General features: G+C 46.6%; 2 protein-coding genes across 2 annotated transcripts in view; one reads left to right on the forward strand and one right to left on the reverse strand.

The window, feature by feature from the left end:
* The first annotated feature begins 332 nt into the window (after positions 1 to 332).
* BICDL1 (BICD family like cargo adaptor 1) lies at positions 333 to 50,977 on the forward strand. Its single transcript, XM_075167093.1, has 10 exons — positions 333 to 674; positions 5,396 to 5,611; positions 34,459 to 34,575; positions 36,621 to 36,767; positions 37,785 to 37,964; positions 38,274 to 38,492; positions 39,671 to 39,814; positions 43,034 to 43,164; positions 46,344 to 46,464; positions 50,625 to 50,977. The coding sequence occupies exons 1-10, from the start codon at positions 333 to 335 to the stop codon at positions 50,823 to 50,825; spliced, it is 1,818 nt and encodes a 605-aa protein (XP_075023194.1). The 3' UTR covers positions 50,826 to 50,977.
* A 5,211-nt stretch (positions 50,978 to 56,188) lies between these two features.
* Positions 56,189 to 71,227, reverse strand: part of RAB35 (RAB35, member RAS oncogene family) — a 15,063-nt gene continuing 24 nt past the window's right edge. Inside the window, exons 1-6 of the mRNA XM_075167299.1 lie at positions 70,960 to 71,227; positions 67,173 to 67,223; positions 66,275 to 66,398; positions 59,253 to 59,377; positions 59,038 to 59,162; positions 56,189 to 58,477 (exon numbers count right to left, since the gene is read on the reverse strand). The exon at positions 70,960 to 71,227 is cut by the window's right edge and continues 24 nt beyond it. Coding sequence (XP_075023400.1) covers positions 58,349 to 58,477; positions 59,038 to 59,162; positions 59,253 to 59,377; positions 66,275 to 66,398; positions 67,173 to 67,223; positions 70,960 to 71,188 — 783 coding nt within the window. The 5' untranslated portion in view covers positions 71,189 to 71,227 and the 3' untranslated portion in view covers positions 56,189 to 58,348. The remainder of the gene's footprint in view (positions 58,478 to 59,037; positions 59,163 to 59,252; positions 59,378 to 66,274; positions 66,399 to 67,172; positions 67,224 to 70,959) is intronic.

The raw sequence follows: 71,227 nt of genomic DNA on the forward strand, positions 1-71,227 counted from the left end.
TGCCCCTTCGGGGTGCCAAGCTCCCTCCTTGGGCTTTTCAGGACACCCCAATGTTTTGGGGGAATTTTTGGCCCGGGCCTGCAGCAGAAACAGCGAGACCCGATGGCAGCCGGCGGTTCCCGCAGGCACAGCCGAAAAGCACAACCCCGCCACACGAACACGCAGCGCGGCCCCATCCCCGCGCCGATGAGCGCGGTGCGCGGGCGCTGCCGCCGGCGGGGCCCGGCGCCGGGGGGCGGGGGCCGGGGGCGGCGGCGCTCCCCGCCCAGCAGCCGCAGCCGCGGGCCGGGCGCGGGGGGCGCAGCGGAGCGGCGGCGGCGGCGCGCAGGGCCATGTCGGCGCCGTGCCTGCGCCTGCCCGCCGCCGGGTCAGCACCGGCGGAGGCGGACAGCGCCGGCGGCATGGAGCCGCCCGCCGCCGCCGCCGGGGCCGCCGCGGCCGCCGCCCTGGAGCTGGCCCTGGAGGAGGAGCTGGCGCTGCTGGCCGCCGCCGGGGAGCCGCCGGAGCCGCCGCCCGCCGCCGCCACCCGCGACCCCGAGCTGCTGTCGCTGATCCGGCAGAAGGAGAAGGACCTGGTGCTGGCGGCGCGGCTCGGCAAGGCGCTGCTGGAGCGCAACCAGGATATGAGCCGCCAGTACGAGAGGATGCACAAGGAGCTCACCGACAAGCTGGAGGTGAGGCCCCGCCGTCCTCCTCCCTCCCTCCCCCGGCCCGCAGCGCTCCGCAAGGGCCCCCGCTTCAGGGCCGCGGCCCCCAGGAGCCCCGCGGTCTTTCCCTGCGGAAAGCGGCCCCTTCCCCGACAAATCCCGGGGGCGGCAGGCAGGCGCGGGCCCTGCCGGGCAGCCCACGGAACTCCCTGTAGCCGTGATGGGGAAGAAAGGGTCTAAGAAAACCCTCTTAGGCCTGGGGGAGGCAAATCTGCTGTTCTTCTGCCTCCCCACCTGCGAGCTGGCGTATCGGCCTGGGGACAGGCTGCGGCACCTTGCTTCGAGAGGTTCCCGTGGGTGCTGTTTTGCCCCAGGACCCACCTGGGCAAGGAGACATGCACCGTGCTTGGCTCGTCACGGAAGTGCCTCGGAAGTTAAATTTATACGGCAGGTACTGAGCTACAGAGCATATGTAACCCTTATGCTTAAGCTGTTGCAGCTAAGGCATTAGGCATGGCAGGATATAAGCCCTAATGATACATCTCTGTTAGCTGGTTGCTCTGAAAAATACCTACAGGTATCTGGAGAGAGCTGCTTGCCAAGGACTCAGGGGACTGAGCTATTTATTGATTTTTACAGATGAAATAGAGCTATTACAAAGAAAAAGACTTGTGCAGGCAGCTTCTTTTGGAACAACTCTTTTGCACAACTATGTAAGAGAGCCACTATTACCCCCATTCTTTTTCTCAGAGAAACTCTTGACATTTTAATTCTCCCAGCAAGTACTATTGCTTAGAAGTCTGAGAAAAAGCCTTTCTCACCTTTCTGGAGAGAGTTTGAACAGTGTTGGAATAACATTCAAATTTCAAGTCACAGCCCTAGACCAGTTCTTTCTTCACAGTCCTGCATATTCCTGTGTTCCTTCCTCACAGACTTACATCTCTCAAGTTCAAGAGGATTTGTGAAATTACTGTATGGTCTTTGTTCTCCTGACAAAATTCCTCTCTATTATTAAACTTAGCACTTTACCCTAACTGATCCCTTCCGCTTTGCAGGGAAATCTCTCTGCATTTACTATTCTGATAGAAACAATAGTGAAGGTGACATTTGCTCAGATTGTTGTATAGTGGCACTATTTATGGATTAAAATTTCCCAGAGCATTAAGATTTGCCAGAGCAAATGTTTTCAGGTTGATCTTTAAGCAAGAACAGACATATGTGGCGTTGTGCTGACGTGGTTTTCCTGATGAGTTGGAGTAGAACCTTTCCTACTGTTAAAGGAAAAATGCACAAGTTTAGGGACTCACTGAGCTGCCTGTTAGGGAGTTCGGGAGTCTCAAATATCACTCCCTGTTTGCAAAATGTAAAGATGAAAAGGAGAGGGGAAAAACTATGACTTTATAGTACTTTAAATAACATCCCCCAAATGTTCCTCTCTGCTCTCACAGGCCCATTCAGAAGGTGAATGAAGGGATGGTAAATGCAGCCAATTGTTTACATCTTTTCATCCCATTACTATCACTCTAACCTTCCAGTTGAATAACAGATTCCTGCTTTTCAGCCTACCCATCTGATAGGAGTTAGTGTTATCTACTTAAGGGTCAGATTTTTTCTGCTGGGTTTAGCAGATCTAAGATGGTGCTACTTCACACAAAAAAAATCAAACTTGAACATTAATCTTCTACAACACAAGTGTGGTAATCCTAGCCTCTGCAGATTAAATGTTGGCCTCCTCCTGTTGCCACTAAAGTGAACAAAATTTCACAATAAGCTTTTAAATTTCACAGGAGCAGGGAGGAAGGACCCACATCCGTTACCTCCTTCCCTATGCTGAGAACATTCTGATGATGACCAGAAGCAAAGTCTCAGATGAGATCCTTGGTGACAATTGCACTTGACATAGTGATGTTTAAGTAGCATTTAGGAGGAGAGATTTTCTCGCCGTTAACCGTTCAAAGTTGGTTACAAGAGCTCAGTGAAGCCCCTCCATCTCCCAACAGCCAAGATGCTGGCCTGCTACTCTGGTCCTTTGCCTCAAGACTAAATATGTTCTAGTTTTGTGGGTTCATTACTGAAGTGCAGCATTCCTGCCATACACCTAGTCTGGCAACTCTTTCACTTCACAGCCCAAATTCAAATTCATTTCTAATCATGGAATTGAAGTCCTGTAATAAATTCTCATATGTGATCCTAGTCAGTTTTATCCTCTGTAAGGGATTAAAACAGCTAATACCTCTGTTCCTCTGACACAGAGAAGCTTGCCATGTCCAAGCATTTTACAGTATGAACCCCTCTTTATCAGCTGGGAAACTCCCCCTTGGTCTCGTCTCTTTAAATGAGGACCAGCCCAGCTCAATTAAGTTGAAGAGAAGCTGTTTTCAGCAGAAAACATCTTCTAGAAAGCAGTTCTGTGTAAAAATCAGTGAGCAGCTGGTGGATGGAGAGACACTGGGAAAACAAGAAACTCCCCTACTGAGGACAGCAGTTTGCCCTGTCATCACTACATGAAAAAAAGCCCTATCCAGATCTGCAGCCGTGCAGGTGCTGGGGTGAGGGCAGGCGAGGGGAGACGGCTGCTGGGAGAGAAAGAGGCAGGAGGAATCAGTCAGCATATCCAGTGTGGTTTATCCTCCCTCTTTGCAACAGCCTCTCTGTGCCCCGCTGCACTGTTCTGGTTTCTCCATCACAACAGAATAAACTTGATATTCTTCACCTTCCTCTAACCCCAACCTGTGTGATGGCCGTTTATTGGAGCTGTATGTAGTGTGGATTTTCTTTTGCAGTAAAGGACTGAAGTGGTTTTTAAACAATTGACAAGGCTTATCGGTGGCTTCTAAATCACATTTGAGTATGTCTGGGGAACTTCTGCTGCAGTGCTGCTCCTCAGCAGGCTGAAGTTTCATCTTCATTTAGAGAAGGCCCTGGATCTTTCTGAACGTTGCCTAGCAGTGAAGGAGACAGAGCCATAAAAGACAGCATTTTCAGTGTGCTGCTAAAAGTGAAATTGTGGCTGCTTCAGCCACATTTAGGCTACAAACAAGATTTCTTTGCAATGGTTGTCATGGGCCTGGTGCTGGGATCTCATGCCTACCTATTGCATTAAAAATAATTATAATAATACTTAGCTTTCTCATTTGCAAGGGGTGCTCACTCTTTAGCGTCTGAAACACAGAGAAATACTTTTGCTTTGGGCCAGTGTTTTTAATCAGCCTTTGCTCACATTTGAGGTTTTCCCAGAAAGTCCTGAATTTGCAGAGAGATTTGGAAGGGCACAAGCAGGGTGCTGCTACGCTGTGCTGGAAGGAGCATAGGAAAGGATTTGGAGATAAGGTGGATAAAGAGAAAACATGGCATCTTTTGCAGAGCAAGAGGTGGAAGATTAGTGATAACGCAGGCCAGAGGGCTGCTGGAGAAGGGGAGAGCTTTGACATTCAGACCTGCTCAGGAAGGTGGCAGAGACCCTGCAAGGGAGGCTGTGTGTCATCAGCAGTAGGCACCCAGGGGAAACAGCCATCTCAGCCTGTGTTTCTAACAAGCAACAAAAAGCCACTTCACATAAATGCAGTGCAATTTTCTTTTCCTCCTAGCAGGTTTATTTTCCCCTCCTATCATAAGTGCCATGGGGATTGCTCACTGGGGGATGATACCTGGGAAAAATGGGCAAGTGCTGCCGGTGCTGGGCCCAGTGGGTTTCTCTTTTTTGCTAAGACACATTCTTAAAAGGCTGGTGAATCCGATAGAGAGTAGCAGCAGGTTATTCTGGGGGACAGAAGACAACCAACAAGGAGAGGGCTCCTGCTCTTCAGGTTTCCCTGCTAATCTTGGGACATGCCCATGTCCCCAGTCTGTGACTGTTCTGCAAGTATGCTCATCACTTCGGTCATGAGGGGAAATTCAAGCTCAGAGTTTCAGAGCAGGGATTCTTTCAAATGGGCACAACATAAATCTGTTTTGACCTGATTTGCAGCTGTGTTTCAGTCAAGCCCTCATTTAACTGAGCCTGTAAAACATGCAAAAGTTCCACCAGATTCGTGCTGTCGCTCATTTTCAGCCAGTCCTAAGCAGAGCAAAGTCTCCAGAACCGAGAGTGGTTTCTAAAAAACCTGCAACCCAGAATATGCACATACGTAACGTCTATAGAAACGACTTCATTGCATCCATTGCCATTCCAGAGCAGACTGCATCAAACAATAGAGTTACTGTGCACTATCAAACTACCAGACAACTAATTAGGTCAGGAATAGAAGGAACGAATGGATAGATGATTGAACTGTTGTTCATAAGACTCATATGACAAGAAAGATGCCTCATCTAGATTTCCTCATCAGCAGTAAGGATAGAGTTTGTGTAGTTTTGACTAAAAAGGCAATTTTTAAAAGAATTATGCTACTGCCCACTGAAATATTGCTTTGGAGTTAAGCTAGGCTCTGCCAAATCAATTGGCCTGCCTGACCTATATATTCCCCTATTGACATGCAGCCTGCTTTACTCTCTTGGCAGTTGTTTCAGAAAAAATTCAATGTGCTGATCTCAAGAGTCCAAGGACAGGCCAATTGCTGGAAATGGAAAGCAAGTTTAGTGTCAGTGACCTGCCCTGACGTGGGATTGCCACCTCCATGGCATTGTCACGCTCTAGTACCATTCTCTTTCCTGCACAAAAGGTTTCAGCCCTAAGCATAGAGGAGGAAAAGGAGGTAGCATTCACTTTTTTCCTCCTTTCCTAACCTCTTCTCCCCCTTGTTATCTAGCACCTAGAACAAGAGAAACACGAACTAAGGAGGCGATTTGAGAACAGAGAAGGAGAATGGGAAGGAAGGGTGTCTGAACTGGAAAGCGACGTGAAGCAGCTGCAGGACGAGCTGGAGCGGCAGCAGGTTCACCTGCGCGAAGCCGACCGCGAGAAGACGCGGGCCGTCCAGGAACTCTCAGAACAGAACCAAAGACTCCTGGACCAGCTCAGCAGGGTGAGTCACTGCGGCACGGTGAGGGCAGGCACACAGCCACCTTGGTCATGGGAAAGGCTCGCAGCTCTGCTATACACCTTTCAAGCAAATGAGCGGGAAAGCTTCCCCTTTAAGGAAAAAAAAAAAATGGTTCTGCATCTGGTCAGATTACACGGGTGTCCCTACAAAACATGCTGCCTTTAAACTGAATTTTACACCTTTAGAGGAGTGCTGCATGTCATTGGCAAAACAGTTATGTTTCTGGGTTGAGTGGTTATTTACTGCATAGATGTCTCTCTCAATTGTTTTTGTACCTAAAACTGATTTAGAAAATCTGTTTCTAATTTACAAATAGGCTGGACAAACGTAGCATGCAAGAAAAAGGCTAATCTGTGACAGTGAGGTGAAAGGCTTTTTGCTGGCCTCCCTTTTTTGACATACATTGGCTATAACATTGTAGAATTGAATATACCATGTCACACTAAGATGGTGTGTCCCTGCAGGTAACTTGGCCATGGTTAGATGTGTGAGAACCTACTGAAATTCCTTGGAATAGCATGTTTCAGCAACGAGCTTAACTTGCCTCGGAATAAAAGGACTTATAGTGAGGCTGCTACAAATCAGCCTAGTTGACTGAATACTTCCAGGATGGGTTTCTTTCTGACAGCAAAAGACTTAACAGTTTCTGCCTCCTCCCCCAGAAGTTAACCTGTCTTCTAGAATTAAGAACCTTGTTTTTTTCTCCCCACTGGACAGTTAGTAGAAACCATAATTTTAATGCTTAAGAACACAGTTACTCCAGCAGATGAAAGCATTTTCTTCTCACCAGTTGCTTATCCCCAAAATAGCATAGAACAAAAACACACACCACAGACTCATGCTGAGGACACCCATCTAATGTTGTAAGAGCACATTTCAAACTAGATTCTGTCACAGGTGAGTCTCTGGGGCTGACACAGGGATTGCCTAAGAGAGGGTCAAAACCTCGATCACAACACAAGGACCAGAAGACTCTGAAATGGGCCAAGCGTACAGGTCTCTTCACTTGTCTTCATTTGATCTGGATATGCAGTTTTCCTGTGCTCCTGGAGGTGAGAAGAGCAGGTCTTGGGTATAACACTGTACTAGCACTTGAGAAAATCATTCCTCATTCTGCTATAGATTTTCTTGTCAAGTACTAAAAAAGCCACTTAGTCTGTGGATTTGGTTTTTTAAAAAAAAAGACAAAAAAACTGCAAACAACCAACTTCCTTAACTCAGGAACACTGCTAAGTTTATCCACGTTTTTAAAGCAATATCTCCCAAGCACAGCAGATGAGCTAGTAAAGATTTTTCACCTCTTCTCTGGACAGAGCATATTTCACATACAACATGGATGAGATTCCGCCCAAGCCCTTGCAGAGCTCCTGTGTTGTGTCAGGTTTCTTATCGAGGGCTAAGAACTTGGTTCCCATCAGATTTGGTGACCCTTAGTGATTTTCTGTCTATGCACAATTTCCATCACTGGCTGGGTAATGTAAGGTTTGTTATGGTCCCAGCATAAGCACAAACTGAAAGACCAATCTAGAAGATATGAGAGGAAAGCCAGACAGCTTGCTTTGGGCTTTAAACCACATGGGATTATCCTCACATGACACTTGTGCTACAGGAGCCTCTCGCAGCCCAGATGCTCGGAGAGCTGCTCAGCTAAGCCTTGTGCAAAGGAACCATCAAGTTAGGTCTACCAGAATGCAATGTCCAAGCATGGATTTTGTTCCCTTAACTCCCTATTACTGCCAGAAAGAGTCTTCATCCGCCTACTTCAGAACTCCTACATCCTGGGAAACAGTCGAGTCTTCACTGCCCTCACTGCTCCAGCCCAGCCCTGCTCGCAGCTTGGAGAAGAGGACTGTTGCTCTCCAGTGCAGATGAAGCAAACTGATAGAGACTGGTTTCACTTGCCGAGGCACAATTCGATGCTCATTGAGTTTGTCACCTGGCCAAAACTTGCTAGTAACTCAAATATAGCAATGAATATAGCAAGGGGGTAAACAATCTTCCTAAAGTCATGAGAATCTGGGCAAATTGAAACAGGGTTGGAAATGGTCTGCTGTCATTCATCCAGGGCTTTGGTTGAGGCTTTTTAAAATCTCAGCATTATCTTAGCACTTGATTACTGGGTGCTTAGTATTCCACGTTTGCAGCTCCATAATGCAATTGCAGTCTTATTTGTCTGGTCTCTTATTCTGAAGAGGTTATGCATGTAATCCTTAAGACAGTGGTGGTGCTTAAACCCTGCACCCACATAGTTCTGGCTCCTGTTACTACTTAAGCTTTCAATAAATAAAAAGGACAAATACAGGTGCATGGATGTGCTTGTCTGCAGCTGTATTGCCATAGGCTGGAGTCTTGCTAGGGATCATGAACTGAGCACTGGGAGAGGAAAAACCCTACAAAGAAGTACTGTTACAGCTTCTGTGAACTTTGAGGTGTTGCTGGCATCCTCCTTGCATTCCTGGTTCTGCATTTTGCCCCTGCATTTTGTGTCACAGTGGGTTGTTCGGGAGGAAAGGGTTGTGAGAAGTCTGTGATAAGGCAATTAAAGCCTTATTCAGAGCTTCAATTCTGCCCCATCCGACACTGTATACCCTCCTAGAGACTTCACTCACAGGACAGAAAGGGAGGTTGCACTCTGGTACAAGTCATTCTACACTAGTAGGTACTAGCTCTTTAAATTTTAATTTCTGCAATTTTTAGCAATTAACACCTCGTGGCCCAATTTCACAATACATGAGCATCTCTCTCCTGGGGAAGGTATTCCCTTGGCACTAGGCTGTATATGTCAAATGACAGTCTCAGCCTCACGAGCTACCAGCCCACATGGTCCTGCTTGCTCCTTCTGAGGTTCCTGGGCTTCAGCCCCTTTTACCTCAAAGCAGGGCAGCACTCACTATCTCCTTCATCCTACCCCTCCTCCTTCCTGCTGCTGTGATATTCTTTCACCAACTAATTAAGCTTTAGGACATTTTTTTAACCCTGCCTTCCCCAGAGATGAAAGGCCAGCCCAAGCGCATACTTTTTTCCAGTCTAAACCTGGCACAAATGCTAGCCAACCAAGCACGTGGTCCTGCACACCCACACAAGGAGAGCAAAGGGACCTGGAAAGCTTTGTCTTGCAGTTAAAGCATGGAACTGAAAAAATCCATCCTCACTTCTGACAAAGATTGATAAGGAAATCTCAAGGATGGGGATTTTAAGTCTGTTCCAGTCTCTAAAAATGGTGATAACGGTCTTGCCTCAGAGTCACCAAGAGGCTAAAATAAGGTCCATAAAATGATTTGAGGTCTTCAGATGAGATGATATAGGAGAACTTTACATATCTAATAATAGTAAGTAGGCTATAAGGAATTTTGCCTCCTCTTGAAATACAGCCTTTTGTGTGGTTCTCTGCTTTTAGCAGAACAGAGATACTGCCTGGGGTTATAGCAGTATTAAACCATGGGGAAATTAGGTAGGCTGGGCTGGGAGCTCATAGTGAAAGACACGAAAGCCCTGAGGAGAAGGACTTGGGGGCATTGGTCGATGAGAAGCTCAACATGACCCAGCAGTATGCACGTGTAGCCCAGAAAGCCAACTGTATCCTGGGCTGCGTCAAAAGAAGCGTGACCAGCAGGTTGAGGGACGTGATTCTTCCCCTCTACTCCACTCTGGTGAGACCCCACCTGGAGTACTGCGTCCAGATCTAGGAACGCCAACATAAGAAGGACATGGACCTGTTGGAGCGAGTCCAGAGGAGGGCCACAAAAATGATCAAAGGGCTGGAGCACCTCCTATGAAGACAGGCTGAGATAGCTGGGGTTGTTCAGCCTGGAGAAGAGAAGGCTCTGGGGAGATCTTAGAGCAGCCTTCCAGTACCTGAAGGAGAGGAACTTTTTACAAGGGCATGTAGTGATAGGACAAGAGGTAATGGTTTTAAACTGAAAAAGGGTAGATTTAGATTAGATATAAGGAAGAAATTCTTCACTATGAGGGTGGTGAGGCACTGGAACTGGTTGCCCAGAGAAATTGTGGATGTCATATCCCTGGAAGTGTTCAAGGCCAGCTTGGATGGGGCTTTGAGCAACCTGTTTTAGTGGAAAGTGTCCCTGCCCATGGCAGGGGGGTCGGAGCTAGATGGTCTTTAGGTTCCCTTCCAACTCAAACCATCCTATGGTTCTATGATTCAGATGCCAAAGATCAAGTTTAAGATCTCCACAGTAACCTTATTTTTTAATTTGCTAAGTGATGATTAAAATCCCTTCTGCATGTTGATTTGATTTCCCTCCCCCTGCCTCAGCACAGCAAACCATGTAGTAACTCTCAGCGTTGTCCACACCGAGCTAAATGGCGATTTTACCTAGGAGAACTGCAGAGCACATTACGAGCAGTATGTCAAGGTACATACCCCTCACCATAAATGCTCAAAGATAAAGTATAGGAGTCAAAGTACAGGTTTGCTGAGAAAGTCAAGGCTTGGGAATTATTACGTGTTCTGTTTCCAGTTCCTTCAGTCTCTCCCATCTGTTTCCGTTCCCCATTTGGAAAAAAAAAATGCTATGCTTTCTGTCCTTTTAAGTTATAAATCTGGGGGGAATGGGTATAGGGAAAGCTCTCCTCTTACATGTGCCCACAGCACCTAGGAGCTACTAATGGAAATAATAACAATAAGCAGCCCTCTCCCTATAATGAGGCAACATATTACTACTTTGTCAGGAAATGAATGAAAAAAGACTTTCACGCTGTTTCTAAGTGGCTTCACCAGATGGCTTTCCCACACATTTCCTGCTACCAAGCTCTGGGCTCCTGTAGCTGTTTGCTGCGTGTAGCTTGAGCGAGGATATATCCCTTCCCAGTTCAGTTGGGCTTCTTTTATGGTACATAGAGCATAAGGAAGTAATTTCACAATGTCAAGCTCAGGTAGTTTTTGCAACGAAAATCTGTTTTCAGTGGCAGGAAGAAGCGTGTCATCTTGCACTGCTGAAATAGCTCTTTGTGTTTAGAGAGGAACGCTCGGCTACTGCGGCATCCCTCGGAGGGGCCCTCAATCACCAAGTTCTTATATTCATTCAGCATCTAGTGCCAACATACTGCTACAAAGAATGAGGTGTTTCAGTCAATCCCTCTGGTACAGCAAGAAAATGATCAGCCAGCCCACAAGTCTCCAAAGGAGGTTTTATTTGCTAGCCACAAAACCTTCCTTTCAATAATATTTCAATTGAAGAAGTTTTGTTTCTAACTTTGCGCTGTAACATGCAGCATAGCTTCAGAGAATTGGCAGGCACTGCCTGGCTTTGATTTGAGAGAAACATGTTTTTATTCAAGAATGAGCTGACCATATTATATTCGCTTTTCCAAATCACTTTTACTTTAAATACATCCTTTTGTGGTCAAGAACATACTTACAAGCTCTGTTGTCAATTATTGATTTAAAGAGCTTTTTCTGAATGGTTGTTTGTTGGGTCTATCAGCATAGGAATAATGTTGGTTTTAAGAAAACCAGACTAATCATTGAAAAAAGTTACTAGAACAAGTGTCCTGGGCAAGATTCACTGCTTTTGCCATGCCAGAGATCTGTAGCCATTACACTATGAGCTAACTTGTCTTTAATTCCTTATTTTATCTGTACAGTTGCTTAATACAAGCCTCTTATGTTTCTTGTTTATTAAGTTGTCTCCAGTAGCCCAGCAGGTGTATTGGGAAACTCCATGCTTAGCACAGAGGCAAGTAAGTCAGGCTGAATTCAAGTACTGCTTCAGGGGTTTTATTTCTAAACAGAAGAGGATCCTGAGTCGGCCTAGGCTCAAGAAGAGTTGCTTTGACTAGCCCCACATTTCAAAGTGCAGATCAGTCACTACACTGACTTCTCTTTCATTAAAAGTCTCTAGTTTTTGCTGTGGCTCAAAGCGTTTACTGGACCTATTCAGTAAGGAGTAGTTTACTGTAAGGAACACCATACTGAGCTACTCAATAGCACATGGAGTCCTGTATGGCAGATCTTGATCTGCATCACCTCTAAGCAGTCCAAATTCAATGGAGGGGGGAGACTGCACAAGAAAAGGCAGCATCCCTTCCTGTTGAAAGGGCTGAAGTACCTGCATTTCATGGCAGCTTAGGTAGGGCTGCTCACTCCTTGGGGTAGGCAGTCAGCCCTTCCAGCGTAGCTTTGTGCCTGGCATAGGGCACATTTATGTTACACATGGCGGGGCGAGAGGAAAGCAGATACCAGCACAAGACAGAGCCAAACACTGAAGCCAACAAACCTCCCATTAACCACATCAAGCACCCTCCAGCTCCCTGCCCCTCTGGAGCATCAGCAGATCCCAGCACTACGTAACCAGATCCCCAATCACCCAGTGAATACTGATTAGTGCACACGCAGGAAAGGCTCCTTCTCACCAGCTACTTCTCCCCTAGCAGAGAGCACTTGTTAATAATTCAGCTTCATGCCACATCAGGACTGGAGCGCTGAGGCTTTCTATGCTAAAGCTGTAAATATAGGACGTGACTGCAGCTGCATGTTCTTGCCTGCAAAGTCCTTCAATGAAATGATTCAGTGCCCTAGAAGGTAATGAAGAGACATCTTGAGGTCACTGCTGAGTGGCAGTCACCCACCATCATCCGGGGGAAGGGAGACAGGCAGGAAGAAAGGCTCAACCCTCTCCCGAGAGTCTGGTGAAGCTTGCAGCACCTGTTAACCCCATTTTAGGGCACCCAGAGCTTCAGGAGCCAACTGGAACAGGGCCATCTGGACACCAAGGTATAAATGCAACAAACATCGAAGAAGTAATTTCAGCAAACATGAGGGGAGGCATCCCTAGAGTTTGCCCAAAGATTTTGCACTCACCCATTTCACACAGGATTTTTACCCTTGTATCCCTTGGTGAGCACTGAAGGAAGGGGCAGAAAGCTGTACACAGAATAAAACAGGGGCACACACTGCTAGTGAACCACAGTGCAAAGCCCTCCCGAGGGAAAGGGTTAAAAAATTACGTTACTATTAAGGCAGTGGAACTGCACAAATCCCTGCTCAGGGGAAAAAGGATAGCACCCATCGGTCCCAGGGGCTGGGTGGGACCCTCATCCTGCCCCAGGACAGTGGAGCAGGTACCCCGCCATCCCCGGGGACCCCTTGCTGGTTGCTAGGTGACAGCACACCACGGTGCCAGCTGGTGACGTTGCTGTGGCAACCGGGTGTGATTTCTCTGCTTCTAATGCCATGACAGTCAGCGGACACGCAGGGAGACGCACTTGTGACGTCCAAGGCAGGTGGGCGGGTGGCAGAGGCCTGTCTGCCACCCCCGTGGGCTTGGCTCGCTGCCGGGATGTGTCCCCAGCATCCGCCACTTCATCCCCCCTGTTTCCTCCCCTGTTCACAGCAATTTTTCCCCAGAAATCACCCTGGAGATCTCCCAGCCAAAGGCAGCCTGTTGTCCACACCACTCAAAATGCACTTTTGAGCCTGCTGGGGGAAAAGGTAAACATTTTATTTTCTTGGTAAAAAGAGCTCCTTATGAGCAATCAACCCACACAAAGGTAACTCCACCAGGGCTCGGCACAATGCATCTCCCCCTGTGAGTCCAGCTCAGGGAGCACAGCACAACAGAAATTATCTGCCAGAGTCACTTAACCTCCACACTGCGTATGGCTCATCTTACATCCTCAGAGGCTCGTGGTGCCTGGATGGAGCAGCAGAGACTGGCCCATGAGACATCCCCAGAGCCCAGACCTCCTGCCCCCCACACCAGCATGTCAGCATGGAATGAGTGTCTGGAGCACTATCTAGGACAAATATACATGAGTATTAAGCACCTGGTAGTCAGCCATGCACTGCTCTTCTCTGTGCTTCAGCTGAGCCCAGCTCACAGCCCAGCTTTCACCTCTAGCAAGCGGTTCTGGAACAGATTTCGGCAGTTTCTGCAAGGCTTCTGCCAAGGGGAGACATTAGCAGCACCACTAAGCCATGAACATCTGAAAGCAGGAATCCAACATGAAACTGAAAGTGAACTTGTTCTGGAGTGAGGAGATAAAAATCTGAATAAGTCCCTTCCTCCCCTCTTGCACTGCACTAAAAATTTCAAGTGGCTATTCTGTTTGGTCCAAGCCTTTATCTTTATAGGAATTGTTTTATTATGCAGTAGCTCAGAGGTATGAACACGTGGGCAGAAGAGATTTTTTTCAAAATATTTCTGCTTATTCACACTTGCTGTAAACACTTCCTCCAGGAGATTCTAGAAAGTAGGACACAGAAGGTGTTTGCATCCAGCCATTGCATTACTAGCTAGAACCAGAGCTAAACATGATCGAAGGCTTTGCAAATATCTACATGAGAAAAATCCAATTAAAAGCATTTGATCTTTAAAGAGCCATTCTGGGTTATAAAGTTTGCACACCTTATAATGAAAGTCTTTAAATTCGCTTTTTTTTTTCAAGTAGGATTGCTTTTTCTAAATGCAATTTAGTAGACAATAGCTCAAGAGGGAGGTCTCTTCTATCCTGAGGGTTTTTTTGCCAGCTTTATTAGGTGCTCTGATTACCCATGAAATCATAGAGGCCCCTTGCAAAACAGCCTTAATCTGCAAAACAGATCTTAATCAACACTTTGTTTAGAATAGCATTTAGCAAAACCCAGTTTATTTTGAGCACAGATATAGGATCAGCAAGACACTCTCACTGACTTCTGATGGATGCCACAATGCAATACAGAGCTGGCTTATGCTTGGCAGTATCACCCATTGGGGTGGGAAATGCCACCATAGATGGGAACAAGCAGCTGTCTAGAGGTGAGAGTACAACAGGATACAACTGACAGATTAGGACATAAATCAAGTGACCTGCATGACAGAGTGACTGGGGTAAAAGGCTGCTTGTAAGTTGACCGAGAGAGCATTTCATTTGGAGGAGATACAGGTTGGCCTAACAATTTCATTAGGTATCCTCCTATAGAGGCTCAGTTCCGTAGCTGCAGACATTTGCACCGGATTTCCTTCATCAACAGGCTCCCCATCAGTGTCTGAGGTGGGGGGGACCGCCAAGAAGTGTTGGGAACATTTCCATTAACTGTTCTCACCATCTCCTAACTATTGTTCCCTGGAAGGTTCTAATGTTGAGACATGTCAATAACTTTTTTAAAGGGAAGAACTACTTGGATAGTTTCAGCTGGGTTATGATTCTACCAAGATTAGCACAGTAACACAATGTCTAATAAATGTAGAGCTATCACAGAACAGTTGCAAGATCTGGGGATATACAGGTACCTAAAGCATTCAGCTCACTTGAATTTACCCTTTAAATACCATTTACTAGTTCCACTGTGCAGTTTTTCTGACATAAAAAAATAATCTATTTGTTTTGTCTTCATTGCTTCCCCCTTCCCTTTTGTCGCCTCAGTCTTTCTCCCCTCCTGGATACATCTCAAAAATTAGTTGAAGCTTAAGTTATCACCAGCCTCAGGCTGTTAGTTGTCTCTGCAGTTTTGTTCCTTAAGCTGATGGCACACCAAGTTACCCCTCAGTTCCTTTGGTGTTAGCTTGGCCTCCACTTTCAGTACTCCAAGAGGGGAAAATTTAGCCTTGTGATTCCCTTGTTCTCTACATCCTTGGAAGTCTGTTCCTGAATCCAATTCCAAACTTGGCACAGTTTTGTAGTAACAGGGGTACTCTTAGAAAGCTATTCCATTTGGCAACTATTTAGCCTAAGTTATTCATGTTTATTTGTTGAACAAAGTACCATTGTATTTGGTTGCTCAGATCAAGGAAAACTGAAGTCTTCTGCAACTCAAGTATAGACCAGCAGATTTTTTGTTCACACCAGGGCCACAAGGCAGGTACAAAGCTTAAGACTTGCTAGAGGGAAGGGACTGTACTTACAGAAGAGATCCATAGTCCCAGTAGCTTTTGCAAGTGAAGTGTTTCAGGACCAAGTAAACACACGCAAGTTTTAACAGAAGGGCATCTTTCTGAGAAGTACTTAAAGAGTTCTTCTTTGTTTCTTTACTTGGTTAGCAAGTGTTTTGCATAGATTTTATTGCAACACCAGAAAACTGAGGCACTGAGAGACTAGGCAATAATTGTCAATGTGAGCTGACAAACAAGACCCTAGTGAAGGAAAAATCTCCTCTCCACTTAGGCAGACTGCACAAGAGTTTGAGCTTTTCTCTTGATCTTTCAGAATGGGGATGAATTGTGGGGTTTCCTTGTTTGTTTAAAGTGTGGATCAGGAATTTAGTGAGCTATGTCCCATACTGAAAGTGTACCACCCCAGGAAGAAGCTAGTAGTCCAGACATCATTCCTTTATAGAGTTTAAGCTTTATTCTCTATATCCTTTACAGAAAGCACAACATGTATAAGTTGCAGGATAAGAATTAGACTGGACATTAAGAAAAACATCCTAGCTGTAAAGTTAGTTGAGTAGGAGAACAGATGGCTCAGAGATTCTACAAAGTCTCCATCAAAGGAAGCTTTCAGGAAGTGGCCAAGTAATCACCAGTCAGGCAGGGCTGGCCAATTTTTGCCTTGGCATGAGAAGAACTAGGCAAAGTTAAGTCTGAAAGAGGCCTTCTGAGGTTTCTCTATCTTTTATGCAGGCAAGACCTGCATAAAAGTAGTAATGCCAGGTCAAATCTTCCTGCTATTTATCAATATTGAAGGAAAGAGGCAGAGAAGCCTGAAGGAATACTCACAAGAAGCAAGTTATCTCTTCAGCTTTGGAACAGACCTGCATTTTCACTCTACATGAGGGGTGAAAACAAATGTAAACAGGGGACTATTCAGAAGTGCGTTTCAACCTTTGCTTGAACATAAGCTCTTGAACAGACTCAGATACTGGGGGAGTGATGCTTTCCAGCAGATTTGTTTAGATGAAGCCAAATGAGAAAGCCTGAAATGACTGTGTTTGTTCAAAAGAGATTGTTTGTAGAATTTAGCAGTGTGATCTTCATCCAAATAACATCTATTGATCAGCTATAAAGTTGCACAGGGATTTGCCAACTCAAATTATTTCTGCAGGTTTTGCCTCTAATCCAGAGGGATTTATTTCCCTAGGCGTTACTGGATGTTGTATTTCACTTTGTGCACAAAGTCTTCCTAAATGTTGTGCTTCTTACTCTTTGTTTCCCTCTCCACTTTAGCACAAGGGACCAGACATCTTAGTGAAGACTAACTAATAAATACTCAAGGCTTTAAGAGCTCAAGGCAAGTGCTTATGAAATTGATGGTTTCATTAATACTGCTACCTCTTCCTGGGGCCTTTCTGTGCCTGAAGCACTGGTGCCATGGGCACAGGCCCTTACCCTGCAGAGCTGCAGACAAGGGGGGGGTCTCCCAGTCTTGGGCTGCTTTATCAACATCTGCTGGAGGAAACCACTACAATCAGATCTGCTGAGCTACCCCATATTCATCTCAGTCAAGGCAAGACAGCCCAAAAAGCCAGTATTCAACCTGTCCAGGCTCATCTGGCTTGTTTTCATGGTATGGAGGAATGAGCTCAGCTCAGAGGGAAAGGTGGAAAAGGATAATACACACTTGGGAACAGCATTTTTTTTTTTCCTATAATTGCATATCCCTGGTGCTTTTAAAGCTAAGTAAACACAAGCACCTCAAGATCTCCCAGGCAGCACCCTGGCTTCACATGGAGTTCACATGCTGGACACAGACCCCAAAACAAGCAAATAGAGAATGCTGCCAGTTAAGAGCAGAATTGGAGGCAGGCAGATACATTGCTCACAAGCAATTTTCTTGACTGGCTGGAATAGACAGGCCAAGCACCATTTTACTTTGAACCCCCTGAAAGGGAGGCAGATGCCACTGCAGAAACTCTGATATTGTACAAATTGGTGGCTCCAATCTAAAACAACTCCTCAAAACCTACCTACAGAGGATTAACAGGTTGATTTGCTTCATTTAAAGAGGCCTCCTCCATTCCAGGCATTATCCAACCCAGCAGCTCAGAGCTGCTTACCGAGATTAACTCCGGCACCACGAGACACAGCCCATCAGCTGTAGGCTGGGTCTCAGCAGCTACTTCCTTTCAAAGGAGTCATTTGCATCAGGCTTTGAAAATTTGAGAAATTCCTTCTGTCTTCCCATTCTTCATAATCCTCCATCAAGAGACAGTACCACAGACTAAGAAGGTCAAGTTGGGGGAGAGGGAAGGAGACAGGCAGCCCTTCTCCCTTCATTACAGGTCACTGCCTCACCTCAACACAGGAAGGGAAGATTTGCCCAGTGTGGGACAGTTCCAGACCACACAGCTTTAGTGCTCCTGGTCCCAGATATGGGCCGCCTCCACCAGTCTCTGCCCGTTCTCGTGGCCAGGGAGCACACTGCCAAGAAAGTTTTGCTGTGTGAAACAGATGATGCAGAAGCCTTTCCAAGCATGAACTTGTTCAAATGAAGATATTAGCTCTCCTGCTTCTTTTAATCTCCCTAAGCAGAACTATAAGCCACCCCAGGTCAGGGAAATGGCCTAATCCGACCAAAATGCCTGTTCAGACTCACATACCAAGTAGCCTGTGCTGTTAACCCTTCTCACAGCTCAGGGAATGTGACATAAGCACCCAGAGCCAGCTGGCCATGGTGCAACTGGGCTCACCCTGGGGACAGGGAAGGAAGAAACAGCTGGTTATGCTGGAAAGTCATTGCCAAAGCACACATCTATATATATACATATAGCCCCTCCTCCACTCTTCCCTCCCCTCACATCACTTGGCATACAAGACATTTGCATGAGGCACCTGCTAGTATTTCAAGCACATGAAGTGGACAGTTTTCATTAAGCTTGTGTCAGCACCACAGACTGAAATGGCTTGTTTATACTTACACAGTCTGCTGATGCCGCAGAGTGCAGACAGATGGGCAGCCATCTCGCAGCACTGCAAAAGCCTTGTCTGCCCCTTTGCGCAACAGCGGATGAGGCCACTGCAGGATAAGTTGGAAACATCAAGGCCAAGTTGCTGCTGCTTTAATGCCACAAGGAAATTTTTTTGCTTGTGTACCAACAGTCTCCCATATTCACCATAGAAGAGGCAGGACTTCAAAGGCACTCAAATAATCACTTTTTGGTGCATTCCACCGGCATCGTTAGGCAAATGTCCATAAATACCCTTCTCACATATCTTGTCTCACTGAGATTATCCTTGTCTCCTTGGCAACTGTCAGATGATGTATAATGCTAGCAGGGATTAGCCCCAATGAGCCTTATAACCCTTGTGTAAATTCCTGCTCTATGAAGAGACCTGGCCAAACACTCTTCTTTCCTGGTAATGTTAAAATGTTGCCATAAACAATATTAAATCCAAGAACTTTTCAGTAAACCTGAGTAAGGATGAAAACTAATATGGAGCTTTTTAAGTGGTAGTATTTGTCTTGTCCTCCAAACAAACAAGTTTGAGGCATGTGGATATACTTGGCATTTCACAGCTTGACAAGTAAAGCTGTATTTTGAATCAGTACTTAAGAGAAGGCTTGTGCTGAAAACTTGGGCTCTAATACCTTTATCTCCTTTGTCCCTTGGAGCCAGTGGGGATCACGCTGGGAAATTCCAAATCCCCGCAACAGCTTAACAAACTTATGCTACGCTTTAACCTATTAATTTCTGAAAACTAGCCTGGATTCAGGTCAACACTTGAAATCCATGTGCATACTCTGTCTGACACCAGTTGTACTGAGACGACTTTCTGCCTCTGAGCAAGCAGCTATGGGCTGTGAGGCTGCACCCTCACAGCCCACTCCTCCCCGCTGCTCAAGCAGACATGACCAAAGCATCAAATCAAGGAGGTACAGCCCCAACACCACAAGCTTTCTGCAAGTGGAGCATTTCTCTGCTCCATACCATGTTTGGGCCTGGTGAGGAAGAAGTTGTTCATCCCTTGGTACCCCATTTAGCCTACCTGGGCACCCAGAGGCTTTTGGCACACATGGTACTAACACCACACAGATGAAACCTCTCCCCATGTAGGAAGAGCAGAGTATGCCAGTGCAGGGAGCCAAGCAGCACTGCATTATACATACGTGTTAAGGGTCAGAGTATCAAGAGATAACAAACAGCCTGTGGTGCGCAAGGGACACAGTTAAACTACAGTTCCTTCTTCAGACTCATTTGAGTCTTTATAATGTCCCAGCTTGGGGAGATCTGCTCTAATTCAACAGAACAAAAAAAAAAATCTTTGAGCAGAGCCAAGGAAAGGAGGCTAAAAGAAGCACCAGCCTGAGCAGCAAAACCAAAAGCAGACACACTACAGCAGAAACAAAAGTATTTCTGTAATTAAGCAAACAAATTAAGCAAACAGAGATTTGTTGTGTCTATATATAGCATTGTGTCTATATATGAATTCAACAATATGGCATGGCTGATATCTATTAGACTGATCAACTAGAGAGAGCTGAGAGAGAGGAGGGGAAAAAAGGTCCCTAGGATTGTTCCAGGAGGTAGGTCACAGAAGAGCCAAGCCAAGGGGTGATGGGGAACCAATGCAGGCAGGGCAGCAACAGGCAGAAGAAAATCCAAGTCTTGGCACAAGCTGCTTAGCAATGATGCAACATGATTTCTTTGCGTGCTTCTATGGACCTATTTGCTCCCCAGCCATCTGCCAACTCCAGCGCACACCTCATCACGTGCAAGACAGGAGGGGGGAAAAGCGGTCAGTGGCTTAAGGCAGGTGATTTTTAGCACAGATAGGATAAAAGTCTTCCTAACTAACTCACATGCCTATGTACTGGCAGAAGTTTTAAGTGACACCATTTTAGACACTCCTGCACACAGCAAGCACTCAGTGGATTTAGTATTGCTACCACGGGCTTGTGTATAGAGAAATTCAGCTACAGAAGCAGGCAGAATAAAAACTGCTGGGAGCTGAATACCATGATCTCCTCTGTCACTGATCACATTATTCTTGCTTTTGGGCAGCAAGAGGAAGAGAAAGTTAATCATTTATATGCAGCAATGCTAGGGAAGATCCCAGTTTAAAATCCTACTATAGAAGCATAAGAACTGGAGCAGTAGATCAGCCCATGCTCAAGTGCAGGATAATCCACACACACTCGTGTGAAGCAGCCCTCTCTGCTGAAGATAAAGTGATAAAAGAACATAACTGGAAAGCAATGGAAGTTGCCACAGTTAAAGTATGAGCACACTCAAACAGGGTTTTCAAAACAAAGCACACTCAAAGAACCCAGTAACTTGTCAGGGAGACTTTGAAGTGAAGAACAGCTGCTGCCACTCCACTTTTGTTGTGTTTTACTTGGTGTACTTTAACTGGTCGCCTGTCACCTAGTTAGGGCCAGAAAGCACATACACAGGGCACATAACACTCACCAGTACTGACATTTGCTTAAAAGCACCAGAGCCAAAACCAACAGCATTTTCCCCACCCTCTCCCCTTTCTCCCACAGGGCACCCGTAGGCCTTTAGACACTCTGCCCCTCCAAGGCAAATCACTGAGGGTGAAACGGGGAATTTTGGTGAAGGAGGAAAGCATGCTCCCCTTTCTCTGGTCATGACAGCTTTATCAAGGATGGTACTTCTTTCCAGACAAAGCCTCAGCCATCAAACCTTCAGTCATGAGGGAAAAAACATCTTTTCTCAGCATCAGGCACAGAGGACAGGCTGCTAATTCTCACAGCATCTGTCAGTACAATGTTTCCCAATCTAAGATCTCGTGCAGTGCTTACAGGTCTCCACACCCCAGTGTTGGTTTGCAGGCAGCCTCATGGCTTGGTTGCACACACGTGGGCTGCAGATCACCCCCAGTCCCTATGTCTGCCTGGCACCTGCTCTCTGCTGCATGCCCCAGCCCAGGCCCACCGCAAGCTTGCTGTGTCTGTGTGGGTCAGTTGTCAGAAAGCAACAGCCTCAGTGCCAAAAAATACACAGCTTGAATGATTCTTATCACTCTAAGCAGCATCTCAGACTGCGGGGGAAAGGGTTTTCGATTCAATGACGCCTGACCTACGTTTGCAAAACCTTGGCTATAAGTGCAAGTCCAAGTGTATAGCATGTGTGTGCCATATTTGCTGCCCACGGCCAAGCACAGAGCCTTTGTCTGCAACACTTCCGGCGGACTCTAGTTCACATGCAGTTACTCTAACACAGCTGTTGGGCTGTTGCTACAACAGGTTTTTTCTTCTGACAGCACTCCTCTTCTCCATCTGAAAAATAACTGAATACATGAAGGGTTTGTGACTGAGGTGGCTTCCCCCATACAGGACCATCCATGCCTTACCTTAAGCGATATTCACAGATACACCAAAGTCTGAAACTCAGAGAGGGGCTCTTTCCAGTCCCTGATAATGCATTCCCCTGCATGTGTATGATTTGGCAGAGCATAGTATATTTTATACACCATCCTACAGTATGTGCTGCACCCACCTTGTTTTTCAGCTAACTTTGCTGTCCGCATCTACTTATTTTTTATTTTCAAGCACAGCTTTTTGTAGGACTTAACGTACCAAAATGCCAGTGAGTTTGCCAAAAGCTGTTATTTAAATAAATTCATGCAAGAACTTTAAAAAGCTAGATTGTAGGAGGACAAGGCTCCAAGGAGAGATCCACATTCTTGTCTCTGGACCCTCCCATCATCCAGAGACTCTGGCCACAGCAACACCCATGCAGTCTCTTCAGGGGAGCGCCTCACCTGCCAAGCTGACACATGCATAAGAAGATCTGGCCACTCAGATGTACTCAGCAGCTTCCCAAAAGCTGGGTTACAGATGTCGTTCGGAAAACCTACCCTCAACTTTAAATGCACCTGCTGTGGCTTAATTTAGCAGCTGTGGCTCACACGAGAAGTTACTGTTACATATTTGCCACTACATACTGCTATCAAGGTGCAGACTGCTTTGAAGACCAAGCCCCTGCCCTGAGGATCTACGACTTAAAGACCTAATCCCCTTAGTGCTTACATCTGTGGCACTGCACAAAAAGGTAAACAAGCACTTCTGTGTTCAAGCATCTGCTGCACTGAGTCATAAGCTGAACCTTAGTGGAAACAGAGCAAAGCTGGGCTGAGAGGAGACAAGCATTCGTGTACTTACTACATATGGTAATGTACAAAGTATAGATCTGTATTCGACTTCAGCAGATCAGAGTGCTCAGATGTTATTACTAACACATTGCAATTATCTTTTGTCAGCAATCACCAGGAGCAAGGTCTGCCTTGTGCTCCAAGTCTGCTCCAAAGACCTTATGCTCTAAACAGATCTTTTCATGCTGCCAACAGGGGAGAACAATTCAGGAATAGCTGGAGGCTGCTGAAGAACAGGAAGAAGTATTGCTGAGTTAAATGGTACCTCTAGAAGCTTTCTGTCTTTTTGTCTGCAGCTATCCAGCACAGTTCTGTTGCATTTAGAACAACAGATCAAATACTAGGTGACCAAGAAATATTTTTAAGTAAAATGTTACCTAACATCTCCAGAACAATCTTTCAAGAAAGCAGATTTGGACATTTTTATTTAAACATTGCAATTGTGACATGCTGCCATGTGGGTATTTTTTTTTTCCCCCTCACAAAACTTTGTGATGAGCACTTGCTCATTTTTATGGCACTCACCTTTCATTTATGACCCTACTGCACCTATCAGTGATAAAAACACTTAGTGAAAAAAAAGTTTTAATGGAATAGTTCAAAGCTGTAGCTCCCATCCTGGTCAATATTCACTATAGGGTTTGGGTTTCCTTATTTTTCTACAGAAAGGAGCCACAAGTTTTACTGCATTGGCTATGAGAAATAAGCCTTCTGCACAGAACATCTTCTGTCTTGCTTTAGTCAAGCCAAACTCCAAAAAAAAAAAAAGACTTCTTAGCTCTTCCTCCTCTGGGTTTTGAAATAAATTTATCAAGTTGTGAAAGAAACAAGCAAACACATCGGTACTGTTTTTAAGAAATGGCCTGATGGACGTTATTGGGAGTCAGAGTTGGCAGGGATTTAAAAGCTAATAAAACATCTCTCAGGTCAATCTACCATAAAGCTTAAATATACATCTACATTTTAGAAAGTGTTTTCTCTCTTCCCGTCTGAAGGCTTCCTGAGAGAGATTAATATCTTTTAAGCCAAGTCCTTGAATTTTGCCCCATCTTTTTTGGCATCCATTCGTTTCACATGTATGGGAATGGACACCAGTATTTTTATGCACTCAGACATGTTTGTAAGTGCAAGTTTGAGCATCCGCTCTACATACCTTGGAACGTTTTTGGTTTGTATATTATTACAAAACCCTAAAAGAATATATTCTGACATTAACAGCTTCATCTGTATAGATGAAGATTTCAAGAGCAGGGAGAGCTGCTAGCCTGCCATCACATATTAGATATCCCCAACAGAACTCAGTTCATTTTCTTTGAAATAAAGGAGTTAGAGTGCTTAAAGCCAGAGAAAGAGACTGCAAGAAGCTTAATTATTGTCTTGCTTCCAGGCACAGACTTTTGAGTTTGAACACCTCCAGGTTTAAAGTCTTAGACTAAAACAATTTCATAAAAAAATAAATTCAAGAATAGAGATTGGCTGTCCTGACTTCTGACTACCAGGGGAAGACAACAAAGCCTCTCAGAGCAGGAGGGTATCTTACATTTCTCTTTGCCTCCACCATCATAAGCTTCTGCTCCTTTTTTTCAAAAGGTTTTAACGGCCATGTTAAGTCTTCATGTTTCCAGTTCAGCTATTTCCAAACTAGTCAGGCATTTTGTATTTCATTAGGCTATCATCTGACCCACACTATGGCTCACTAGAAATTTACTGAAGATAGATTTTTCATCCTTTAGCTCAAGCAGGAAAGTCAGACTGAGCTCAAAAAATCTGGATTAAAAACCCACATCAAAGGTAACTTGGCCAAAATGCTCTATCAAGATAAAATATGCCTTTTGTCAGGGAAAAATAAGTTACTCATGGAAATTAAGCATTAGAAATGCATTAGAAGTTATCTAAGAGAGCAGATGACTGAACTTACTGATGCAAAACACGGACCATCCAGCTTTCAAACTACCAGTTCCCTCTGCTAGGCCAAGGCAAAACTTCAGAAACTGCAGTCTCACACACAGGTGCGGGGGGACAACAGGCTTTTTAACCTGAAGGTCCCAGACCCCCTTGCAACACACTGGACCCAAGCTGGGCTCCACTGAAGTTAATGGGATGGTTCCTCTCAGCTCCACTTTAGCATCACCTGACTTGATTATTTAAAGCCACAAGCCTTTCTGCTTCCATTTACAAATAGGTAACTAAAGTGCAGAGGAACAAATGCTTCATTCCAGGTCATGTGGCGGCTCACGGCCTAGACAGGTCCACTCTTCGCTGGGTAAAAAACTGGCTGGACGGCCGAGCCCAGAGAGTTGTGGTGAACGGAGTTAAATCCAGTTGGCGGCCGGTCACGAGCGGTGTTCCCCAGGGCTCAGTACTGGGGCCGGTCCTGTTCAATATCTTCATCAATGATCTGGACGAGAGGATCGAGTGCTCCCTCAGTCAGTTTGCAGATGACACCAAGCTGGGCGGGAGTGTTGATCTGCTGGAGGGTAGGAAGGCTCTGCAGAGGGACCTGGACAGGCTGGATCAATGGGCCGAGGCCAACTGTATGAGATTCAACAAGGCCAAGTGCCGGGTCCTGCACTTCGGCCACAACAACCCCAGGCAACGCTACAGGCTTGGGGAAGAGCGGCTGGAAAGCTGCCCAGAGGAAAAGGACCTGGGGGTACTGGTTGACAGCCGGCTGAACATGAGCCGGCAGTGTGCTCAGGTGGCCAAGAAGGCCAACGGCATCCTGGCCTGTATCAGAAATAGTGTGGCCAGCAGGAGCAGGGAGGTGATCGTGCCCCTGTACTCGGCACTGGTGAGGCCGCACCTCGAATACTGTGTTCAGTTCTGGGCCCCTCACTACAAGAAGGACATGGAGGTGCTGGAGCATGTCCAGAGGAGGGCAACGAAGCTGGTGAAGGGCCTGGAGCACAAGTCTTATGAGGAGCGGCTGAGGGAACTGGGGTTGTTTAGCCTGGAGAAGAGGAGGCTGAGGGGAGACCTCATCGCGCTCTACAACTACCTGAAGGGAGGTTGTAGCGAGGTGGGTGTTGGTCTCTTCTCCCAAGTAACTAGCGATAGGACAAGAGGAAATGGCCTCAAGTTGCGCCAAGGGAGGTTTAGATTGAACATTAGGAAAAATTTCTTTACTGAAAGAGTGGTCAGGCCTTGGAACAGGCTGCCCAGGGAAGTGGTGGAGTCACCATCCCTGGAGGTATTTAAAAGACGTGTAGATGAGGCCCTTAGGGACATGGTGTAGTGGGCATGGTGGTGTTGGGTTGACGGTTGGACACGATGATCTTAGAGGTCTTTTCCAACCTGTATGATTCTATGATTCTATGTGCAGCATCTACACAGAACTAGAAGAGCCTGCTAGTGTTACCCCTTATTACCGTATTCCTTCTCAACAGCCAGGAGCCAAGCTGCTGCCAACAAGCCCCATATTCAGCTCTCCATTAAGAGCCCTACAACAGACACCAGCCCTGGGAGCCACTGTGCAAGGCTGTCTCATCTCCCTCATTTCTTCTGCAAGCAGAATTTGCATACAGAGAGCAAGAGCCACTGCACTACTTAGCATTGTGTGTCCTCCAGGCACACTTTGTCCTCCGAGTTATCTCCAGTGCTAATTTATTGCAGCATTCAAAGCAGTAGGCCTCCGGCAGTCCCTCCCGCAGGAAGCAGGCTGACTCATTTTTCCACACACTGTATTTTCCTCTCCACAAGAGCCAAATGCTTAGGTCAAGAATAAACCACAAAAAAGGGAGGCTCGTGTTTAAGCACCTCCTAAAACATGTGCACAACCCAGATCTACTTGTGAAGGTATTTCTTTCATTCAAACAATGAACCTAGAGACATTACACCCAGATCGAGTTGCCCCCATATGCCACACAACTGTCTTTGCTACTCCTCTAAACAGCAGTTCCTAATCCTGCAAGATGATTTAGCCTAAGCTAATGGTTTCTGGCCTCAGCCAAACAGTTATTTGAGCACTTCCTGAAAACAAGATGAAGACCACCATTTTGCTTTCATTCCCCTGAGCTCTTTGCCAAACATTCAGATGTTTGCGTTGCAAACCGGTTCTCATATATCAGCTTACCTTATAGCAAGGGAAAAAAAAGAACAATTACATTGCCAGGAAAACCCTGACTATCTACTCTTTCATGCTTTGCTTAGTGATGCAGCAAAAGTTCACTATCCCCATTAAAAGGATTTTTCAAGGACACTTGGAAAGAAAAAAGTAGCAGTACCTTAATGTGTCTCCGTATTAACAGCAGTTGTCTCCAGCAGCACTTCCAGCCCTCCAGCCACAAGAAACATGGGACCAAAGTCAGCCAATGCAAGCATTTCACCCCCCAAAACAAGCGATCCAGCTTCAGGCTGAGCAGGTTCAGGTTTTGCGGAGGTTTCCACTAAGGTGCTAAACATCTCCACTCTAACAATACTTCTCCACCTCAATAGGCAGGTGCAAGCCCAGCCCCACACGCAAAAAAACCAGCTGCTCCCTGCTCTCTCTTATAGCTGGCTCCCACCTGGCCTCTGCCTCTCAGGTGTGAGGCATCTGAGCTGATGCGGCATTAACTCGTTGCCATCCACAAGAGCCCCCTGCATGACTGGGGTGTGTTGAGAGGAAACTACTCAGATTCTTGTTTATATTATTTTAAAACTCAGGTAAATAGGAGTGAGGTCAAAGGACATGCTAAGCATTTCCTACTTGTCCTACAGAAGGGAAAGGGGAACAGATCTGCAGCAAAGAAGTCTCACTTTCACGCAAGCAATAAAGTATCGTATTTCCAAAATGTCACAACTATGGAAGTAGTGCAGATCTTAGCATAAGATGCCACTGCTGTCCTTTGTCTCACAGAATCCTCTCAGACTAGGTTTAATGCTGCAGCCATGAGGCTTTACCCATCAGAAATGTGTCCGGAGCCTGATGCTTGTAAAAGAGTAATTCCAGTGCCTCTTCTCTATTACTCAGACTCCTTGCTTTGGCAATTAAGGACCCTCATCCTTTAGATCTTTGATTCCCTTTTTTCTTGACAGGTCCATTTTGTGCTAAAAAAATGCTCATTTGTTTCTTCTTTTGTTCACCTGCTCTGTGGCTAGTATAGGACGCCCCAACCAATCTAGCTAGCCTGCGCTCTACAATGTCAGCCTGTTTCCCACTAAAGAGAAGGCTCATCAGCCTGTACGGGTGAGACAAAGGAGGTCAGGCAGTGTGCCACAACATCAAACCCTTCTGTCTAAGCAGATATGGAGTTATTGGATCCTCTGAATAAGAAGAGAGAAGGAATAACCAGGAGGAGACCTGCAGGGGTGTAAAGACCATTGCAGGTAGCTGAGTGTGAAGGTGTGTGGTACAAAGGCACCAAATGCCAGATACGAAGTAATTTGCCTGAATTGCACTGAAAAAGGTGACAGAGACAGGGAGACAGTGTCCCACATCCAGCTCACAATTTCACATAGATGTATGACTTCAGTGCCAGGCCCCAGTGAGGACACCTCAGGCTGGATGCTGCATATCCCTACCATGGCCGCCTCGCAGATCTTACCAAAATGAAGCAGCAGTCAGCTGGGGGTGAAAACCAAGAACACTAGGGAGTGGGCTGACGGTCTCTCTCAGCAGGTTGCAGAGATGGTTCCTGAGCAGAAAGAAACCTGTGTTAGGAAGTAAATCTTACCTGCAAAAGCTGAGCAAATGTACTCAGTCTGGCTACTGGTATTTAATCCACCTGCCACTCTGCTTATAGCTACTGGGTATATAATATGTCTATATTACATAGCATTATCCTAGCACTTTTACAGGCTTAAAAATCCATTTTTTCTAAAAATATCCCATGGGATCAATGTTAATGGTCTCTGTTGGATGTTTACAATCAAAATATTTTGGAAGTGTTGCAGGTTTCCTCAATTCTCATTTTTCCACACAACTTCTCCAGGCAGTGACGGCTCTCACACCAGGACCAAGCTGCTACATACTTTGCGTAGTTAAATGTCCCCACACCTGGGCAGTAGCAGAGCAAGGGATGAGGCAAGGAGAGGAGGATTCAGCCCCACCACATCATTTGGCAGAGATGGGGACAATGCTGGCCCCGGCCATCACGCACAGCACTCCCCAGCTCCAATGTCCTGCGCCGCACTGGGGAGCGGTGGGAAGAGGTCGTCCGGAGAAGGCTTAGCCAGGCCCCCTCCTCCTCCTCCTTCAACCTTGGTGCTCATGGGGCTGTTTCTCACATTTTTTACCTCACTCGTCGCTGCCCGGCAGTGTTTTGTCCTTTCTCAAGTACCTTTTTCCAGAGGTGCCACTGGCGTCGCTGACAGGCTCAGCAGTGCCCTGCAGTGGAGCTGTTGCGGAACCGGCTGGAACCGGCTGTGTCCGGCACGGGGCAGCCCCGGCCTCTCCTCAGAGAGGTCCCTGCAGCCCCGCTGCCTGCCTGGATACCTAGAGCCAATAAATTCCACCCCTCGCCTCGGTGGAAAACATATTTAAGAATTGTCATTAAAATACACACTCGTCGCACAGCCTTCACAAACTTCACTGACATCAACCACAAAAAAATCTCCTCGCACCAAAATCGAAGTGGCGTCGTCACAACACTGCGAAGGTGGGCAGTACACACACGCAGTACAGCTCCACCCCTCCTCCCTTCACCACTTTACAACCACAAAAAAATCCCCACTATTAATCCAGTCCCTGGCAATGGCCAGTCCGAGCATTGCCCATTATGTCTCCCAGTCACTGTTTTTACTTCAAATTCTGCTGAATTTGTGTAAGTGATCTCCCTGTCTTTATCTCAATCCACGAGCTTTTTCATCTTATTTTCTCCCGCATCTTCTTGAGGAGGGGGAGTGAGAGAGCGGCTGGGTGGGCATCTGGCCAACCCACCACAGTGCCATTGCTCTTCTCCACACGTGCGGCGGCGTTGCCGTAACGGAGCGGAGGGTGCCGCGACGCAGGGGCCATCCATCAGGGAATCACTCCTCTGTGCACATAAATCAGCAAATGCAAACTCAAAAGGTGACGAACAGCAAATGCTGCTATTACATAAGCACTTTCCTGGATAGACTAATGCTTCAAATAACAATTTAAAGTTGACCTGAATTAAAAGCTCTGGTAAAAATCTCTCGAAGATTCCCAAACTGGGCAACCTCCAGGTGTGCAAAGTATAGGTGGTTGCTTACGGTGCTGGCGTGCCAAGGACTGGAAAATAGCCATGGCCTCACCGCCTTCTTGGCACGGGTCGGCTAGCCCGCAAAACCAGGCTTCCCGCCACCGCCGGAGGGCACCGGGGTGCCGGGGTGCTGGCTGCGGTGGTGGGGCAGCAATCCCAATTCTCTCGGGCTTCCCTCGGCAGCCAGATTAATGGAGTTTTTTTATTATTCTAAAGCAAGATGTTTGATGTTTCCTCCTTTGCTTGCGTTTCAGTAGCCAAGAGAAGAGCTGGGAATCCAGGAACCTGAAGCCAGGGGAGGCAGCGATTAGTGGTTTGAAGTGTTAATGCTACCACAGTGGGAACGGGGAGTCCCTTGAACTCAGCTAATAGCAAATTAATAAAAGGGGTAACACGCCCTCCTGAGTGTTACAAATTTAGCACTAATTAGGACTTCTCTTTCTTAGCTATTTTAGGCAAGAAAATCTTCAATATCCTTTGTTAAATTTGAATCATCTTGTTTGTAGAAGTAAATCATATGGAAACATTGGTTTCTTCACCCAGCTACAATCTATTAAACTTTTTCCATTCTCTTTTTCTTTCTGACATGACTTATAGCTGGATATTTTGATTGCAGTTAGTTTTATTTAGCAAATCTTCCCCCCAAAGAGGGTTTTCTTTGAATGAGATTAACCTACAGGCCGTTCATTTCTCACAGTCCATCCCAAACATTTCAAAGATCCCCTCTTCACAGGAGTGTCACTGCTCCAATTTATTTACATTTATTTAATTTATTTATTGCTCGTATATTCCAGATGTTAAACTTCACGGAGTTATTGTAATTGGTAAGCCATATTTTTCTGCCAAATATCTACACAGTTTTGTGTATTTTAGCACTTCAGAATTAATCATGAGAGAAACTTAATCAGGTTTGCAATGAAAAAAAATTTAATTAGAGCAGAGGCCAAAATGTCCTCCTGCTCTTCCTTTCTTCTTGCACTGCCCAAATCTCATCTAAACCTTGCCTGAAGTCCAGAAAACAAATCTCACAGTTGATTGAATATATTTGATTGTGAATTGATGTCTATGCTTTTGCAGATACATTTCAAACTCTGCCTGGTGGCTGTGTTGGCTAATTTGCCTATACCTAGGAAATTAATTCTTTTTTAACTACAGAACAAAGCTATGGTGTTGGGCGATATATGTCTGCCTTTCTGGAAAGAATATTACTTCTCTCTAGCAAAATCAATGCATCGCTAAATGATTGACGTAACCACAAAAGGTTTTAGCTTTTAATTTTGGGAAAACACTGATGGGGAAGAGAAAGCCCTACAGTTTGCATAATGAGAGTAGAGCCAGACTGGCTGAGGCAGAAGAAACTCGCTTCCATTCAATAAAAGGCGTAGCTTATTTGAGCATAAAGGGAAAATGTAGATAGAAGGTTACATCTTCTGATGACACTAAGTAAAAGAGCATGTTAGAAGTTATCAGTAGTGAGCTCATGGTTTAAAACACACACGTACACATGCACTCATGTACAGCAGTGTGGAGAACCCAAGCAGACACCATATAAAAATACGCCATAAAGCCTGACAAATACTGGACACTGTCAAGGTGGCTTTCCATAAAATAATGCAAGTTGATGTTAAAATCTAGACTTTATAATCAATTAGAAAAGGTAGTTCGGCAGCAGTACGAATAACCTCTGAAACAAATGTAGCATGAAAAGGGGGTTTCCATGACCAGAGCTCAGCTCAGAGGACTTTGTCTCATGTCTATGAAAAATCAAGTCTTTGCAAAGGTGAGAATAAAGATATCAGCCATTTCCTCGTCTAGAAGAACTGGATGAAGACTCTTCCTCATTCTCCTGCGGAGGGAAAAACATGATACAGTCATTTCTGTTTACTTCTGTTAAACGGCTGGTCGGAGAGAGTATTCTGCACTGTATGAGGCTAAAGAAAGTATTATTTTTACTTTTCTCTACTGCATGAGATAGGATGTGAGTGGTGTACGCCGAGATGACACTGTAACATCCTGTCTGCTTTAGGGCCCTAAACGCTAACAATAAATGAGTCCTTTCTTCCCTCCATGTGAGCTATAACTGCAGGAATAAGATGTGTGAGCGTGTAAGCTGAGCAGCAAGTAGATAAATTCCAGATGATGATTTAAAGCTGGTGAATACAAACCTTACAGTCCTGCAAGCAGTCTAGTACCGGAAAGGACCTTTGAGGTCAATTCATTTCCCTTCTGTCATAGGCAACCCTCTGAAAGAAACTGCATGATAAAGTGATCCAGCTCCATCACAAAATTAATTTTTGCCACCATGTCTCCTACTGTAATGGTGCAGGAGGAGGAATCCTATTGCAGCTCCTTGGAAATGTAGAAATCTTCCTATTCCCAGCCTTAATATACCCATGCAATTTATTCACATCATTTTTTCTGCCAAAATTGTGCTTCTGCTTAAATAGCGCTTCTCCCTTCTGTGTGCTTATCCGTGATGTATTTATAGGGAGTCCTCTCTCAGCATTCATCGCATGAGATAAAACAAGCCATCCTTTTTTAGTCTCCTTTCATATAACAGACTTTCCACGATCTGGATCACGCTTGCAGCCCATCCCTTCACCTGCTCCAATCTGAGCATGGGGACAAGAACTAACAGCAGCAGCTATGTATTGTCTTACCAGGGATTTTTACAATGCCGTTAACACTCCCTTGTTTCTTACTGCTATATTGTACATTTATGCTATCTGTACATAGAATTGTTCTAGCATGTAAATTATGTTATACAGTTAACTATCAAATATTGGTGTATCATCTCATCTGGTACCACTTGTGCTCCTTGGGAGTGTGGTCAGCATCTTGCAGGCAAAATCCTTCAGTGCTTTTCATCTGGTGCTTTTTCATCCTTGCTAGCTCCCGCGGAGTATTTCAGCATGAAGATGTTTCAGCAGTCTTTACAAAAGCAAGTGAATCATTAAAAAAAAGCACAATCCATCCATCTTCTTTAGTGTCACCAATTAATAGCTGCTCTGGATGCTCTGAAATCTATAGCTGCTTAAGGGAAGAAAAATAACCAACCCCTTCCTATAGTGCTGTGCTATCATTATATTTTGTGTACTCTGCCTGTGCAAGGAAGCTTTATTAAATAAATGAGGTGAGGGCGATACGCAAAGGCCTCTGATGTGAGGCTTTAAAGAAGGGGAAAAGACCAGTTATGCTAGTCCAGGATAAGAAGGGAACCAATTGGTAGACAAGATTATTTCTTATTGTTGGAAACCATTTCTCATTCCAGAAGCCAGTGGTCAGAGCCTGGCTGATTTCAGTGGCCACGCTTCTGTTTTCTGCTGCCCCTGCAAGCAAGCAGTGTTGGGGGCAACCACAGTTTCCTCCACTTGATGGAGCTGGAACAGCCTTTTACCTCTTGCTTCTGATTTGGATTATTTTGCTGCTGACTGTGCAAAATAAGGGACCATTTTTAAAAGGGGGTAGTGTTGCCTTTGTGGGCAGCTCAGGCTGGGAGCTGGGACCTCATTCCTCAAGTCACAAGCTACTAGAGCAAAGTCATTGCACCCTTTGGTGGAGCCTTGGGCTCCCTATCAGCCAGAGCACCCTGGGTCAAATCCTGACCCGCGTTTGCCAGACGGGATGCACTCCCAAACCTGCCCACAGCTGCTGACCCCAAAGCGGGTTTTCTCTTCTTGCCCCCATCCCTCCCTCCCATCTCACCTCCCTGTGTAAGGCATTGTGGCCGCTGATGGCATTTGCCGTTGGATATAGAGCTCTGTCTGTGCCCCGAGCAGGACGGCAATGCTGCCTCTTGAAGGGGATCGATTCACTTCCAGCTGATATGCTGGAGGGGGAGGTCTGTGCCTAAGTGTAATGGAACCTGATGGAGGCTAATTAAATAGAAAACCATCCATTTGTGCTGTCTCATTAGGGATTTGTCATAAAAACCTTATGTTCTCTTACAAGCCTAAACAAGTGTGTTCACCATGTAAAAATCAGCCATAAAGCTGTCTGGAGAGTAGTTAACATGTCTAAGCTGTCATTTATACAGGCTGCCTGCAGCCTGCATCCTGCAGGTAGGAATGGCCTTTCCACTGTCCTCAAACCACCCCGCATAAATGGGGCAACCCTCCTTCCAAATGGGAAAGAGGGCCAAGCCCAGCGATCCTGCACCGACAGTCATGCGGAGCGGATGCTTCTCCGTCTGGCCCTGACGGGAGCCAGAAATCAGAGGCAAAGAGCACTTGTTATTTTAGAGCTGTGCCAAAGATGTTCAGAGGTTTAGAAAACATAAATTTAATAGCAGTGGTTCCGGGGTCTATGGAGATTGCCTCCCCTCTGCCTTTGCGAGTGGCCTGGTCTCCTCCTCACCCACGATCAGGCTACTGTTTTTGAGGAAAACTAAATTCCCTGTAGGGCATGGGAGCTGTCATGCTATTTTGCAATGGAAGAAAGTTATAGGCTGTGTCCCTTTGGCTGCCCCAGGGGAAAATCAACATGGTGTAAATGGCTACTCTCCTCAATGTCTGTCCAGGATGAGCTTTTCCCTCGACAAGACTCTGTGGGCTTCAGAGTTTCTGCCAAAACTAGGGCTCGTGCAGAAGTCATGTTGGGGCAGAGCTTCCCATGGGCAGGAGGAGATAACTGCTTTCTGTCTATGGGACGACCCCCCGGGGTAACGCCAGCTGGTCTCTCCTTGCAGGCGTCCGAGGTGGAGCGGCAGCTCTCCCTGCAGGTCCACAGCCTCCGGGAGGACTTTCGGGAGAAGAACTCCTCCAGCAGCCAACACATCGTGCGGCTCGAGAGCCTTCAGGCCGAGGTGAGTCACCCGTGCTCAGCCTTACTCCTTCAAAAAGTGGCCAGGGCTGTTTTAACTTGTATAATGAGCCAGGTAAACAAAACCTGCTGCTTGGAGCAAACAAAGAGAAGGATGGTAGCTGTGGGGCAAAGGACTACCCCGGTGAGGATTTTTGCTGCAACCCAGGGCTGGCTGGGGTGGCACAGGCCAGCTTCCACTGCTGTCTCGGCCACAAGCACGCCTACAAAATCAACGGATGAGAAGGATCTTCTAGGAGGTAAACGATGGCTGTGCTCTTACAGGCCTGCTGCCCAGTGCAGATTAAACTCTGGGGCATGGTGGGAAGGTCTGCAAGAGGGTTTTTTCTGTTTCTCATGCTTGCAAAGAAAGCAGCAATCCTCTCCTGCCTCTGAGCCATGTGTGGGAAAGCAAGGAGTCCCTGCCTGGTTTAACTCTGGTACATTAGCAGGAATGATATTACCTTCCTTGCTCTTTCCTTCGCTGATGGGGGTCACTGGAGACCTTGTAGGCAGGAACCAGAGGGGTAGAAGATGTCCAACTCTACTACCCTACCACTTCTTTTGTTTATAAGCTATCTAGAAGAGCTTTTCCTAAGATCTCTCAATTTCTTCTTTTCTCCCACTCCCACCTGCTCCCTGCTGGTCCCTCGCCTTTTCTTCCCTTCCCCTTGGTGTGGAGCAGCAGGTCCTTGAAGTAAGTATAAAGGCTCGGAAAGGCTTTGCCCACACGTGCATTGCTGTCATCATGCATGCCTGTCACTGTGCATGCCTCACCTTGTCTCCTCACCTCCTTCCTGTCTCTTGCTTCCCAAATCCCTTTCCCTCTGTGCCCTTCCTATGGCCCAGGGCCCACGGCAGAACGATGTTTTTTCTGTTACACAGTCATTCACAGGGTGTTCATTACTGGTTTCGATACCAAAAATGAACTCTTGATACAATTTCTGTATTATACCTCTTATTTTTCTCACATCCCTTTTCTCCAACCCACACAAATCATGATGGTGGTGGGAAGAGACATCTCAGAAACCATTAGTCACCTAAGAGCAGCTTTCTAATACCTGCAGCAGCCTTTAACCTGCAGAAATAGCAAGTCCACACACTTTGCTAGTATTCCTTCATGCAGCCAAATCTTTCCAGCAACCTGGAAAGCAGCAAAGAGACAAGGTCCCAAAGAGACCAAGAAAGCAGTGGGAAGTGGCTGAATTTGTCTATGGTCCATGAACTGAAAGGAGGCCATAGGGAATATTGAGGATTACACTGGACTGGTAAATGGCATACCCAGTCCCCAGAGGTCCTGTGTGTACTAATCTGGGAAAAGGCTCCCTTTTCTTGGTTAAAAAGAAGTGACCTTGGCTAGTACTGATTCATCCTGTGCACTGTTCCCAGCTAACTGAATCACAGAGGTTTTGCTTGGCACATTGTCCCTCTTCGCCTGAAATCGCTGCCCTTGACAATTAAAAGAAATGAACCAATTTTAACGGCAACCAATCACTGGGAGACTAAAAATAAGCATAGCACAGAAAGGAGTCTTCACAAGTAAAAAGACAGAAAAATCCCTGGTGAGGACCTGGTGAACATGCAGCAATTAAGCGTATGGGCAGTGCTGCGGCACAGCCCTGTGGGGAGCAGGATCTCGCAGGCTCACACTGTGGCCTCCAGCACCCATACAGGAGAAAATGCCACCATGCTCAGTCGAGGACCAGCCAGGAAAAGTAACTAGTCTTGCAAATTTTAAGGTACAAGGGGTGGGCAGGGCTAGTCTCCGCTTAATCCATTTGGACATTTCTGCCTGCTCCCTGGCCTCCTGCCAAGGCACATCCAGCCCCTTCGGAGCTGCCCTGCAGCCTAGGGAAGGAGGAGTTCCTTTCAGAGCCTCCCTAAGCTTTAAACCGCCCACAGAGATACAGTTTCTCTCATGCAGGTACAGAATACATATGTGCATACTTTTGCTTTTTGCTGTTTCATTCCTCTCTTGGGAATGTGATTGCCCTCCTCTCTGCTCCCTGGAAAGTGCGAGGTCCAACGTCGCCTCTCCTTCCTCCGCAGATCAAAATGCTGACGGACAGAAAACGGGAGCTGGAGCATCGCCTTAGTGCCATGATGGAGGAGAACGACCTGCTCCAGGGAACCGTGGAGGAGCTGCAGGACCGAGTCCTCATCCTGGAGAGACAAAGCCATGACAAGGACCTGCAGGTGAGGAGGCAGCGATGGGACAGGGAAGAGGGGGGAAATGGAGTAAAAGACATGGTTTGGTGTAAAATTGACCAGGAAGATAATCAGGAACTAGGAGAAAAAACAACTGGAAGAATAAAATGGCTCATGTAAGCATGGCAGCAAGCAAGGTCCTGGGTGTTCCCCATAGGGACTGATAACATGAGCCGCAGTGGGGCATCTTGACAGCAAAGAGCGGCTTGGGAGGGAGATCTGACCAAGGGAGTGGGACAGGGTGCTGGGGAAATGAGGGAAATGTAAAAGGAAGCAGAGAACTCTGGTTGCAGTTCATTTTACTTAATTTTTTAACAACAGAATTGGCTTCAGAAGGGGCTTCTTTAGAGCCCGCTGTCCCAGAGGGCAGTAACTGACCTCATGGCTCTCACTGCTCAGATGGTTTCCCAACAAGCCCCATGGTGTTCACAGCCATGTGTCACCAAACGTCACTCCCCGGAGAACAAGCTGGCACCTCTATGGCTTCATACACTTTAGTAGAGAGCAAGATTTTTTCATTTCTCTTCTGTGGGTTGACAACCACTGGATTCCCAGCTCTCCAAAACAGCCCTGAATCTTTTTTTCCCTTTTTTTAATCTATATTTGTATTTATATATGTGCATAGATATTTTAAAAACATGTCTGTATTACTTTTCTTTTTGGATTCACTTCCTGCTGTGTTGTTTTCAGCAAATTTTTTTACCTGAGTCCCAACTTCTTCACAATGATGTTCCTCATTGTAGTGCTGATTAACCTGCTATTTTTATCTTTCAGGATATTCTGGAGTCTAAACAGTGTCTAATGACATTTGGAGATTATTAAGCTCCAATGAATAGCAATACCAGCCAAGAGTACTTTCCTCCTGGCTGGAAACCCTCTTTCATGACAACCCATTCCTCCGTCTCAGCTCCTTCACAAACCAAGAGATTCATCCAGTCCATATTACCTCCACTAATATTTTTTTTTTCCTGCTTCCTTGACAAATTCCTTGATTTTCTTTGCAAGCTGCACCAAAGCCAGCTGGAGCTCCAGGAGGTGCGGCTGTCCTACCGGCAGCTGCAGGGGAAAGTAGAAGAGCTCAGTGAGGAGAGAAGTCTCCAAAATTTCAACACAACCAGCACGTCCCTCCTATCTGAGATAGAGCAGAGCATGGAGGCAGAGGAGCTGGAACAAGAACGAGAACAGGTATTTGCCCTCCAGCCCCTGGGAAAGCCCATGGACCTCTGTGACCAGCCCCAGAGGGAGAGGGAGTTTAATGCATTTGATCTGGATTTGGAGCTGAACCAAGAGCCAGAAAATTGGGGTTATGGTCTCAGCTCTGGTATCAACACCCTTTTGACCGTATGAAAGTAAATCTCTGCATCCATTTCAAGACCAGCATAGCAAGCTAGACAAATATTTGTGAGGTTTGGCAATCACATGCCTCACTTCACCGTGGAAGGAGGATCTCCATGGCCTTGATGTCCCAGCTAATGTCAGGCTCTCTTGTTCCAGCTGAGGCTGCAGCTGTGGGAAGCATATTGCCAAGTGCGATATCTCTGCTCCCATCTCAGAGGAAACGACAGTGCAGACTCAGCAGTCTCTACAGACTCCTCCATGGATGAGTCTTCAGAGACCTCATCAGCCAAAGATGTCCCAGCCGGCAGCCTACGGGCAGCTCTCAGCGAGCTGAAAAGACTGATACAAAATGTGCTGGATGGGGCAGACTCCACGGTAAGTTGGTGGCACAGAGAGACCTTGGCTTGTGCATGTCCCCTTGCCCTGGTGACAGAGCTTGCTGCGGGTTTCCACTGGATCCTGAAGTCCCTGGTCTCCAAGAAAACCTCTGTGGCCCACAGAGGCGGGCTGTCACAGTGCACAGCCTGCTCCGTGTGTCTCACACGGTCAGCCAAGAGCCAAGCCAGCACATGGAGTTTCAGCCTGCAGTGATCAGACCACCACAAGTTTCAAGCTCATGCAACTATCGTTGGCCTGGGAGTCATTCTGGAAAATTAATGAAAGTAGGCTTTCTTTGAGATTTGCAGTAAATTAAGAGTTTCAATGTGGAAATACTGCAGATTGTCTTATACATCACAATTCAGGTATTTCTCTTAGGATTTTCCTAATCTTGCTTTATTAGCAATAGTATCACAAAAACATCGCAACCCCTATGTGGGTAGGTTCTGCCCCTGCGAATTGGCACTGGGTACAAACGTCTTGGCAAGAGCTGCCAGACTCAAATCCATTGACAGGTGAAGGGTTTTGCTGGCACAAGATGGTGTCTGTGGGGTATGGTCCTGGGGCTGCTGGGGAGGAGGGGATGGCATGGAGGACCACTCAGCATCCACAGGAGTGCAGAATTACAAGAAAACCCCTCACTTTTTGCAATGGCTCAAATCAGGCCTATTTCCATCACCCACAAGCTGGTTGCATTGCCAGTATGACTTATTTGAGATGCCCTGCTGAGGAAGATGGTGCAGACCCTGCAACTGCAGACCCACATGGGAGTACCCACCTTCCTCATTTCAGGACCTGTAGCAGCTGGTAAGAAGGCTGAGCATAGAGATCAAGTTGTATTTGTGAAATAAAAAATAGAGAGTCCTGCAAAAGGTCTACAAACACGGGGACTGTAGCCGTGTGTTACCAAGTGGTCAGTAGGTCTCTGTAAATCTGGCTTATGCTAAGGTGAGAACATGTCTGCATGCTCTTTTTATCATGTGTAGAAGCACTACCCTTGGCTGAGCATGTTTCCACTGTGGAGGTACATGGGAACAAAACTGAAACTCTACCAAAGGCACATTCACACTTTCTTCTTCCTTGTTTAGTACCCCCCATCCTAAACCAGTATCAAATTAATGCAATTGCCTTTTTTAAAGTGAAATCTGAGCAAGAGATTTCTCTCCCGCTCTCAGAGCTCTCGACGAAGCGACGACGACACGTTAGAGGAACAGATCAGGCGAACAAGCGAGGATTCACGAGCCCTGAGGGAATTAATGGAGGGAGAACGGGGGAAACTGAGGCAGAGTTTGGAGGAGCTGCAGCGACTGCACAGCCAGGTTAGCAATTCGCACACTTTACATATGGTCTTGTAACACCAGTGTTCATTCTCCAAGACATGCCTTCCATAGAAGAGATCAACATGATAAATAACCCAGGAGGATTTGTGCCAAAATCAGTTATGGCTGGATGAGGGAGACTCTGTTAAACCCAGTGCAGCAGCTTCATGCATTAGGATCAGAGTTTTTGACAAGTTGTCTGGGGCCCATCCCAGACACCATCTCAAGCAGCCAAACTTCCTTTAAACCTTTCCCCCAATCTGCTTTTCAGCCAACCCGTCTTGCTTAAATTCTTCTCAGCAGAAGACCCCAAAGTACAAGGCTGCTTGATATGGGGTTCTGGAAACCCATAGGTATCCAGTCTGACCTGTCTTGCTTGTGCTAAGCCCTCATAAAGGGTATATGCAACCACTGGATGGACAAAACAGTGCTGCTCTGCTCTGCATGGCGCAAGGTTCAGCTCTCTTCCACAGCAGCAAAACCCTCGTAAATGCACACCTAGAGAATCTTAACCATGGCCAGCCTGGCACCAGGCAGCACCCCAGGGCCAACCGGGACCGGCTAAGACAATCTCAACAGCAACGAATGATCCAACCCCAAAACCAACACCACACACAAAGCACAGAATCACACTGCAGCCGCACTGAATGTAGCATCGTCTGTGTCTGAGGTCCTGTGCCAAAAGCAGCAAATGGAGACAGGCACTCAAGCAGATGCTCTGCAACCCCTGTCTCTATGGGACAAGTCTCCAAATGCTGGAAGGAATCTAGAGGCTGCAGCAGAAGCAGCCTTTAGCGCAGCTGCTTGTGCAGCACCAACTGCATTGGAGCAGGGAATGGGATTAACGCCCTTGGCTGGTCTTGCTAGCAGTGCTGTATTGCCCTTTCGCTGTACCCCGTTGGAGAAGAGAAAAGAAAACACATCCCAGCAAAGTCAGCACAATGTGGGGTCTGACAGCCTTGGGTAGGGCTATGGGAGCTCCCACCATGGGGCCGAAGAAAGGAGAGTGAGAGCATCATTCGATCCCCCTGGCAGTGATGGCTGCATGCGTACGAGGGTGGGAAATAGACTTGCCGAGAAAGCAGCTGATCAGAGGCAGACTGCAGCGAGGGAGCAGTCCTGGCACCCGTCCTTCCCCGAGGACTGCTCCTCTCAGAGATGTGGCCACCACAAGAGACACCTTCGAGGGTCCAAACTTGTGTCCCCAGTGAGACATGAGCGCAGATACTCCTCTGGCCGTGCTGCCATAGTCCTGTGCTGACAGAGACCATTAGAGGCTTACTCACAGATTTTGACGACCACCCATACACAGCCTGCTTGTCTGGGTGCAGCACCTCCTTACCACTGCTCCCGGTTGCACGAGGCCTTGACAGGACACCAGGAGGGAGCAGCACTTGGTTGTTCTTTGCTGTGACTGGTCTCCACAAACTTCCCAGCCAGGAAGGACCAGAGGACCTGCCCTGGATTGCAAGTCTGGACCCCTGTCTCTGCTTTTAGGGGTCCCTGACTACGAAGGTTCTGAATACTTAGGGAGCAAAGGGAAGACTGCAGTTCTACTTTCTTCTCACACCTCTGTGGTATATGGTGAAAGGTGGGGCATAACTACAAATGCAGCAGACATTGCTCTCAGAGAAGCGCTCCAGCCTCACGCAGCAAGTATACGTCCCCGGCAGCTTTTGCCCATAACCCAGCCTCGTATTGCTCAAGGTTAAAAATTATTCTCACCTCCCATAGAAGAGGCAACATTGTCTTCAGTTCAGACTAAAGAAAGTCAATGCACATGGAAATCTGCGCCACCCAGGGCAGCAGTACTTTCCTGCCTCCGCATCCCTCTGTGCTGTCACTCGTATTGATACAATAAAAGAGGAACTCCTCCTAAACGGCTTTTGGACCTCGTAGCAGCACACACATTCATTGCTCCTGCCTGAGAGCACGGTGAGCTGGTGGAGACAGGAGTCACCCCTGCCTCTGTCTACACTGGAAAGCGGTTTCACATCTTCTGCCTGGTCTGTTTCCTCCCTCTGTGGCATCCCATTCTTACCTGAAACACAGACAAAACCAGTTAAACCCCCAAACCTATCCCCAAACGCAGTTTTTTGGGCCTCTTGATCCACTGTCCGCTGGGATTTCAGCAGAAGTGCTCAGCACCTTTCACATAGCTCCCACCACTGCTCCCCGTCACATCAATGCTCTGAGGTGCATCCCATGCTGGGCTGCGGGAGGGCACAGCTCGGGCAGAGCTCCCCGATTCCCTGGCAGCCCCAGCACACGGCGGGGAGCCTCTGCACACAGACAGGGCACCTTCGCACCCTCCTCCCTCCCGACCCAGCCATGGCGCTAACGGCAGATCCTCCCACGCCGCTGATGCGATGAGCCCTTTTTGACTGTCTGCCCTCTATTTAAAGATTTCTTTGAGGATTCAAGCACTACTGAGCTGCATTTAGAGAAAGGAGGTGGCTCAAATGCTGGAAGGGTTTCCAGGTGGTGGAGCAGCGTAACAGAGCATGTGTGTGCCCTAGACAAAGAAATTAAACGTGTATGAAATATTGCAAAGCCGTGCTAATGCAATCCTTGCATGATTTCACACCCTATTAACTCACTCTGCATAGGACCAAAACGATAGATCATTTCTCAGACTATTGAAGACTCCGCACATATTTTAAAGTCTAATTAAAATTGTAAGATGTTCCAGTAACACCTTCCATGGTGTGAAAGGGAATTTTCACATCCTTTGTCTTCAGCTTCCTACTACTTCAAGAGACATAATGGCCCCCTCCAAAAAATCTTATTTACTGCTAAATTATGTTTGCAATAATTTAACCCTGGAAAGATCAGAATACAACAGGCAGACTCAGGATCGTGCACAAGACAAACCGCTTGGAGAGAGGGCAATATTTCAGCGCTGATGCCATAGTGACAGCAAAGTTGGAGGCGGGTCCTGCCCTGCACAGCTGCACAGCTTTCAGTGCTGTTGCTGCACATTACTGAGGCTGTCCTGGTGACCCATCTTGCTCAGTCCGGCACTGCCGGCATCCCGGGGCGAGCTGACACATTTCATGGGGGGTTGCTCCAGCACTAACAGCCCCCTCCCAGCAGACACAGCTTCTTCTACAAGCAGGGGAGCTCAGCCTCCAGGTTGGCCCATGTGGCTTCCCCCCCCCACCTCGTGGTGAATTTGTCTGAGCAGCCCTGGGTTTCACGCCCTCCCTCTGCCCACAGGTCACGCTGCTGAGTGTGGAAATGACGACGCTGAAGGAGGAACGGGACCGGCTGCGAGGTGCTGCTGAAGACAAGGAGACAAGTGAACGGCTGCTGCAGGCCATCAGGGACCGAGATGAGGCTATTGCCAAGTAAGTGGTATGAACAGCCAAAGCCAGGCTGGGTTAGCACTTATGGAGTGCCTTAGCAGGAGGTACCTCCAGGGTGGGTTTCTCCCACCCTCCACGAATTTCAGTAGCTGTTACAAAGTGATGGAGTGAGTCTGGGCTTTGCTGGCATTGGGAAATGCTGCCAGGAGCTTGGGAGCAGGGCAGGAGATGCCAATTTCCAGAGCTGTCCCATGGCAGGATTGGGGGCATTTAGGAGGATGCTGTAAACCATGTTTTTGCCATCCCTAGTGCTGGTCTGAGTCACAGCAAGGAGGAGAGGACTTCAGGGAACCAAATGGAAACACTAGGTCTGCCCTATTTGTCATATTTTTCTTCTTTTGCTCTTCCAGACACACACCCCTGCTTTCCTGCCCATCCCCATTACAGCCCTGCTTGGGCTTCTTCCCAAAACCATTTCTCTGGTCACTCACTCTCCTTTCCTGCTCCAGGGTCTTTTTTGCATCTCCAGTAATTCTCTATTTCTCTGTCATGGTTTAATTCGGCAGGCAGCCAAACACCACACAGCTGCTCGCTCACTCCCCACCCCCCAGTGGGATGGGGAGAGAATTTGAAGGGTAAGAGTGAAAAAAACCTCATGGGTTGAGATAAAGACAGTTTAATAGAACAGAAAAGGAAGGGAAAATAATAAGAATAAGAATAAGAATATACAAAATGAGTGATGCTCAATGCAATTGCTCACCACCCACGCTGACCGATAAGCAAGTAGCGATCGCTACTTCCGGGAACACCTACCATTCATACATTGAGCATGACATCACATGGTATGGAATACCCCATTGGCCAGCTGGGCCAGCTGTCCTGGCTATGCTCCCTCCCAGCCTCTTGTGCACTTGGCAGAGCATAGAACCTGAATGTCCTTGACTAGTAGGGTACTTAGCAACAACTAAAAACATCAGTGTGTTATCAACACTCATACTAAATCCAAAACACAGCACTAGGAAGAAATTTAACTCTATCCCAGCCGAAACCAGGACATTCTCCTTTCAGGATTCTCCCACTGTTTTGACTCTTTATTTTCCCACCCTCCTTGCAGACCCATGCAGTTTTGCTACTCCGTACCCCATACCCCCCCCTTGCCCAGCTCTGTGCTTGGGCTTGCCACACTGCCCCGAGGAGAGGGGCAGAAACATTCTCCCCGCTGTGCTCTAGCTAGAAAGGGGATACATCTGGTAATCTCTTCAATAAGCAGATGGGCCAGGATACCACCAGTCCGTTTCCTTATGGAAATGTCTAATACTCAAGCCCTCAGCAAGAGGAGGAGCACAAGAGCGTCGCACCTCTGAGGATGTGGGGAGCTAAATCGGCAGGCACAATCCCTTCATCTTTTTTTAAGTGACCCAATCATCTGTGCTGCTCTCACCCTGGTAGCCGGCTACCAAATTCCCATCGCTCTCCTCTGTAACACCCCCATCTGTTGGCAAAAATCAGGAGCATCCCAGCTGCACTGCCGGGTGCAGAGAGGTGGTTCTGACATTTCCAGTGCGTGTGGGTTGCTGGTTCTGCTGTGGCTATGGCAACGTGCTGCCGCTGCGATAAATCCCCTGGTAATATCCAAGCAGCAATGGGGAGCTTCACAACAAAAGGCTATTTAAGGTGCTCGAACCCACAGCCAGGAGTGGAAGGGTACAGCTTCTCCACGGCGGTTAATGACCCCATTGGGACAAAGCACTAACATTTACAGCTGACTGTCCTGCAGCGGCAGGAGCCCAGAGAAAGGACGTGACAAGTGTGCATGGGTGAGTGGCGGGTGATTAATGAGCAGAAAGTGGCTGCAAGTGAAAGCAGACAAGAGCGTCTTGTTGCTAGAAATGAAAGCATCCCTCCACAGACCGAGCAGGCTGCTCCGAGGCAGCGAGCCACCTGAGAGGCTCGTGATATGCTTCCCACCTTGCACCTCAAGGGTTAAGTCACTTTTGTTGAAGCCCTCCCCAAAAAAAGCCCTAACTCTGAACAGAAATAAAATCACCGCCTGAGGCAGACATCTGGCATGGAAAATTTTTAGCTTGAAGCTGAAGTTTGGCAACACGGGAAGCAATAGGAAAATAGGCTCCTATAATAGGAGGTGTTAAGCAACCGCTACCTGGCATATAACCACAAATTCCCAAACTGCTCTTCTGCAGGGGAGCACAAGGGAGCTATTAGGAGGCGATGAATTAGCTACAGTTAATAAGATGCAATTATTTCTCCCGAAAATGTTTGCAAGGAAAGATGGTTCCCAGCAAGTCATGTTACTGTTTCCCATCACAGCAGTTAATTGAAAACCTAAGGTTTGTGCTCACCTGTCTGCTCCCAGCATGGTGAGCAGCATTTCCCAGCTTGGGCAGCTTAGGAAATTGCTCCTTCCTAGAGGACAATCTCCTTCCACTAGCCAGTAGCAGCTGGAACATCTCAGCCACTGAGCACTCAGGCCCTTTGGGCAACCTTGGCCATGGCGACACATGCCCGGTGGCCACCAGATGCCTGGAAAGAAATGCAGCAGCAGTACTGCCAAGGGCCAGCACATCCCCATTGAAACTGGGAGATTTCCTTAAAGCATAACATTTAATTCAAACAATTCTAACAGTTTGTCATTCTTAAAAAGCATATGCTGTGATAAACTTTCTTCCTTCATTTCCTTCCTTCAGTCCAAGTCCCAACTGAAAGCAGAGCTGTACTCTTTGAGGGTTTTTGTTTGTTTGTTTTATGTTGCAACTTATTGATCAAGTGATCAGACACAGATCATTTGATTTTTAACACATACCGTTTCCTTTCCTATGCATTAATAAACAGAAGAAAATGAAAAAAATATTTATATGTAGATTCTACCTCGTTTTAGATCTCCATTTTCAATGGCAGATCCTGCACATTATCCAGGCTGACTATATTCTCTTACACAGCAGCGTATCTGAATATCTTTTTGTATTCTTCATAGTGTGCTTACCAGAGATCTGCTGTTTTTATAGTAATGATGTCTACAGTTCTGTCCCACTCTTCAGATGAATAGATTGTCCAGAATACAGCGGAGATGAACAGCTTAGGATTTGGGGACTTGCCAGTGAAAGAAATTGTTGACTTCTCCTCAGGGATATATTTAACACTTCCTTTAAAAAAAAAAAAAAAAAGAAAAAGTCACATGCCCCAATTTCTCGCTCTCCCGCCAGGAAGAACGCAGTGGAGGTGGAGCTGGCCAAGTGCAAGATCGACATGATGTCCCTCAACAGCCAGCTGCTGGACGCCATCCAGCAGAAGGTGAACCTCTCGCAGCAGCTGGAGGCCTGGCAGGTGAGCAGCCCCGGTCGCTGCAGGGCAGGGTCTGGGTGGCACGCCGCCCAGGAGGCACCTTTGGGTGACTTTTCTCCCCGCCCTGTGGGTTTGCTGCGTTCTCAGCCTGAGCGTCCATGGGTAGGAGTGTTTGCTTTTGGCTCTGCAGGAGCCAGTGATGCAGTGGTACTCCAGGGAGTGAAACACAGCCCTCCCCTGCTCAAAGCCTTTCAGCTGTGAGCTGTTAATTAATTATACAGGAATACCCATTTAAAATGGAGAAACAAACTGTAGCTCATGGCTGCATGGGTAACATACACTTTGCAGAGTAACCTGCTGTGGCCCGGGCGGGGAAGGTGTCCGTGCAGGAGATGTCCCTGGGCAGGGGCAGCCTTGGGGACGCGTGGGCACCGCACGTCCTTGCATTTCCATAACAGAGCAGAAAGGTGGGAGGCAGAGAGGTTGTGGCGATTGTTTTGCAGTATAGCTGCACTGTTTCCATCAACTCAGAAGATCTGGCAAGTTGGAGAAGCTAAAATCCCAGCTCTCTACCACGGTAAAAAACACCAAACCCACGACAGTTCAGCGGCTGCCCTGGAGATGCTCTACTTGGGGTCAGTGGGGAAAACCCATGTAAAGGCAGAGAGCCCTTGGGAGCAGACAAAGCTGTCTCCTCCCGGAAACTAGCACCGAGGGAGGGCTACTTTAATAGAAAACAAGCAGATACAAAAGAAAAGGTCCGGGCTAGTTATAATAATTTGTTGCAGACAATGCAAGACCCCGACTCTACTAACAACCAACCTGACCGGTAGAAACCTCTCCTGTACAACCTCGCTCCTGTTTCAACTCCACTGTGTTTTCGTTTCTCTCTTTTTTTTTTTTTTTTCCCCCCCCTCCTTTTCTTTTCTTTCTCCTGCTTACAGTTTGCTTCCTCAGGGCTTTTTACTATCTGGCTCCTTTGGTTTCTGATCTAGTGGCCTTTCTCAGTTCCTGTACCAACAGCTTTAGTCGTACACCCCTCCTGCCTTTGAGGTGAGCTCCCCGCACCCTCGCCAAGCACCCGCCATCCCCTCGCCTGCTCCATTCGCTGCCACCATCACCCGCATCCATCTCTGTCCTCACCATCACCTGGCAAGAAGGGCCGGTGGGGGGGTCTCCATCACGCACCGATATTCCGCACACACGCACCCCCCCCCCAGCACCAGGCCAGGGCACAAGGGGCAGCATCCTACCCCCATGGTGAGGCTTTACCCCCCAGGTCACCACGGGGAAAGCTGGGCTGAGGCACACATACCATTAATCGTCTGTTTTCGGCATATCTAGTATCTGGACCACTTCTTGAAATACAGAGTGGGATCTTACTTCTCAGCCGCGTTACCTAGTAAGTGACATTCAGTGCTCTGCGTAGGAGCTCTCTGTATCCAAGTTCTGCTTCAGTTTGGATGGGTGGTGTAAATTGAGACCTGCTTACTAGTACACCCAGTATTTAGTGCTGGAATATTCCCAGCTTAGGGTTTTAACAACAGGCGTTTGCTTTCTCACTTCACACTATGTCGTCCGATTGCAGCAATACAGCAACCCCAATCCTGCTCCCATCAGCTCTCCGAGGTGAGGATCAGGCCCACTAGCACTGCAGAAAGTTGTCTCCAACACACTGACCTAAAGCGTTGTTACGCAGTAGCAAAACCTAACGTCCCCAGAACAGAAGCTCAACCACAGAGCCACAAAACAAGTCAGGTGATTTATGTATTTTGGGGACTATTTTGCAAAGCTGAATGTTTCTGATAAAATGGGTGGAGATTCTCTGCTTTACCTGGGCATAAATGGAGGCTTTAATCTGATAAAATTTTGCTCTTGCACGCTTCTAGTCTGCACTTTACCAAGGACCATCAACAAGATTGCAGTTTTCTATAGGCACATAATCATACAGGCTATAAAATACGCCACAAGCAAAATCCCACACATCCGAGCCTAGCACAGGAGCAGCACAGGAGTGGATGTGCACCTCACCCCCATGCCTAATCTGACCCCCACTGGTATTCATCATTATCTGACTGGGGGCAGGAGGGGCGTTACTGGGAGTAGGGAAGAAATATGGAGCAAACTTGGAAGTGAAGAGGGCTGCTTCTCTGAAATGAGAGCTCAGTGGCCTCAGTGCCGTAGCAGCAGGGCACTGTCAGGTTAGAAAACGCTGCAATGCCAGCAGAGAGCTGCAGCCTGCATGGCCGCAGCCGCCAGCCTCCGAGGTCGCCTTGGGCAGCTCCAGCCCCTACCTCATGCAAGGGAGCCCAGCTCCAGCTCACGAAGAGGATACATGCCATTGCACCTCCTTCAGCCTCACCCCTTCTGCAAAGAGCAGAAACTGCTGCCCGGAACGCCCAGAGCACACCGGTACCATGTTATCCAGCTTTACGGGACCTCTTTATCAGACGGGTCTCGTACCGCTGGTGTTCGTCCTCCCTCCGCATCCCCAGACACTCCTGTGCCCCTGCCCGGTGCCAAGGCAGGGACCGCAGCTCTGCCCCAGCCTTGCTGCGTACATCTACCCCGAATCGCCACAGCCCAGCGCTGTGCTCTCTGATTCACACATCAGACAACGCAGTGCACTCTCAATAGTGCATACTGTATTTTTATATATATATAATATTTTTTGTATATATATATATAAAAATACGTGTAAAAATCATACCCATCCCTTGTGATTAACCAAGGACACAGATCTGCCATGCTGGAGCCTTGTTGCCTATCTCATTTGCTAGGAGAGGTGCCTTCAAAATCCGAGTGCTATACATTTTCACATGGCAGCTTCACCTCTGGAAACCAGTTTCACCTTAATGCTGATGTTTACCTTAACCTCTTCAGCTCTCGCTCTGCCTTTCCCTTTTCCAGCCCTGCTCTAAAAAGATCCAAAGCTTTCCCAGTCCACGTAGCTCTGCACCCTCCTGCTCCCTCAGGGAAAGTCCCTGTACTGAATACAGGTCCACGCCATGGCTATCAATCCTTTTCCCTCAGAAAATGCTGCAACAAGAGATTAGCCGTCGTTCAAGTTTCCAGTCCAAGTTGGCTGGTTTTATTCCACATCGTGCCACAGAGCAGCTGGGGCACCCGCTGGGCCATGGCAGCACCTCCCCTTCCGTCTCAGTGCTGCCCTGCACGAGGTGCCGCATGAACAGCACTTCCACCACTACAGCCCACCCGGACCATCCTTGTTCTCACCAGATAGTGCCCTCAGTCCTAACCAGGGCCCAAACCACTGGAGAACAGTTGATTTCTCCTGCGGGGCTAGCTTGTGTACAGACATTTTCACTAAGCTACAGTTTAAATATGCAATTATAGCAGAAATAATGGATCTGAAGATTTAAAATTTGTAGAATTGATAGCCAGGTTTTCAAGGAACACATTAGCACATCATTAGTGGCAACAGAACTGACTAATTATTTTGTGTAGAGCAATTTCACTGTGTTGCAAACATGGACGAAACCAGAGCGTTTCTGGTACATCTAAAAAACCACAGTGCAGCAGTTCATGCCAGGCTGTCAGCCAGAGAGCTCCCACCGCTCTGCTGGCTCTAGGGGAAGGAGCGAGTCTAAGGGACAAGCACGGTTCTCTTTGGTAAGTCTGGTGCAAACCCCACGCCGGGTCTGGTGGGCCCCTGCCTGGCCCCAGCCCCTCGGCTCCCGGCGGCACCTTCCCCAAAGAAGCCCCACTAACAGCGGCTGTGCGGGCAGCTCTGCCATGCCTACCTGCCTGCCTGCTCCGGCAGGCACATAGACCTGCTCGGCACGGACATCCTGACTTTTTCTGGCATTTGCTTTCAGCTGCATTTGTTCTGTTTTATTTAGTTCTCTCCCCAGAGGGGACATCTGCAAGCTGCAGACAGCAGAGAATCATAGTTTAGGGGTGTCACAGAGTCCCAAGCAGGCGCGGTGCTCCTCTGCGAGCACCTGGGCAATTTATCCCTCAGAATTGTGCGATTTACCTTCCGTGCTCACTAAAAAGCCTCATGGCGGCAAGTGAGGCTGAGACGGCTGCCAGGTGGGGAGCTAGACCCGACCCCACTCTCGTCATTCCTCCTCCATCTCATCACAGCACGTTTCACACCCATTTCAGCCGCGTCCCTGCGCGAGCTCCCTTTGAGCATCAGCTGCCACTAACAACCCTCTCCTCTCCCTCTGCCGCAGGATGACATGCACAGGGTCATTGACCAGCAGCTGATGGACAAACACCCGAAGGAATGGAGCCAGCTTGCTTATTCCTTCTCCAGTGGCTACGGCACAAAGCAGAGTGCCAGACCCTCCCCCGTGTTCAGGCCGGAGCAGCAGGGGAACGAGCCTGTTGGGGCAGAAGGGAACCGTCTCTTTTCCTTTTTCAAGAAAAATTAATTTGAAAAAGAGAAACCTCTCCAACAATTCCTGCTTCAAGATGGGGAGCGGGGCAACTGCCCAGCTTGCTGAGGGACCCAACTCTGATCCACTAAGAAAAAAAGAAGGGGGCAAAGGAGTGAACCCTTGAGACTCTGCACTATTTACACCGCACCTGGTCTGAACCAAATGTTTACATGAATTGGAGATTTGCAAATTGACAATGTGATACCAATAGAAAGAAACTTTTCTTATTCTTTAAGTGAAGTGATAAACTTCAGGGTATATTTTAGGCGCTTTGACACAGTCCAGTTTCTGCTGTGAAGAATAATCTGATTGTCTTAAAAGCATTCTTATGCTGGAGAAGGAAATAAGCAGCCCCAAGACAAAGCAACGCAGGGGATTGAGAACTGCCACCACAGTGAGCACAGGGGGAAGAAGAGGGCTGAATGCAAGAGAAGAGAGGGGAGTCACTTATACCGCCCTCCGGTCCTGGCAGCTGTGATGTCCTTCATCCATCCCACTGAGACTGGAGTCGCGCTGGCCCCAGCACTGCCGTGTTTTGACAAGTGTAGCTTTCTCCGTGGTGGAAGTTGAGCCCTCCCTGCAGATCCCACCTCTCCTGCAGCTCTGCGTAGCTGTTCACCCCTCGCTGGGAATCCAGGCTCCTCGCAGATCAGGGCAGTTGTAAGATTGCTGATGTTACTGTCTTCCCTAGCTCCCTCCTGTTACAGAGATAAGAGTTGCACAGTCTGTAGTTACACAGAATGTTAAGGATTTCTCCCCAAGAGACTGACCACCTACAACGCATTACAAACTGGGTAGAAGTTGTGGATGTTCAGTCCTGGGGCACCTGCTCTCCCTCCAATGGCCAAAGGTAGTTGTGGAGCTTCAGCAAGCAACTTTCCCCAAAGCCATGTACACCTCCCAAACAGAGTAAGAAACTTGTCATTTTAACTGGATAGGCCCCCAAAAAGCCTAACTAATAATTCACTGAAAGCCTACCCATAATGATGTCAGTAGGTCTTTGACGCTGGGTTGGCAGACTTGATCCTCCGAAAGCACGCAGGCATCTGCCTTCACTAAAGCCAAAGGCGATTAGGGTGTCTACAAAGCTCTGGAAAGCCTGCAGCTTACTCTGCCCCACACAGTAACAGTAGCTATGGCCTGATGAAAACGATGAGTATTGGTCCCTGCCTGCGGGTCATTTACTACTCAGCCCTTTGGCGGGCAGGTCGCCAAATCTCCTTTTGACCGAAGATGATCAGAGCCTGCTTTGCTGTAAGCATGACTTGATCAATGAGGAGGAACGTAGCTTATCTGATGTATGCACACAGCGGTGCTGGAAATCCTGCAATACTTAAGTAGGGACCTTCCCTACGCACTGGATGGGCACCTTACAGCTCTTTTCTTTAACACAGTCTACCATCATAAACCATCAAGGAACGCCAGCCTAAGTTCAGAGACGTCCTGCTGCTGTCATGCCATTTTCACGCGTTCCCCCAGCTCACGATACCCAAAGGCCCTAGTTCGTTGCTTTAAAGAGGCTACCACCCTCACTGTCCCACAGGAGACAGAGCTAGGTACACATTCAGCTCTGCCCTGCTCAGCAACTTAGGTGCTAAAACACCATCCTACAGGGAGCTGCTATCTCCGCTCGCTGTTTACAATAACAAGCTTTCTGCTAGAACTAGGTATCCAACACCTTCTTCTAAGAAGCAGGTAAGAGGTTGGTGGCTTGCAGTTTTTTATTATTATTCAACTTACCTATGGGATAGGACATCCATAATACCTCAGTACAAATATCCTCTCTGCCTACAAAGATTTGAGCTTTCCCATATTTCCTTGTTAGCATGAAACTGCCACACTGGTGTGAAATCATCTCGCACCAAGGTAGCTCCATGTTGCAAGGAGCAGAGTACTCTTTGGGATTGAAAACGATGGTAAAAAGCTGAGTGGTAAAGCCCATTTACTTGAAAGCAATGAAACCTGCATTGCAGATCCTGCTCCAGGAAACTGTTAGGTAAAGCACCACCAATACAGCTTGCTGCTTACAGGGAAAGGAGTCTGGAGCCTCACAGGCAGGGAAGGAAACGAAACCCTGGCCTCTGCTTTCTAGGCAATGCTCAACTGTTGAGTATCGGCTCGTATCCACTCGTGCAGTGAGGGAAAGGGGCTTAGTGCAGTGCCAGGCGCGCTCTCAGATGGCAAGCCCTCATCCTCCCATCTTACCTGTGTTGTGACTCTCGCTAGGGCAGAGACGCGAGGCACATGCTCAGCATCTCCTGCTGTCAGGACTCACGTTATGCCCATATGTATTAACATAAACTTTGATACCTGCAAAATTAGGCGTGGGTTCATGGATGCCAGCGATGCCTGTGAACAGTTGTCTTACGCAGTTTGAAAACGATGCTCTGGTTACTGTGGGAGAACCACGTGAACATCTTAGTCCTCACGGACCTTTTTTCTGCTGTCAGTTGTTGTTTCCCAGGCCCCAACAGCTCTCCTCAAGCCACATGCCCAGCAGCTGTGCGGGACTCTACCCCCGTGAGGATGGATGGATGGATGGATGCAACCCTAAGGCAAGGGCCTTAAGTCATCCAATGAAGATGCAGTAATGAGATGAAGAAAGGTGCCTTCTGCTGCAAGTTTGCTGAGAGGAAAGTGACTCATTCAGTTGCAGGGGTAGGCAATTGAAATGCACAGCACATCTCTTCATTTAAGGAGGAACCTACCTTAATCCCATTGCAATTTTATTTATTTAGTAACAACGATGGAAGAGAGTGCAAGAGGAAAGTCAGCATGTTCTAAGGTGCCAGTTGGGTATGGACTAGCCCCTTAACCCTAAAGACTTAGTTGCACTACTAAACCCAGAAATACGAGAGAATTTGGTTTATTGAACTGGACAACACACCAAAGGAGACCTCCTTGTGCTGAGCTGCTACTCAACAGGAACAGAAACTGCCTTAACATAGCAGCTAGGCTTTGTTGTTTTGTTTTCAAAAACCTCATCAATGCAGTCCTTCACATTCTCATTTGTCATGTTGTGTTTTAAGAAGGTCCCGACTATTTCACGTTGAGCTGTCATTAAAACACTCATCTCCATCCTGTCATGGCCAGGAGCCCGGAATCATCCTTGCAGCGTTGGGTCAGAAGACACTCCACTTGTGACACTTGATACGTACATGGCGTAAAGGAAACATCGGCTCCCGTGAATGAGATGGAAGCACGTTAAGCCAGCAGGTACTCAGGATCCCAAAGTAGGTTTAAGGAGTGGGATCAGCAGCTCTAAATACAACACTCAGCCTTGCTTTTGAGATAATGGTAAATTATCAGTAGTGCTGCACAGTCACTGCTCAAATACTGCACAGAGAAGAGATGCCTGCTGAGATTAAGGTTACAAAGAACTTTCCCACAGTTAAGTAACAGGTGACTGTTTGGGCAAATGTTTATTACACTAGCCTAAGGGAAAAGGGATCAATGTCCCTTTACTAAACTCTGCAAGGAAAGCAACTGTAAACAAGAAACAAGTAAGTGTAAATGAAAGGCAAGTCACTAGCACTTTATCTTAATACAAACTTAGATCAGCAACTTGCCTCAAGATGAACAATAGATCAGTTAGTGACAACAGAGTAATTTTGCACAGAGAAGCAAGAAGTGAGGTTACGGGCAGTGCTGCATGCACGAGGACTTGATAGCTGCGTGCACTTGTCCTACGTAGAATGGTAAATTCCAGATATGCCTCTACATCAGGCAAACTCTCTACTCCCCGCTCAGCTATAAAAAGCAAGAAGGAAGTGTCCGGGTGCTGCAGCAACGGTTCCCTTAGATTGAGAGGGAAAAAGCACACAGCAGGGACAAGCAGAAAGAATGTATCTATAGATATGTACATATACCACAGTGCTGTAATTTTTGTATGTAGCAGCAATGTAAATAAATGTATGGTTTTTATAAGATACATATTATAAAAATCTATAAAGGCATATTTTTAGTAAAAACAATGCTCTACTTCTTTTGTAAATAGTTCTCTTCAGAATAAAACAGATGATTTATATGATACAGTCTCAGCTCTCAAGTCACTGCTTATCCTGCCCAGCTGCAGAACAAGCTCACTTTTTGAACTGTCATCTTAACACCTATCAGCATCTTTAGTACTTCATCATCCCAAGAAATTCAGCCACATAAAGCACGTGCACATGTTCAGAAGAGACCGGTCCTGGAGAAAGAACATTTGAAGCATTTACATCTCCTGCCACACAGGAAAACAGGAGGGCGAGCTTGTAAATCTTCTCCAGCTTCCAGCCATTTGTATCCTTTACTGGCCTTTATATGGAGGGATATTCAAACTTCAACGAGTTTAGACACAAAACGCAGATGGACAATGAAACACCTCCAGCTTGCGCCAGCTGCAGTTCAGACGCTCTACTCGTCCTCAGGATTCCCCTCTACAGAGCGCCAGAACAGAACCCCACACCAGAACAGCGCAGGCAGAAAAAAAGGCACCTTCCCACAGCACGCTTCCGCCACACGCCTCCCGCAGTGAGGACCTGCCCTCGACAGCCGCGTGTGCGTCAAGGGCAGGCAGGGGTAAGTGAACCTGAGGGCAGCAAGCACAGCGACGGCTGCGTCGTTCCTACGCAGAAGAACATACGTTCATTTCCTGGGAAAGCAAGGAGAGGCTCCAGATGCTTTTTAATCAACTCGGGGTCTGACCCCTGCTGCCTTTGAGGAGAAGCTTTCAAAGCTCACTCAACACTTTTGTAGAACAGACAAAAGACTCTAGCAAAATCACAAGCATCCCACTTTCACACAGAAATAAGGTTACCAGTTCCAGCCTGCTCTTTCATTCACAGTTAAAAAGTAGAATAGCAACTAAACATTTGAAAGCATTAATTGTGGTTTTGCCAATACCCACCCCCCCACCCCCGGAAAAAAAACCACCTACGTACAGCAGAAGAGCTCACCCCTGGCTTGCCACCCTCCACCTCCAGATGCTGGACAGCAGAGGAAACAGAGCCTCGAAAAAGATTTGGCAGCTTGTAACCTTTATTTTTAGTTTTTTAAAATTATTTAAAAAGCATAATTAGAAACTTTCATTACAGAAATAATCCTAGCAAACCAGTTAGACATTCCATTGCTCAACATTTAGGAAACTTCACATCAGCACCACTAGAGACACGGTCCCCACCCCTTCCAATTGAATAGTCAGTGGCAAGAGCAGAGAGAGAACTGCTCCTCTACAGCCAGCTCTAGCAAAAAGTAAAAAAAAAAATCCCACTTTAAGTCAGGAAGCTTGACACCTGGATCGGCAGAGTTCAAACTGTGGCCACAAAGACCTGGGCTCAAAGAGGACCGATCTTTCCATATAAGAGAACACTCCAGGCTTGGGTGCACCATTTCCTCATTTTATTGCATCATTTCCAGTAAATTCAGACATTTTCTTTACTTCCGGCTATAAGAAGTTACTCCTCCTAGATCTGCACGCACACTACCACAAGAGTCCCAAAGTAACGCAGCTGGGCCCTTTAATCCAGAAGCGGTAACCGCCAGGACAGCTTCACTGCAACAGGAAGGCTTTGAGGACGACCCAGCTCCCTCCCTGGCACAGCCACATTCGACATCAGAAAGCAGACAGGGTGGACTGGTGTAACTGAAACCGCCGCTTTCCACAGCCGCTCAAGTCTTACAATTACCAGAGCTCACACTAGCAATATCATCCCAGCTCGTTCTTGTTCTTGGGTTACCAACAAAAGATATGTGAAGAAAAGAGACGGGTGAAGGCAGCTGGATACATACTCCCAGCACCTGAACCGATTAAGAAAAACGTGTTACACATTCATTGTTTGCGTTTTTAAAAAAGTCTTTAAAGTGATTGATTGTGATGTGATTGTATGTTAGGGCTCTTACCACAACCCGTAAAATCTAAAAAAATGCAGGCAAAGTAAGTGACTAAAATTTAGCCTCTCCTGGGGGAGGGGGAGGAAGGGAGAGAAGTGGGCTGATTCAAAGCTCAGGGACATCGGTGAATCATACCCAACCAAACTAAGGCCAGCAATTCCACTTGCTGACAAACTGAGTACGTCCACCCTCAAGGTCTTAAGGGAAGTCATACCCTCCATGCCTGTTAGCCATTTTAAGGGAAAATTCTTTTTTTATTATTATTTCGGCAATTATTCAGGTGCTGAGCACGCACTTTCAGCCCAGACATTTGATATCTTAGTTACACGCACATACGCTCTCCACCTTTAACTACCTCTGTTCAGGCTGATGAACCGAGCCCTTGTTTTCCCAGAAAGGCCAACAAGGGCCAGGAAAACGTTGCTGAGCACAGCGAGACCAGTTTATTTCCATGGGTGATCCTCCACCACCACATAACCCAAGCAAGCAAGCTTTCCGTTTCTTTACATTAAACAGCAGTCCTCCTTTCTAAGAGAAGAATCCTGGGAACAACCTTGCAGCAGCTTTCATGTTCAGACATCAATCCAGAACAGCTGGATTTATTTTCAATGCCTTTTCTCTCTCAAAAACAAAAGCTTTGCCACCAAAATTCACATTCAAGTTCAGATCGCCTATTTGTGGACAGGGCAACGAGGAGAAGTTGGGGGGTTTTTTGGCAGAATCACATGGTTTTTGTTGTTCTCAAAAGAAATGGACCCTCACTTAGGACCCTGGCAGAACCAGAAGCAGAGGTCAAAGGAGTTAAACTTTGCTTTTTTTTTTTAGGGGGAAAAAAAAAAGTTTTACCGAAATAAATCCCACTTCTGCAGGTCAGTTTGTTTTTCAGTATCTTGATACAAACTAAAGGAGAGCACAGGTACAGCTGGGCTGCAGCGCAAGGTGAAACCCAAGGACCCAGCCACAAATCTGGATCATGGCAAACCGAAATTCAAGGCCCCAGCAGCAGCACCAGCTGCCAGCCCAGGGGCTGGTGAAGTGAAACCCCGGGCTCCAGCAGCAACACCTGCAATCCTGGTACCTAGAAAAACAAAGCCTGAGCCCCAGAAAAAGCCTGGAACTCCAGGTGAAGCCACAGGCCCCAGCGGCACCAGTTGCCAGCCTGGAGCCCAGCAGAAATGAAGCCGGAGGCCCCAGGAAGCAGTTGCTGCCAGCCTGGGGCCAACTCGAATTAAGAACTTTGTACTATTTCTTTAAAAAGATGAACTCTGCAGTCCATGATTGGTTGACATTTAGAAGGCATAAGCCAAAGCGACAACAGGGAGGCGAGGCTGGTTAAAGCAATATACATTATATACAAACTCTTGGGTTAATTAGTCCACTTGGTAGGCAACGTCCTTTCTTGTCTACAAGGCGCACTGGAATGAGCAGGGGAGGAGAGAGGGGCAAGATTCCATCCGATACCTTCTTGGCACTGAAGTGGTAAGGTGCCAGCGCCTCTTGATAGAAAACATGGAGAAAAAATAATCTTTAAATAACGGCACAAAACTGAGAAAGTCCTCCCAAAGCCTGCCCCAGTGGAATTGCCCGAGTCTAGCTGGAGGGGCTGATCTGTCTGAGAGCAGAGTCTCTGCAGCAGGGAAAGGGCATTAGCAGCACCGCTTCTTCCTTTTACTGTTCTTCGTTAGCTTCACCACATCATTCTGTTGCTGCTGTTGCTGCTTTGCTAAGTTTTCTTTCTTTGCTCGCAGGACTAGCTCTGTAATGCAATTAAACATCTGCAAGAGAAACAAGCAAGGTCAGACCACCCAGGAACTCAGGCTAGCTTTTGTGGGATGCTGTTCTTTTGAAGCAACTCCACTTTTCTAGCTATTTCAGTAACAGTTCCTCCTGGAGGAAGAGATCTTCCCCAACCCACTACGGGCCAAGCAGAAATCCAGTACCTTCCCAACCCACCCCCAAGCTAAATCAGTAACACCTCTATCCCCCTTCCCAAACCAGAAATAAGAAGAGCTCAGTTTGGCAACTGAGGCCAGGAGTGACGATTGGGCAGTCCTCCCTCCCAGAAACATCCTCCCTAGTGACAAGTCTTTTCTGAGAACATGCCTAATATGTTAGCACTGTAAAGCTTGTGAGGAGCAATGTGGGCTCCTTCATTTCGCTTCCCCAACTCTTTCAAACACAGTCGGATGTCTCTTCTTGACATTTTACCTACTCACTTGCAACTTGTATAAAGCATTTTATCTTTCTTCCTCAATGGGAAGAATGTAATTCTTATTTTTTCCCAAACCTTTATCCCCACGTCATTTTATCTATACTCTTCTGCGTACTATGTTACCTCTTCCACATTAATATTTTCTTTGGCGCTTGTCTCAAACAATTGGATCTCCATCTGCCCAGCAAATTTATAGGCATCTTCTGTTTCTACCACTTTTCGCTCTGGGTCATCATTCTTATTCCCCACTGAAAAGGGAAAGGAAAAAAAAAAAGTCAGTTTTGTACTTCAGCAGGTCAGTCCACTAAGTAAGATTCTCTTAACTCTCAGAAACTTACCTAGTATCCGGCAGACATCATCACAATTTTGATTAATTTCATGCAACCACCGTTTTACATTCACAAAAGATTCTGCACTGGTTACGTCGTAGACAACAATGACCCCATGTGTTCCTCTGTAATACCTATGGAGCAGGAAAAGACAATAAATGTTAACTCAAGCTATGTTTCACCTTCTCAGCTCTTTCTCCTTCACGCAGCTTCTACAAGATTCATAACAAATCCCCACATTACGGCAATCAAGTGCCCCCATTTTCTTACCACTGGGAGTCATCTAACTATTTTACAACAGCTAGATCACATGCTATTCCTCTAAACCTACAGAGATCCCTGCTCTTTTAGTCTATACAGGTAGGTTTCAAAGTCCAAAGACTGCTGTTTACCTCCTTGTTCAGTTGTCAAGACCTTCAAAGACGAATACTGTCTTCTGGCTACGTGAGCAAAAGGTAGCGGTGCCCCCAATATGTCCTCAGAACTGGCTGTGATGTGAACCTTTGCGTTGTACAAGCCACATCAAGTTTTTGCAGTAATTTTGTTATCTGTGAAAGATCACTTAGACTAAAATTTCAGCAGATCTCCAAATATACTCAACCCTCAGTCACAGTTCTCTTGAGCTCACAAAAATTTCCGTCTTGTTGAGCGACTGTGTTCTGATCACACCTTCCTACTCAACAGATCGACTCCATATGTGCATTCAATGCGCTCCGCTACCTTTAGCCATTAAAAATAAGCTTCGTTTCAGTTTATTCCCCTTAGTCTTGGGCAACCAGCACCTTTAAAAGATGAGGAGCAATTCTGATATGCAAGAAAAATATCTGAATTCAAATTCCAACATTATCACCTGCATGAACCTACTAAAGGCAGGCAGTATGCGCACCATGAGAATGCTATATAAAAAGAAAGGAAGCTCCACCTTCTCAGTTTTCAGCCACATTCACAGGGCTACCAGGTATTTTCTATACTGCAAATTAGGCAGCTTGGGGGGGGAAGTAATTGAAACAGTTGACAGTGATGTCTTCACCAGCATCCAGTTTTCATATTTTGTGTAGCTTTATTCTATTCCTTTCATTTACTCCTCTTTCTTATGATCTACATTAAGATTTTTAATAAAACAAATTCAAGAATTCAACATACCAAAGTCAAGGATTTTCCCTTAAGTTGTGACAGCGTTTCTAGAGCTTGATCTCTTACCACAAGCACCTCTTGCAGCACTGTCCCTTCCACCGCACTTTAAAGTCCACTGTGACCACTCTGGTTCCCTTTGATAATTTATTCCAACTTGGCGAACACACCTTTGAACTTCAAAGCCTTTTAATCTAATCCAAACGCACTACCTTACAGAAGATCTCAAAGCTTCGGCTCACTTCTGCTACTGATGCGCTTGAGCAAGTCAATCACTATCTCTTCCCCACTGCAGCCTCATCATCCCTTCTATAACAGAAGCCACCCGCCTTTATAAAACATCAAGACAGACTTGCCACAGACAGGCATATATCACATACAGAGTGCACACCTCTCCCCCCGCCCCTTCCCTCTCATGATCACTTTGTAGTGAATCCCACTGGACATCAATACTCTCTACGACACGATACATACTCTACAGAAGAAGGAGAGCCTGCTCCTATTGCTCATCTGGGCACTCTCAGAAGACAGTCAAATATTTCTTCCATGCCATGTTCTACCAGTAATTTATGCTGTACATCAACTTGCCTTGGCAAGGACTAACTCAGGTAAGAATTATTTATTCCCAGCTCATAAGAGATCCTGCACTTTCAAATATTCTAGTCCATTCGCAATCAGTTCCTTTAATAGCTTTAGAACTTGCTACAGCATTGCGTTTGTGCTTTGCTTTGTTACAACAAGCTCAACTTTATTCATAACTTAGATCCTTTGGAGGAAAAAGTATTCCATAGCCTGAATCCACACGTTGCAAAAATAACCCATCCTCTCCTGACACTAGCATGTATTGCACACGGTTTTTGATGAATACTGTTTTGTGTGATAGCATCAGAACGGGAAAGATCTCCGATCCTACCAACACACTGGATTTCTCCACATCTGAACAATAAACTAATTATCTTCAAACTCTCCCATATCACCTAATAGTCTTTTAATTCAGCAACTCTCAGGCTGACCTACCACTTCCTCCCTAACAGCATTACATTTGCAAAGACAACATTCAGCCTTTAGAGAAACGCAGTGGTTCAGTTACACCTACGCAGAGCTGCTTCACTCTGCTGCGCACACCATAAAACCATGCCTGCTATCCCAGTCATCCAAACCAGAGGACCCAGCGGAGCACCCTGCTGCACCTTGCCCACGCACCTACGCTTTCTTCTGAGCAAAGCATGTGATGGTGGGGAATAGAATAACACGCGCCCTGCACGTACAGATCCCACTCCTGACACGTCGTCAGCATAGTCGCCGTTTGCTCCTAGGGATGAGGACTGTGGGCTGGACGAAGCAGCAGAGACCTTACGGCATTCAAAACTCTGCAGGAGCTGGGAGCTCCTGCCGCAAAGCACTAATATTGCCAACCACCTCATCAGAAATATCTTCCTTTGTGCAAGACAGCAACCCTTGACTCCTGCTGAGTTCCTACCAGCATACACTGCTTCTATTTTTGGAAGGGAAAATTGTCTGGCACATCGTTCTGGAAAGGTTGCCAACCCCTCATCTGCACTAAAATGTCATTTTCTCCATTGGCTGACATTACCTTTCAGCAGCCCGAGAGATAAGACCACAACTACCTTTTATTTTCTCTTAAGCCCCATAATACACATTTTTCTCAAAAAGCTAGTCATGTTATTTTCTGTCATTTGTTAGATACAGCCTTGTGTCCTAGATAACATTTTAGGCTTAACAAGTACAGCAAAGATTCTCCAACCCCAAGTGCAGGACAGTGCTAGAAAACAAAATGTGATTTATCCTACCCCATACTTCAAATTTCAGAATGATGCAGTGTAGAATTGCTTTTATAACAAGTTGTAGGCTTTGGTGAGTAGAGAACAGATGGGGCTTTTGGCATTCAGGGAGGAGTAGGTGTAAATTTTGTGCTTTTGGCAACCAAGAGGTAGTTGAGGCTTTGACACTACAGAAAGAATGCCTTATCTTCTTCCCAGCCACATTTTAGGGAAGATGGAGACCACAGAAGTGACAGCAGAAAAGAAATGAAGTTCTCAATCTCAGCCTCCCATTCAAGGACTAAATGACTGATGCTAGCTGTCCTCTATATGGTAGGTGCGCTCTACCATGTACCCTACAAACCTCAAAAGCCAGTACCTGCTACTACTCCTAGCATTAAATACATTAATGAAATGCAGCAAAAAAAAAAAAGAAGTTATAGAGGAGTTATTCGTGTTTACAGTATCCATGAAAGTATCCCATTGAGGTGAAAGACAACCAAACCTGACCTGTATCTGCCCTTGGATGCTTAGTAGTAGCCAACTATCTTCCACATGGTTGGAAAAGTTACCTAGATCTAAAGGCTTTACATTTAGCTTTGGTGTGGAAAAGGCTGAAGAATCCTAACATTTAAGTTGAAATAAACACCTAAGTTGCTTGTTCTACCTACAGAATTCTATTTAAAGAAGCTTAAAGACATAAGCTTACTGCCTTTGAAACATTATCTACTAATACTGCAGACTTGATACAGAAAATCTTCAGAACTGGTTAACCAAACTCATCATGTCCTTCACCCACCCGCATTCTCCCCTCACATCTCTGGAGACTACCTTTCTAAGCAAAAGGGAACACTTTGCCATTCATTGTGGTACTCCCTACCACAAGATACCAATAAGAAAGTTCTCAGATTTCCTCTAGTGAATGCTTCCCAAGGCTAGCACCTGGAGTTACAATAACTAGTTTCATGAAGCATGACAGTAGCTAAGTCAGATTTAGAAGAGACAGAGTATTATTGACTGCATCAGTTCAGTAGGGCACATACGTTCATTTTTCCAGAAAAAAAAATACGTAACTGGCCAACATGAAAGACAGGTCATTGGTTTAATCCAGCATCTTTGTTAATATTTCACTAGTTTGTCGTATACATGTTTCCTTATTTTTCATTCCTCTAGAATTCTAACCAATTCCAGAGACTTCTTATAATCTGTTTTCATACTCATCTTTTTTTCAGGTTCCTGGAAGCATATCTATTGTCACAGGTCAGTTGACTAGTCTTTCGACCATCATATCTGATTTACAAGACACATCAATTCTATCATCTCAGAAAGCTTATCCCTCTCTTGAACATGCCATTCCACACAAATGCATGGCAGAAAGTCCTTCTGCTATTACTATTCATCCTGAGCTAGCATCTGACAACTATTATTTAAAGCTTAAATCCTAAAACCGCAGTCCTGAATCAGGACACAGTAGTCCTATCTACAAGAGCAAATCAAGTACAGGAACCGGCTGTTCATGCACCTTAATATTAATTCCTGCTAATACAGCTGAGTCCTGGCATGCTACATCTCTGGTGAATTTAAATCAAATTTAGAGTTTGGATGACGTTCCATGCCAATCAAATTCACACAACTTGGCCTCTCCTCCCACTAGGCACCAGCTATCCCAGTATTTCCACATTTAATAGACAGTAAAAACGGCTGCTGTCTTTTAGACTTCCCAGTCTGAAATTCTGGTCTAGTTTATTTTTCCCGAGTTTCTGTAGAATACTCCAGATCAATTTGATTTCTGTTCCTTAACAGTTTTATTCTGGTTTTCAGCTTCTGTAGCTGTAGTCAAGTAAAATCAAAATAGAACAACCTTTTAATGTTCCCCAATTTTCTACTATTAACTTCCTACCACCTCTACCATTTTGCAATCCTAGGTCTACACAGCAGTACTTCCAACCTATTACTATTATTACCAGATGGGCTCTAATTTCAGGCTTGCTTGACAGGCTTGGCTCAACATCAATCTGAACTCTACCTTTAACCGTAAAGGGACTTCCTGGCCTTCAGTAATTCTGAAGGAACACCTTTTTATATTCTTAACCTCAATCTAAACCTCAATCCAGTTAAAGACTAGACAAAGACTACTACACTGTTGACAGTGCACTCACACTCCACCCATGATTTGGTAGCCAAGCCCTTTCATAAGTACTAGCATGGTAACTGATTCGTCACTCAATTTGGGATAAGCAAATCAGTTGTGGTATTACTTTGCCAATTAAAAAAAAAAAAAAAAGATAGAACCATTTCTAAAATCAGAATCTTGTTACCTCCTGTTTTTATAGGTGATATCTTTAGGTACTGAGTGCCTCTTGAAAAATATCAGCTAACACTAGACAGTCACAGCTCCCGACCTAACAGCAAGAGGAGCCCTCATGACAATGGAACCAGCATTCCCAAAGTGCTTTCCTCAACACTTCAAATGCACTCGGACACAGGAACTTCTTTGCTTAAAGTTGCACAAAATTCAAATCTTTCCTTCCTGACCATGGAAGATTCTGTAACTACTTTGCCAGAGTTAAGGCAGGAAAACTGGGGCCTTCACTTCCCCCAGAGTAAAATATACCTCACTTTGGTAAAAAGCTATGCGAAAGAAAGCAGTAGCAGAGTTCAAACAGGTCATGGCAGAAACGCCCTCAAACCATTTCAGCTTCTCCATTTTCAGTGTTGATCGAAGAAAAAGATTTACATAAAACACTACGCAAAGTCCGATCTGCAGCTATTCCCGTTCACAAAAGAAAGCCTCCTTTCCTGGTATTCCCCGTTCAGTGCCGGATACCATGGCTTTCTAAACCAGCTGGCATCAGCCCCATGAACCAACGCTCATTAACGCAGCTCCCAGACGCGTCAGGGAATCTGAAAACAGGAAGGCCCTTTGCTGACTCAGCACTAATTGGGGCACTCCGTGACCAGCCTATGCGCACAGCTGACGGGAGCCGCAGCAGCGCATCGCGGCCTCCCCCTCACCGCTTCCTGCCCCGAGCTGCCTGCAGCGCTGGAACAAGAAGTGACGTCACACACAGGAACCCTACAAGAGGCAACCGAGTTTTTTCAAGCTAACCGCTGAGAAACAATGGAAGTAATCCAGTAATATCCGTATGGAAGCGCAGAGGAAAGGGGCGATGCACGCATCAGGTTCAATTTTGCCATTTCTAGCTGTTTAGACATAACACAGATGCAACCCATCTCATTATTGTTATGTCTGAGTAAGTTAACCAATACCTCAGCTGAAAACGATCCTCCTCTCAAATAGGAGCCAAAAGAGAAGTCAGTCATGAAAGACCAAGTGAAACACCTAGGTCTTTCAAGAATTATTGTTTTCTGTTGATACTCAAAGGAAACAAAACTTCCGTTTCCAAGTGTGTTTCTTCCTCTTCCCCTAGTGCCACAGTGAGCAGTCCCACCTTTACTGCAATCAGTTTACAAACGCATTTTATTCTTAGTTCTCACCACTGCAGCTCTGGGTGTGGTTTCTTCAGGAACAGGAAAAGCTGTGCACACGCTGTTCAAAAGGACAATGAGCGTGAAACTGAACTCGAACCAAGGAAAAGGTTAACTTCATGTGGGCGTCTGCTTCAACAGAGCTCCACACAAAGATAGCCGCCAAAATGCATTTGTCCTGAAAGAAAACGAAATATCGGAAATCCTGTTCTCCGATCTCAAAGCTATTCCTTAGTTATACGACACTGATGGAGAGTTTGCACTCTGTACTTCTGCAATACATACAATCAGAGGATGACTTTCTTGGACAGGCTTCAGAGACAAGTTTTCTAGCGTACGCAGAACAGCGAAATAACTCCAGTTCTACCATTTGGAAACCAGCAGCAGAGGAATAAGACAAAGCCATCATGGAAATGCACACAAGAGTGAGGAAATCTGAAATCCCAGTTTCAAACCTAACCACAATATCACTACCGCTATCCGTTCTAAAACAGCTGAGAGAAGTCCCACTGTACAGACAGCAAAGCTATCATTAGCTCATCAACTGCAACGTTAAAATATCTAAACCGTAACTCTAAACTACAAGACCCATACTCTAAGCTACATATCACTAAGCCCAGTTATACTCACGTTGATGTAATAGTCCGGAAGCGCTCCTGTCCAGCTGTGTCCCAGATCTGTAGCTTCACCTTCTCTCCATTGATCTCAACTGTCCGGATTTTAAAATCCACTCCAATTGTGGTAATGTAGCTGCCTGAAGGGAAAGCATAGAGAAGTGAGAACCTAAGTCTTGTTTATTTTGGATGTCCCAAAGCACACTTCTGAATGCTATCTGGCAGTAGCTCTCAGATTGGACAGGAGGACAAGGTTCCCCCTACCTGCTTATCTTTCAAGATGCCCTATCAGGTCATGCTGATCTGCATATTTTTATCTGCAGCTAATAGCTTTTTTCTAGCCATAAAGCCACTTCTCCCATGCCACCCTCAAAATTTAAAACTCAGTGTTACAAAAGAAAATTATTCTTCTACCGCATTGGTGGTCAAGAGTAAGCACCCAAATATCTCAAGAAATGGAGAGTAACTATGCAAGTATTTCACCTGTGAAAATTTTGAGACAAAGCTTTGCTTTAAATGCTTGTGCAATCACTTACTTTGAATACAGTCTGTTCTAAGAGTTTCCTCCCAATAAATTAGTTATGTCACAAATGTAAGTGGTTTAGCCACAATATTCAATCAATCTAAATCCCAAATGGCCAATAGGAAGTCTGCACAGAGCACAGCATAAGCTAAAAACCCTAAGCTATTTCTGGAACCATGTCAGTATTTAAATACTGTGGGACTTTCAGTTGCCAGTGAAGATCAGAGAGGATGGCTTGTATAGGCTTATACCAAGAGAAGCAAAGTTAGAAACATAATGTATTCCTTGTACAGCTATCAGTGGGTGAATGCAGAAGAACAGCTCCTTGCCAACCAGCAGCACTGGAGCAGACCTTGACCGTTTCACTTACTGAAGTAAACAATACACTCACCTGAGAACGTATTATCTGCAAAACGCAACAGCAAACTGCTCTTGCCCACACCTATGACAAACAAAGACAGCAAGATCTTTGAATACAGTCATCTTGGGTGTCAGGTAACATAACAGTATTTTACCCATTCATTGCATTTTTAACTCTAACTAGGACCTTTTCTCAGCTGATAATTTAGTACCATCCACCTTGACTATTCATCTCAGCACTCTCCTTGAAGATCTGATCAAGCACACTGCAGTCACTCCAAGACTCAGTATGCTTCTTGTAGCAGTGCAGGGGGTTTTTTGTCCCCTCCTTCCTCCAGCCCTCAGCAAACTCTCAAATAGTCGCTTTTGAACTGTGGTCAGTTCTAAGAGGTCAGAAAAGAGTAAACACTAAAAGCACGTATACGATCAGTAGACTTACATTTGCTGAGGAAAGATCCAAAAATTAGTATGTCATGCTAATTGACAAGTACTCAGGACACCGCTCTGAACTACTCTGTTGAATTCCACTTGCACATCATGCTCAACACCACTGCCTACCTCTCATTCATTTATGCCGTGCTGAACGGCAGTGGAATTTGGACTACTTGGACAATCAGACTAGGGTTTGGTACCATAAAGCTTATGTTATCATGGCCACAGTCTAACAGAAGCCTAAACCAAACAGGGGAGTTGGGAACCATTGTTCTATATTGCCATCCAAAATAGGCTTGTTCCACATCTATCAGGAAGAACACACCTTTCTGAAGTTGTACCTTTTGCCAAAATGTTCCATGAAACATTTCTCTAAGTGCTTTGAGTAGCACTTCATCCGGGTTTTCCTTATATGATTGTTTGCACCCTGATCACACCCTGTTGCAGGGAAGCATTTTTCACAGTGCTTCATCAAGAAGCTCATTCCTGTACACCCAGCCAAGGGAATCTGGGTATCAGAGTGTCTCAAAGTTGTTATTTCTGCATAACATCTCTGCTGTTAATGTCCCTTCCTCTCCCTTCCCCCCAAAAAAGAAGTCTGCTATGGCATGAAGAGGAAATTCAACTTCACCAGGGTGATTATCTATTAAATCTTTTCAGGTAGAAGTTACTTAAGCTAATTGTTTTGATGATGTATAACTTGCAAGTTCTTCTTAATAGAAGACCTGTGCAAAAGGCATGTGCAAAGACTATATAGAACTCCAACAGTTCTCAGCTGCTGGCATCTGAAGATAGTTACCAGCACGCAAAAAAAAAAAAACCTAAAAATCTGCATGATTCTAGTAAGCCAGATCTCACTTGCAAAGGGTTCAAATCACCAGACATCTGGAGAAGCCATGCTCACTTCTCATTGAGTGTTAAAAATCGTAAAGAAAAAAAAGAATGCTACGAAAAAATACAAAGCTACAGTGTGCATGCACTGAATACCTCTGAGCTGAAAAAAGGTAGTAGAGTAGTTCCTAAAGCTTAACAGAGGACTGGTTATTTAGCAAGAACTAAACCCCTGCAAAAGACTAGTTGGCTAAGGTAAAAAAAAAAAAAAAAAAGGCTTCAGCAAGTACTATGCTTCTCGACCAAGCAGCCTTGGCCTCCAGCTTAATAAAAAGAAAGTAGATGCTGGAACCCACGGACTTGCCAGACCACACCACCTTCTTAAAGCATCAGTCAGCCTCAGGCCACGCTGCAGAGCTGCACATGACCATGCTTTGTCAGACTGTCCACCGCTGCACAGACACGGTCTCGTCCATACTGCCCTCAGCGCTCAGGCAGCTTCTAGAGAAACCTCCTCAACTCAGGAAGTTCTACATGCTCCCGATGACAACGATCTCCCTAAACAAACACTGCCTCTGACCCACACTGTTCACGTATAGAGAAACCACTCTTCGTGACCCTGCACTTCCTACACAGAGTTATTTGAAGAGCTGAAAAGAGAAGGCTAGCAGGGCCTCTTTGCTTGAAGACAGCAAAATGAAACAAAACAAAAAAAGACCTATTGGCTTTGCAAAATCAAAATTAAAAGCAAATTTCTGCGCCATACCAGTGAATTAAAGAAGCACGAATGAATTATAGAAGCTCATGCAAAGCATGGATCATCTGTATGATTTTTAAATATTTGGCACAACTGAGATCACCAGCAGCTTTCCAAGATAACCTGTTCTAAAAACACACAAACCTACTACCCTCTTGACATATTTGCATACAGGGGAAAGCAAATGAGACATAATCATCCTATGCACTATCAGTCCACTTCCTACTGCAAGGAATAAACATCAATAAACAAGGCAAGCAAACTGTTTTGTGAAAGCAGGGACAAAGCCTTCCTGTTGGGGTTAGCAAAAACAAAAAAGAAAAATCAATACTCAAACGACATAGTGAGATTTAATTAACAACAGAGAAGCACAGGCAACCCGACAATTCTCTCAGCACTTTTCTCTCACCAGATACACTATAGGGACTCAAGAAGGCTCAGCTAAGAAATTTCATTTAATTGTTCAAAATGAGAAGTCTTCCTCAGAGTTTTCACCATCCTGTTTATCTTGCCTGAACAGTTTTGAAACTCATCAGCAAGCAAGAGAGTTACTGCTCTACTCAGAATGCAGCATTTGGTTTTAATAATCCATAGGCTCCCAAAAGCGCCTAAGGTTTTAAGCTGTCTTGAAGCTGTTGCCCTTTCTCCCTCTTTAGATCCTTCATACAGACGCAGTTTAGTATAGAATAAAATATTTTTACATACAGCTAAAGCTTCTGGAGGTGACAACTGCCAAGATCGTGCAACATTACACTTCCACCCAAGAGCCATGCCTCGCTGCATGCCGGGACCTGCTGCCTTATGGACCACACCTCTATTAAAAGAAGAGGGTGGATGCCATCTTCTCCAGTTTATGGAAATTAAACTGTAAGCTGTTGGAGTGTTACCAACACTGAACTGGTCTGAAGGCAGGAATCTTCCCAGTCCCAATTGTTATTGGGACTAAAGCACCAGAGACTAAAGCACCAGACACAGGCTGAGTTCACACGCTAGCCCTCCAGAAGTTTCTGAAACTGCTGTAGAAGTATTCACAGCTCTGTTTTCAAAAATCTCTAACTACCCCTTACCCATAACTATTTTAGGTATTCGCATCCCATACTATAACTAGAAGTACACAAAGCGACCAGCTCTTCAAGGATTTATTAAAAAAAGTGACAAACTCTAGAACTGAGACTTCAGGTTGAAGCACGGAAAGAGTCTTAAGGAATGATTAAGACAATAAAGAGTATTAAAACGTAGTAGTTGCCACACGGAAACAACGGTTCCTGGGGCTGAGGAGCAGCCAGCCCTTCCCACCGATGCCTTACCCTGCCTGTCACGGGGGAAGGGAATTCCCTCCGCGTCCCAGCGAGAGCTCAGCGGGCGCCCGCAGACACGCGGCTCGCCAGGGCCGGCGCCGGCAGGAATGCCGATGCTGCCCTTGCCTACACGTGCCTCACCTTCCTTTCCCAAGCCCAGCCAAGCTGGTTACCGCAACACCCCGCGGCAGCAGTTCGCGGGCGCCTCAGATAACGACGGAGAAGCCCAAGCCAAGGCGCCCTCCCATTCAAAGCGCGGGGGCCCCGGCGGCCCGCCCGGGCAGAGCCCCGCGCCGCGGCGCCGAGCGCGCAACCGCCGGGGAACCGGCCGCAACGGCCCCGCGGCCGCCCCGGGGGAGGGCCGCCCTCCCCGCCGCCCCCGCGCCGCCCGGCCCGGCCCCGCCGCCGCCCGCAGGCCCCTCACGGCCCGGGCGGAGGCGAGGGGCGGCCACCCCGCCAGCGGCCTACCCCCGCCCCCGGGCCGCGCCGCCCGCCCTCACCGCTGTCGCCGATGATGAGCAGCTTGAAGAGGTGATCGTAGTCCCTGGCCATGGCCGGGGCGGCGGGAGCGGCCGCGGGCGGCGGAGCGAGCGGGGAGGGGGGAGGGGCGGCGGCGGCGGCTCGGGGCCGGATCCACTTCCCGAACAAACAGCCGGAACTGACAGCGGCGCCGCCGCGCGTGCGCACCGCCCCGGAGGCCGCCAGCTGCGCCGGCACGCCGCCGCGCATGCGCCGCGCCCCTCCCCGTGCGCATGCGCGCACTCCGCA

The sequence above is a fragment of the Calonectris borealis genome, chromosome 18 (assembly GCF_964195595.1).
Source record: "Calonectris borealis chromosome 18, bCalBor7.hap1.2, whole genome shotgun sequence".
NCBI classification, from domain to species: Eukaryota; Metazoa; Chordata; class Aves; order Procellariiformes; family Procellariidae; genus Calonectris; species Calonectris borealis.

Coding starts and splice junctions, on each gene's coding strand:
- BICDL1 (XM_075167093.1), top strand. CDS start 333: ATGTCGGCGCCGTGCCTGCGCCTGCCCGCCGCCGGGTCAGCACCGGCG. Junction 5,612..34,458: donor TCCTGGACCAGCTCAGCAGG/GTGAGTCACTGC, acceptor CTCTCCTTGCAG/GCGTCCGAGGTGGAGCGGCA. Junction 39,815..43,033: donor TGCAGCGACTGCACAGCCAG/GTTAGCAATTCG, acceptor CTCTGCCCACAG/GTCACGCTGCTGAGTGTGGA.